General features: G+C 40.8%; 2 long non-coding RNA genes across 3 annotated transcripts; one reads left to right on the top strand and one right to left on the bottom strand.

Moving 5' to 3' along the window:
• Nucleotides 1-13,572: 13,572 nt before the first annotated feature.
• Nucleotides 13,573-33,540, bottom strand: LOC112673350 (uncharacterized). The gene is made up of 4 exons (XR_003144738.3): nucleotides 33,420-33,540; nucleotides 16,640-16,969; nucleotides 14,492-14,799; nucleotides 13,573-14,046 (listed from the first exon to the last, which is right to left on the bottom strand). It is a non-coding gene; the product is annotated as an uncharacterized LOC112673350 (long non-coding RNA).
• A 52-nt stretch (nucleotides 33,541-33,592) lies between these two features.
• On the top strand, nucleotides 33,593-66,754 carry LOC112673487 (uncharacterized). Of its 2 annotated transcripts, XR_004808868.2 has the most exons (4): nucleotides 33,593-33,822; nucleotides 49,183-49,456; nucleotides 51,125-51,260; nucleotides 53,614-53,755. It is a non-coding gene; the product is annotated as an uncharacterized LOC112673487 (long non-coding RNA). The 2 variants fall into 2 exon arrangements; XR_004808867.2 differs by lacking the exons at nucleotides 51,125-51,260; nucleotides 53,614-53,755 and adding an exon at nucleotides 66,645-66,754.
• The last annotated feature ends 5,335 nt before the right edge of the window (nucleotides 66,755-72,089 follow it).

Genomic DNA, 72,089 nt, shown 5'->3' with positions numbered 1-72,089 from the left:
ACTTCTCTCATCTCTGACTTTTTCTGGCAACCAAAGTTGCTTTGATACAAAGAGAAGATCACTTCTGTACCCAGTGTGGCTCTTAATAATGTCCTAAACTTTCTACCATTGCTTCGTGTGCTTAGCATCTCTCAGCCCCCAGCACTGAAATCCCCAAAAGGGAGCAGTGGAGCCTTCTGTGTCCAGGGTACAATGCTGGAGAACCCAAGGACACCCTTGTTCCCACATGCCCAACAATCCACAGACTGGGAGACATACTGTCAGGCAAGCTGACTCTCTGGGAAAATCAGGAATGACCTATATTTCCCCTAACTCTTTTCTATACTGACTACTAAAGGGCTGGAGAGAGAGACCCACATGGAAGTACTTCCTTTTTCCTTGTTCCATAAATAACATTCTGAAGCCTGGAGAGGGGAGGTGTGGAGAGCAGAATTCTTAATGGTGGAAACCGAAATTGGATAAACTGAAGGAGGTAGAATGAAAATACAGCGGGTGAAGATGATGCTGAGGGCGTGGCCTCCTGGCGGTGACCTATGTGTAGCAGTGCATTGGTGTGTGCACTGAGGCCAATGTTAGCACTGCAAAGTTTTGTCCTTTGTGTGTGTGTGGGGGGTGGGGAGCAAGGCTCAACCCGAGGGCCAAGCAGGGGATCTGAAAGTAACTGGGTTTCTGCTCAGGACCAGGAGCTTGGCTTCATCCCATCTCATTCTGATAAACACCCTTTCTGCCCATTATAATTATTCTTGTGTCCAGAGGGAAACCAGGCCTAGAAAGGTGATGTTCACTTCTATTTCCACGTCACTCAGGCAAAACTGAGACTTGAATTCACATTTGATTTTGGTTTCCAAAGTCTTTCAGACTCCTTCTATCATGTTGATGGTTCTTAAATTGTTCAAGTGTCAGAGAAACCGGAAGATGTGCACTTTTTTTGTGTTGTGTGAATCTCTTGGAAAGACTGATGGGTCAAACTTAAAATAGCTAGCTCAATAGGTAATTCACATTAAACCAGATACAGGGGCACCTTCTATAGATTGCAGTTCATAAGTGTTAAATTATTCTTTAAAATTTACAGGAGAAAAATAAAACAGTGAGAAAAACAGATTTTTTTTTTTTAACACAGGGCTTGAACTCACAACCCTGAAATCAAGACTTGAGCTGAGAGTAAGAGTCAGATGTGTAATGACTGAGCCACCCAGGTGCCTCTCAATTGGTATGACTTTTATGTGACCCAGGAAAAAAGGTCACCACTGAAAATAAGAAACAACAGAAGCCCCGTGTCCAGCTTGGGGACCACTAGTCCTCAGGAAGAGGAGTCTGAGAGATCAGCGCTGGGCCTGGCCCCTGCTCACCACTGGAGAGAAGCTAAGAGGCAGAGAATTGCAGCCCTCTCCTGGAATTCCCTGTTGCTGCCCCCAAGCCTGTAACCACTGAGGTCCCACCGGCCCCGCTATAAATGCCCATCAGAGAAGCAAGTCAGTGACTTTTGTTTTAGATTTTCTCATTTCCTTTTTATACAAGTCACCCACACTTTTTGCTATACGTTTAGAAAATGCAGGTAAACAGCAACAACAAAATAAAAACAGGTAAGTTGTGAACATACTCCACTGATACCCCACCACAATAAACATTTTGTAATTTTTGTGCATACACATTCTCTGGGTTTTTATTTTTGCATTCCTGCCTTTCTATGCCAATTAACACATAGCTGCATTTGTGTTTCTCAAAGATGTGTTCCCACCACATGTGCTGCAAATTTCCTGAAATGCATTTTAAAAATGCACAGTCCTAGACTTTTCATTCTACTGAATCAAAAAATCTTGCACAGTATGGAGCCAAGAACCTGTTTTTAACAGAATTTTGGAGTGATTGTTATATGCACTACATGCTGACAGCCATCATCTTTGTCATGTCCCAGAGAATTCCAATATATATTCCAGAGCCTGATTTATTTAGTCAATGCCCTATTGATAGACACTTTGATGATTTCTGATTTTTTCCCCAAAGATCTCTTCTATATCAATGCACATATCTTTACACATTGCTTTCTTTGTACACATTTTGAAAGTGGGGTTAGTGGATTATGGGGCTTAGGCTTTTTGTGCCTGTTGCTAGTGCCTGGAGCATGAGTACTGATGTGTGGTGCCCCCACCCCCATTTCTACCCCAAAGGCACTCGCATAATGCCCAGAAGACCCAGAAGGTAGCCTGCTGAAAGTTGGAAGCTGCTGAGATGAGGACTCCAGTCTAAGAGCCATGGAACCCAGAGATGAAACTCTGGCATATCCCACCTTGCCTTAGACTGTGTCCTTTGCAGGAGCTGTCACTTCCCATGGTGCCTACACCTGCTGCCCAGAGATGGCCCCAGGCTGACCACTTCCACAGGTCATCTGATGGCTGCAGAATGAGTGTATCTCCAATGGAGGGACTTGGGAAGGGGGTCTTTTGAGTCCTGCACCCCATTCCGATTTGTGGATTTCCCCCACACCAACAAGCAATTCTTGGGACACCAGCTGGGTATCCTACAATTTAATTCAATTCTGACACTATCTTCCTGGAGGTTAAAGGTTTAATCCTACAAGACTGCCCCACCCACTCCCCACACACTTCAGATCTCAGTTGCAAGCAAGTTCAAGCTATGACCCGTTCTTCTGACCAGAGGTTCCCAAGACCACCTCCTCAGGATTAATTAATTTGCTACAGCAACTCACAGAACTCAGAGAGACTTCTTGCTTAGTAGATCATCCCTTTGTTTTAAAAGGATATAATTCAGGAACAGCCAGATGGGAGAGAAGTACGGGGCGAGGCGTGGGCAAACGTGTGGAATTTCGATGCCCTCTCTGAGCGCGCCACTCTCCCCAAATCTCCGATGTTCACCAAGCCCAGAAGCTCTCTGAACCCAGTCATTTCTGGTTTTTATGGAGGTTTAATTACCTAGGCATGATTGATTACATCATTGGTTTTTGGCCATTGATTCAACTCCCAGCCCCTTCTCTGCATGGAGGTCAGATGTGGGAATGAAAATTCTAACCCTCTAATCACATGGTTGGGTCCCCTGGCAACTAACACCCCCCCCCCCCATAAGGTCACCTCATTAGCATGACAAGAGTCACATTTATATCTTTCATTCCTTAGGAACATCCAAGAGTTTCAAGAACTCTATACCAGAAATGGGGACAAAGACCAAATACACATTTCTTTTATAAATCACAATACCACAGGGGTCACATGGGGAAGGAGAGCCACTCCCACTGGGAGTTCCCTGGTGGGCTCACATTCCAGACCTGGTGTAGGTTACTGAACTTCTGCACACCTGCCCTTCCATCCCTTCTCCATTCAGCTGACACCATTATATTGCCTGCCTGTGTCTGCAGTCCCAGAGGGGACTTATTCCCTGACCTGGAGTTTCTTACACTCTAGCTTAGGAGACAAATTAGTGAACAACCAGAATTCCCCATGTGTGGAGATACACCAAGGTGTGGCTTGTCATCCAGGGAAGAGGAAGGAGCTGGGATCCCCTGTGAAGTCATCAGACAGGTGACCATTTCTCTATTATCTAAAAGGGAAACCTTTATTATGAGAGGAATGCACCATTACCATAAAATCTGGAGCACATGAAAGCACAGAGCGACTATGTGTGTATATATATATATATATATATATATATATATAATTAAATATAATGATATATAATGAAATAATACTTTACTGACTCACTAAACTGGTTTTCTCCCTCAAGATTATGGCATGGTCATTTCATGTCAATATATTTTTGACCTCCTTTTAAAATTATTTCCATGACTATTGAGTTGTCTACATTACAGATCCACGAGGTATTCAAGCTTTGGCGCACATCCTTGTTTCAGATCAGTAGTGTATTACAGGTTTTGTGGTCAGGCTCCCCTCCTACCTTATCAGATATCCCACCTTGAGCTGCCCTCCTGGACATGAGTTCCCTCATCAACACCAAAGTGTCTCCTCATGAAAACTTAGTATCTTAATAGACTGTTGGATTCCTGAATATATTTTCCTATAAGTAAACTTGGAATGTAAATACCAGGAAAATTAAGGGTTATTAATAGCCCCACTAATGCTATAGGTGAGGAAACATTTTTCTGAAGAATGTTCTAGACTTAAAAATGTTGGCAGAGTGGGAACTGCCGCTCAGGGCGCTGACTACTACTGACCTCTAATGGCAGCCTAAGGTACTACATCAAAAGACCCTTTCAAAGCTGGGAAGTTGGTGTTATTTGTAGTAGATTCAACCCCAGTTGTAAATTCCCAAGGTCTTTGAATAGGTGCCAAACTTGCTCATAATTAGAGGTATTTTGACTGAGTGGCATGACATTGAGTCATGCTTCAAAAAGGGGCCACTAATTTTTTGGCTGGAGCAGATGATGATCATTGTCATGGATTTATAATGTTGCATATAGTGTAAAAGTATACAACGCTGAAATGTTTGCATTGACTCACCCACTGGTTATATATTGGGGTCATCTTCATCCTATGGCTTTAAAGCTGCATTGATTTCAAGCACACTTCCAGCTGCAGTCCAGAAATGCCTGTGATCATTCATTGCCTCCAGTTAATTTTCCATTCTGGTGGGGATGTCTGGCAGGGGCCTTAAGGCCCTCGGAAAGGCCAAACTGACTTCTGAGGTCAGACATCCCTGGTGCCATACACCAAGGCTCAAAAGCTCAAGGAGACCTCATTCCGATCAGACCTCATTTCCTTCCACTTGGGAGGAAATTGGCAATAAGTACTCATGGATGTCAAGTGACCTGAACTTGGATGGATCCAAAGCGCCTGCAAAGTTCTCAAGGTGGGTGACTTGCCATGGGACCTGCATTTGCACAAAGACACCAGACAAGTGGAGATATCAAACCTTGGAACTGCATCATATTCAGCTGAAGGGAGGAGGAGAGGAACCAAGAGAAGGTCTAGAGATAAGGCTGAGACCATCATGGAAGCAGAGCCAATAGGAACTGCTCAGGTGAGCAAAGGAGGAATACACAATACATTTTCATAAGATGAGATGGTATTTTAGTGATGTGGATTCTGCTCTAAAAGTTCAGGGTGAGACTACCTGATTTTGTGGTCTGAGTTTCTGTATTCTTTATCATTAGTGAAGGGAAAAGCAGATGGATTTCACCGTGTAGCATTTGAGTGCCACATTTGGACTCCAGAAAGAAGCTCTCTACTCTTCACGTGGCTAAACAAGGCACTGACTGACAAGGAGATCTTTCCCTCCAACTTTGATGAGTTCCCTTCACCTTTTGGCACAAGGGCATGGCCTTGATGTAATCAAAAATTAAGGTGATGCTGAAAGAAACAAACCTTAACGAGTTATAATTGCCATTTTTCTATGTATTTTTAAATGGGACTTTGTATGCTAGACTATGTACTCACTGTAAAAAATTTAAGTACTACCTAAAAATCTAAAAGAATAATTAAACCACTCAATCCTACTACATGACAATAATAACATCCAATATTCTGATATTTTGATGCGTATTTTTATAGTTCTCTTATTTTATTGTTTTAAAAGATTTATTTATTTGAGAGAGAGAAAGCATGAGCAAGAGGGGCATTGGGAGAGAGAGAATCTGAAGCAGACTCCTTGTTTAGCACAGAGCAGTGGAGCTTGATCTCATGAACCTGAGTTCATGACCTGAGTTGATTTTAAATTATTTTTAAAATTGTTTATATCTATTTCCACATTTCTATCTATTTCTTAATCCACACATATATGTATTGAATTGAGAATCAAATCATCTATAGTGTTTTGTTAAACTGGTTTATTTGGGTTAGCAATGGTAAAGATGCTTATTCTTTGTAATATGATTATATATGATTTTAAGGAATGTACAATATTACATCGTGAACTTGTAAAAATTTACCTATCATTTAAGTTATTTCCAGGCTACTGAAAAGAAGCCTGCAATGAACATCCAATAAGTCTTCCTTTGTTTACTTGTTTTATACTTTATTAATAATTCTGTTAGTGGATGAAGATATTTCCATTAAAGGCAATGAGTGGCTTTCCCAAGGTGATATAGAAGTCAGTTAGGGTTATCAAAAATGTTGTTTCAAATGTAATCATATAAGATGACCAATAGGGAGGTGAGAAAGTGCTTTTCATAGATTATTTGCCTGCTACTCTACTGATATTGAACTTGAGAAGGGGGAGTCCTATTGAAAGATGTGATGAAGCTCCAGGTGAACTGGAAGGGTCCATATCATGGCTGGAGGCCATTCCACACCTCACTTCACTTCATCCTCACAATACACCACTTGGGCTGCTATCGATTTATTTCACAGATAAGGAATCTGAGGACCTGGGGCAAAGAAAGGGTGCCCAGGAACAGAACAGAGTTCATGCACATACATGCCTAATACTCAAAAGTATGACATTATGAGAGGGAAGGACATCTTGGAGATCAGGAAGCCTTTTCATCCACCACCCTCTTTTTTTCCATCATGAACCAGAGGAGAAATAGCTGATCAAGCCCATAAAGCCCAAAGCAGTGCTGACAACAGAGAAGGACCAAGTGAAAACTAAAAATTAGGTCCTCTCCAAAAGATCATCAACCACATCTGGCTGATTTGAATTTGCAAAATTTTGTCCCTGACCCCTTTATTCTCTTTTATGTATTGTCCTCAACCTTAAATTTAGTTAGAAATGCAAATAAGAGGGCAGCCTGGATGGCTCAGCAGTTTAGTGCCGCCTTCAACCCAGGGCCTGATCCTGGAGACCCGGGATCGAGTCCCACATCAGGCTCCCTGCATGGAGCCTGCTTCTTTCTCCCTCGGCCTGTGTCTCTGTCTCTCTCTCTCTCTCTCTGTGTCTCTCATGAATCAATAAATAAGATTTATTTATATAAATCTTTATAAACAAGAAATGCAAATAAGCTAAATAGATGTTAAGGATCTATTTAGACTAAAGTGTGAATGACTATTCAAACCATTGAGTATGCTCATTTACAAAAATTAATTTCCCCATACTTTTGGAGAAAGACTATTTATCTGAGATATTTGAAAAACTGAGATTGTTGGAAACTATCCATTAATGGTGAGGATCTAACTATAAGAAAAAGAAAAAAACTTAGTAAGGACTAAAAAACCAATATAAATGTGAACCAATAAGGAACAATCAGAAATGGGAGACTATAATCAGATAGGAAAAGGGTGGAGTTCCTAATATGGAATGAATTGATAGGCAGCCAATTGGAAAGAACAAACTATGTAACGGGAAATTGAAATTACTACAGGATCATATTTGGCATTTATCGGTCAAAATTCTTTAAAAATATTCCATGAAAGGGACAATCAATGGGATTAAAATTTGCTTATGGTTTTTCCTGATGATAGAATTACATATCTTAATCACTGCAATACCAAATTAATATAGCTGTGATACTCCTTATTTTCATGACCTATGATGCCACGTACTTTATATTGTAATAGAATAAATATTGTTGATAAATATCTTCTGAATTGAAACCGAAATTCACATCTGTGGGACACAAACCTTATTTCATTAAAGTGAATACATATAGCATATTTATATAAAATATAGCATAGTGAGAAAAATGCAAGCTGTGAATTTAGGTGGATTTGAATTCAATACCGACTCTACTATTTACTAGCCAGAACTCTTGGTAAATTACTACACTTCCATTAGTTTCTATCTTGGATTGTGCAATCTAGAAATAATAGAGCATCTACTTTGCAGGACTGTTGTAAAAGTAATTGGTAAGGTGTGCACAGTATTACACAGTACACCATTCATAAATTCATAAGATATTACAACTGAGAGGACAGTTGCCCTTTCCCTCATTGGATCTCAGGGATTTGGAAGTAAAACTCATCCTGGTATTTCATGGTAGAGTTGAGAACACTCACATAATCCAAAATAGACTGGGTGAAGATGCTGAGCACGGTGTTCCTGATAGCTCCTGAGCAAGAAGAGTCAGCTACAGGCTTTCTGTACAAGCCTCCAACTCTCAAGGAGTAGGGGAAGATGGCCACATTCCTGGCTCTCGTCCCTGAACACTTCAGAAGCTGCCAAGGTGTTTCATTCCTCATTTGCTGGGACTGATGGGATTAATGAACCTAAGGCTCTTTGGCCATTGGCTCAAACAGAGCCCTGTGTGCACTCATCAACCATTTTCCCTGGCAATGGAGATGTGTACTGTCCTTGTTCCAAGTCTCCTTTCGGCTGCCTAAAATTCCTCAGGCTTAAGAATCATTTGGAAAAGGAAAGGAAGACATCAAATCTTGTGACATGTGAGGTGCCTGGGTGTCTCAGTGGGTTAAGTGTCTGCCTTTGGCTCAGGTCGTGATCCCAGGGTCCTGGGATGGAGTCCTGTGTCAGGCTCACCACTCCCTGGGGAGCCTACTTCTCCCTCTCTCTGCCTGCCACTTCCCCTGCTTGTGCTCTCTGTCAAATAAATAGAATCTTAAAAAAAAAAAAACAAAAAAAAAACACTTTGTGACATATCTGTATACACACACACACACACTTAAATGGAGTGTGAAACATGCAAATGGATAACATTCTGTCAGAATATGAAACCAAACCCTTGGCTAATACTGTCACCCACAGAAGTGAATCAGCAGGAGTTAGCAACACAATTCATCATCACAATTAATTGTTTGATTTCCAATAGTGAATCTGTTGTATGGTTTCCTTAGCAACACAGGGGCATGGTAGAGGTAACTGTTTTTCTCAAAGCATCTCTGAGAATGAAGCCAGGTTTATGGACTGCCATCTCAACTTCTTTTTTTTTTTTAAGGTTTTATTTATTTATTCATGAAAGACACAGAGAGAGAAAGGCAGAGACATAGGCAGAGGGAGACGCAGGCTCCATGCAGGGAGCCTGATGTGGGACTGGATCCTGATACTGTGGATCATGCCCTGAGCCAGGGGCAGGTGCTCAACTGCTGAGCGACCCAGGCGTCCCCCATCTCAACTTCTATGTGGGGGGATAAAGCTAGAAAAAAAACATGTCCACATTCACAACTGGATCAGAGCATTCAAACACACAACTATAAAACACTCATCAGGATTTAATCAAAATACTGTGGAAAAAGGAAATTCAACTGAGTACATTAGAAGATCTCATTAACTTGATGAAGCAACTCAAGCACAAATCAAGCCATATCCATCCAGCAAGTAGAGAGATGCTTTCTTTGTACAAAATGGAAGGTTTTTATAGGAAGGAGGATGGGGCAAGAAGTGACAGGCAAAGAAAAGAAAGGATTGTTTCAGGCCAGGACATCTTTTTGCGGGGAAGGGAAGACAGGCTTTTTATCATGCAGATAATCTCACTGGTGCTGATCTGGAAATTTCAGAGTGACTAAAAAGGTTCCAAGCCTGGGATAGGTTGAAATCCAAATTAAGTCTTAGTTTGCTGTCCTGGGGGACAAATGACTCCAATTTGGGCTGTGTCTTCTGTTATAACAATTCTATATAGTTGACTAAATTAACCAATAAAAACTGAGCAAAGTGACATAATTGCTCCATAAATAGACTTAACACATGCCTGAAAATACATATTACATTCAGTGAAAAATTATTCAATTTTACTGTACATTAGGGCTTGCTTGCTTTTTGAATACTGCAAATAGGCTACAGAGCTTAAATTTATTTTTTTTTAATTTTTATTTATTTATGATAGTCTCACAGAGAGAGAGAGGCAGAGACACAGGCAGAGGGAGAAGCAGGCTCCATGCACCAGGAGCCCGACGTGGGATTCGATCCCGGGTCTCCAGGATCGCGCCCTGGGCCAAAGGCAGGCGCCAAACCGCTGTGCCACCCAGGGATCCCTTAAATTTATTTACTATGTACCAGTTTCACTGAGACCCATGCAATCTTTAAGCATATAATTTTATATTTTATACCTTCTGTTTCTTATTATCCAAAATTTATACTATTTCCCATTAGCGAAAATTATAATTTTCTACTGAATTCCAGCATGCAGTCTACTGTAAATATATGAACAAAATTAAATCTTTTTCCTTAATGACGAAAAGAACTTTCACTCTTTTCCACAAAAAGAACATGCCTACATGGCAAATTAACAAATATATTTTCTTTATTGGAAAAATCAAATTGTGCTTTCTCGTGTCACTTGAAGTAGTGACACCAGTGCACTGCTTTGGAACAGCAAATAAACTTTGGTATGAAAAAGTTAACTCCAAAGCAGGTGGTGGTGAACTACAAAACCTAAACTCTTTGTATCTTAATGCTGAAGGAGGGGCTCTCAATAAATTACAACAATCATAAAAAGTCTTTTTCTCCTTTCTCTTTGTCTCTCTCTTCTTGTTTCCTTCCCTCCCTCACCCCTGTCCCCTCCTCCCTCCTCCTTTCCCTCCTCCCCTTCCCTCTCGCTTCCTCTTCCCTCCTCCCTTCTCCTCTCCTTCACTCTTTCTCTACTTCCCCTTCCTCCCCCCCACCCCTTCTTTCTTTTCTCAACCATAACATGCATGGCACATCTCTACTCCTGCTAGAGAGAGCAGAGTTTTAGAGTGAAACCACACATCCCAGATCTTGAACCATGTGGTTGCGGTGGGAGCAGTCATGTTTATAAAATAAGACCTTCCCCTCCCCCACCTGCACTGATTGGACCACAAAGAAGCACCTGACACAACCTAGGCCTGTGATGCTCTGCATCTGAAACCAGCACTATTGGGAATGGGAGAGTGCATGCTTGCCTGGCTGGCCCTGCAGGACTACCTTGAGTTAGGAAGGTTTTGCCAGTCAGATGTTGCCAGGAATGTTTCTCTCATTGCAGAGTGGGAAACCAAAGGTTTATCAGCGACAGAAAGTAGAATCAGCGACCCCTCAGAGCCACAGAGATAATGTCCTGGGCTCCCGTCAGCACTCCAGACTGTGATTTATGCAGTCCAGAGACCTGGGGCACCCTTGTCGATGATTCCAAAAGCTCCCATCTCCTGATAGCCAATCCCCATCTTTTTATTCCCAAAGCTACCCCTTGGGTTTTTTCCTATGCATACTCAAGAGTTCTGACTGCAAAAACAATACTAAATCTACTTATTTTAATTCCAAAAAGGTTAATAAAACATGTGTAAGGTCTAATAATGAATGGCTGTCCTGCAGTTTGAGGGGCAGAGATTGCAATAGTAATAAAGGCAAGAGAGATTTTTTGTTGAAGCATTTCAGCTCCACTCCATCCACACTGTCATCTATTCCTTGTAATCACCCCATGAAGGTATATGTCATTCAAAAGATGGGGCACTTGGGTGACTGGCTCAGTGGTTGAGCGTCTGCCTTTGGCTCAGGTCGTGATCCTACATGGGATGGAGTCTCACATCAGGTTCCCCACGGGGAGCCTGCTTCTCCCTCTGCCTGTCTCTGCCTCTTTCTGTGTGTCTCTCATAAATAAATAAATAAAATTTAAAAAAATGAGGCCATCACAAAATTACTTTTAGAACAAGTCATCTGAAATTTTCCCTGATTTCAACATTTGTCTCTCTCCTTATTATGGGAAAGGTAATTATGAATCTCTTACCTCAGCCTTTAGAGCAATTCCAGGATATGGGTATATTTTCTCTTATTTTGGAGATAAAGGAAAAGTGGTTTGCAGAATTCAGTTGCCTCAAATCACACAGCTAGTTAGGGGCAAAGAAGAAATTTGGACTCCATTCTTCCCGGTGATTAAGCAGAACACTTTCGTTTCTGACACATTGCTCTTGCTTCTGTTTGCTAGACAAGTCACATTCCATGTAAAAGTTATCAAAGTGTTTCATGAGTAATCTTATCAGTTTGGAGAAGTGTTGAGGCAGAATTTAACTGATTTTTTATTCATATTTTTATGTTTTATGAAAATTGTCAGAAGACATAGAAGCAAAATATTTGCCTTAATACCATTGCAAGGACTCCATGCACAAATGATTTTTTTTCCCCATCACTATATGGACCATGATCTTCTTAACAACATAGCTGTAATATGTGGTGTCAGTTGTTATGCACAAAGACACAAACATTGATATAAAGAAGAGTTGATAGCTTCCATAGCTTCCATAGCTTGGCTATTGTAAATAATGCTGCATTGAACACAGGGGTGTATCTTCAAATTAGTGTTTACCTGAAACTAATATGACATTGTGTGTTCAACTATACTCATAAATTTTTTTTCAAAAAAATGAATGAATGTTATGAGTATATATATGTATGTATATATATACATATATATATATATATATCCACATATGGGATTTGCTATTGGATTATATAATTAAAAAAATCAAAAGCCAGTCACTACCATGTGACAAACTAGAGCCTGTGTTTCTTCCAATATCAGGTTAATGCAGCATTATTGAGTTAATACCACAAGAAAAAAAAGCTTTGATGGCAAAGCAATGCCACATGTCTGAAGCATATAATACTTATCCCAGTGAGTGCTTGAGATGAGTGGAGATTGGGTGCTAATGGTCACACTTCTTGGTATGTTGCAATGTTTTTCTCTCAAAATGTGTAGCTCCCCAAACAATAGTATGACTCAAAAATACTGTAGATTTCCAGAACCCACACTTATGCAAAAAGTGTGACCAATTTAGTCACACAACTGGTGAGTATGTGGAACAAATCCAGTGATACCAATTATATGTTACCATGCAGATCATCCAAACATATAGGCCACTACTGACTTTTCCAGTTAGAATACTGTGACTTTGCAGGTAGAAGAAAAAAAGAAGAATCTCCTGGGAACCCATTTTGCCTCTTGCTCAGAACCTATACAGTGGACAATCTAGTAAAGCAAGAACACCCAGGAGGCTGCCCTCTGTGAGGATAAGCATCAGTTCTGCTGCCTTCTAAATGAATAAGCAGGTCACTGTGTTGTGTCCCTATAAATGGGCAAGGCACAGTGAGAGGTGTGGGTTGGGTCATGGAATCACAGATTCATTACATAATGCACAGAGATCATCACAAGGATGGAGTCTGTCAGAAAATCCTGGATTTTGGTCCTAGATGGAAAGGTAGCAGGGCTTCATTTAAAACAGCCTTTGAAGGAGACTTCATCAAAACAAAACAAAACAAAGCAAAAATAGCTCTTTTTGAGTATATATAAAATATTCACTTGGGAAAATGTTGCCTTTGAACTTTATCTTGAATGCTTTTTGCTCCACAGCAGAGTAAGAGTCTGCCATGAAATGGGGACTGCCCACTGGTATGATCAAAGGGTGTTGCTGGCTATCTAGGGTCACAGTGGAGCTGGCCTGCCTTGCAAGGGCAGTCACTCTATTTCCTCAGCAATGCTACCCATATTTTTTGATGAATGTGCATCTCACTAATAAAATAATTACAAATCAAACAGAGAGGGAAGCATATGGAGACTACTTATACTAAAAAAAAAGAATAAAAAATATTTATGTTTATCAATGCTATCATTATGACTAATCTAATAGGGAACTCTTCCTTCAAGAATGTAGTATTTCGGTCTCACAAATTTTTTTTATTTTATTTATGAGAGACACACAGAGAGAGGCAGAGACATAGGCAGATATAGGCTCCTGCGGGGGAGCCTGATACAGGACTTGATCCCAGGACCCCGGTATCATGACCTGAGCCAAAGGCAGACACCCAACCGCTAAGCCACCCAGGCATGCTGTTCTCACAAAATTCTTAAACCCATGGTGTTTGTGAGTACTTCTATAGTATATTAGGTTTAGCTGTTTTCACTGTTGAGTTGGCTGGCAGCTGTACTGCTAATCTGGGGCCTGGTCCTGCCCTGTCCTGTTAATAATGCATAGCCAGGCTAATAATAAGAGAAAACTTAAATAATGGAAAGGAGTTTTCCCCAGATTGGTGTTCAAATCCATCTGACCATGACTTTTTGGAGGCAAAATACATGACGTGACATGACCTGACAATTTCGAAATAAGGAAGCATGGTGCACAACAGCCCACTCCACTCAAAGCTGCATGGATGACTGAGTCATCTGCGTTTTATTCAGTTTATATGAAATGCTTCCTTGATGTTTCTTAATTTGAACTTCCAGCAGGATGTTGACAGTTATGCTGTCTTAGGTTCATAAGAAAGCAGATAGGTAGCACATCACGTGCAAAGCATTTGTATGAAGACCTTCCCTCTGCCCCCACCACCCTTCCCCCCGGCCCACCCCCCCACCCCCATCTTCTCTCCCTCTCCCTCTCCTCTCCCTCTCCCTCTCCGTCTCCCTCTCCCTCTCCCCTCCCTCTCCCTCTCTCTCTCCCTCTCCTCTCCCTCTCCCTCTCCCTCTCCCTCTCCTCTCCCTCTTCCTCTCCCTCTCCCTCTCCTCTCCCTCTTCCTCTCCCTCTCCCTCTCCCTCTTCCTCTCCTTTTCTCTCCCTCCCTCTCTCTCTCTCTCTCTTTCCTTTACTGTTGGCGACCACCCATGCTTGAGCGGTGTTTTGGCTACTTTCCCACTGATGACTTTTCCAAACCCTGTCAGTGGTGGCTAACAGTTAAATATGCTGCCACCAACTTACAGAAAACACAAGTTGGGTTGCTTTTTTTCTTTTTCTTCAAACTTGCATGTTTATCCTTCTTCACCTTGATTCCTGGAAGAGTCAAACATCTGATCTTCAAGTGAAGCTGGAAGGAAATGGTTGTCCCAGCTGAAAATAGCCTGGATCCCAATTTGCTCTTGAATGCTCTTGCTCAAGATCAATGTTTAATATATTCTTTGTGTGAGGCAATGTCTCTTAAAAACAAAAAGAGGAGTTTGGCTTGAGCTTTAGAAGGTCCAGGAAGCAGCAATGTTCAGTGGAGAGAATATTATTCCATTTGCATGTGCCTGATGAAAGAAATAATTCTGACATTGAATATTTAAGCACAGCTGTGGCGGGAGGACAAGAGGAGAAATGAGGGATAAGTAGGCTGTTCATCCAAGCAAAACCACTCGCCACCAGGCAGTTAACTCCAGATCATATCATGCTGTTATTCCCTCTCTCAGGAAAGATGCTTTACATTATTTAATGAAGAAAGGTAATATTTTGAACTCCAGGAAAATAAAAATGTTACAGCTTTGAGGTTTTTATTTTTTATTATTTTTTTTTAGTCTCACAGTATTTGGTGAATAAAGCTAAAAAAATTTAAAAAGCTACTTTTTTAAAAAACTAAAAAGAGAAGTTGTCTCATCTTTTAAGAAGGCAAGTCCAAACATTTGGTACAGATGAAGGCTGGTCTAGCATTTAGCCAAATAATCTCAGTGTCTGATGGTTATGTAATAAAAGGTATTTGATTCAAAGCAGTATGCCATGTTGGTCAGCAATATATGCTTCCACTAAATAACTGAAATACACAAATTGAAATAAAGTGAAATTCTTTTTCCAGAGTTAATGAAAGGTTCCTGTTTGTGAATTTTAGGCTTTGAAGTCCAGACCTTCCCGACAGCAGCAAGAATTTACTGGTGATTTATCTCTATTTGGACAAGTGGCGAACAGAGCGTTACTCTATGGAAAGCTGACATTCCCTACCTGTCAAGGCAGCTTTCCTAAAACCCCTTACACCGGCTCCCTTGGCTGCAGCTCCTCCTTGGGCTGTGCTCCAGGTGGGGCCCAAATGGGCAGTGGGGTTTGGCCTGGCATCAGCTCTCCTCTGGGGCCCTCCCCCTTTCATTGCTGTCACTCTGCGCGCGCACCCTAGGTTTGGGCAAAGCCTTATTCCTCTGTGTTGTCTCCTCTGAATCTTTCTTTGTGACAGTCAATACAGGAACTAATTCTAAGGCTAGTTTTGCCTGCATAAATAAAAGAGGCTTTTTCAGACCCTTCTAGAATTTTCCCAGGGGTCTATTCCACATATATAAATAGTGGCTGAACTTCCTTCCCCATCTTTAAGTACACAATGTCTATCTGGGAGAGGACCATGCACTGGAACTGTCAAGACTGCAGAAACTGTTGGAGACCAGAGAGCTTCACTGGGACAGGTGGTTTCTGGGAAAAAAAACGGGATCCAGTGTCCACAGGTACAGGGACACTGACAGCCATTGCAGGGTAGGATCCAAGCCAGAGACTCAGGGTGGAAGTTAGACTGTGTTTGGACACTCCTTGCATTGGGGTGTCTAGCCAACCCTCCTCCCATATTCCACTACAGTGCAATCATAAAAGAAAAAAAAAACTGATCCAGTCCATTCAGCAAAGCTAATGTGTGTTACTGGATTTTCTTTTCTTATTTTGATACTTGCCTGGAAGCAACACAATTTTAACGACCATTGATATAAGCTAGTGCCAACAAAACATGGAATGATGAAGTTTACTTTCCTATTTTTTGAGTTTCTGGTTTTTATCTATCCTGAATGACCTTTAATCTCAATCAGCTGACATTTCTGATACATTCCTGCACAAATCCTTTTGTGAGGTCGTATCCTGGATGCAGAGAAAGCCCAGGACAAGAACCATCAGCAAGGGCTCCTGGGTCAAGTTGGAGATACATGAACAAGTTAAAGGAATCATGAGCGAAGTTGCTGTGGAGGACAGAAGCACCAGAAAGAGTTGAAGAGCTGGCCACTGGTTGGGGGGCATCAGACCCTGGCTTTGTCCTTTACTAAACTATATGGCTTTGATACAATGGGCAATGACTGGAAACTCTGAGCCCTGGTTTACATGTCTGAAAGGTGAAGATAATATGACACCTACCTCACAGGTTGCAGGGAACCTTGAATGTGATGACTGTGCCGTGCTTAGCATTCTGTCAAACGTATGGTAGATGTCCATAGTCACCAGTGCTGGAGTGTTCCGGAGTCATGCAGAGGAGGCTTGTTCATGGGACAGGTGTGATTTTAGTTAGGAGGAGAAGAAAATGAGTACAACCTCTTCACCTGACTACATGTCCCAAAATTACATCTTGTTTTCAGGTCGTTTGGAAACATTTCTCATTGAAGAGGGGAAAAAAGAAACATATTTGTGCTTTTGGTGGAATATTTCAAATCAGAGGTACCATGCACAACTTTGTTGCATACAAAAAGCCTAAAAGAGAAGAAGAGGAGGGACAGAAAAAATGTTGTTTGTTTAATTTGAATGGAGAGTGAAGGAAAGAGTGATCGTCAAATAGTTTAGAGTCCTGTCATTTGGCTGAAATTCATTTCCAAATAAAACTCTCCACGGCATCATCTCTGCCTTTCCTCCCCTCCCTTCCTGCCCTAACTCACTCTTCACCAAACCGACCATCTCCTTTCCCAAGGCAATGCCAAAAAAACACTGCACTTTTGTATTTCTAGCTGACTTCCTAACTAAAAACTTGAATCCTTAGAACTGAGCTCTGAGTGAGGATTCCAAGCTCTAAGACATGTTCTGAAATAACCAAGCTCGTCAATGACTTATGAATAGTGTTGATTATAACTCAACTACAGAATGGGATCAGGACATTTGAATATAAAATTGACCTGGACGTTTAAATTTGAAATTTATGTTTTCATGATGCCAAATATTTGGAAAGAAAGGTTTTTCTAGAACAAAGGGATGTTTTTTCATTCATATTAGATGAGTTGGAAAAATTCTGAAGATTTCTTAAGATGTTGGCTAAGACACAGAAGAGCAGACATTTGGTTCTACATGGAAATTTGGGTGAGGCAGAATGCATCTACAACATGGTACTCGACCGGCCCCTTTCCAGATGTTGTGTCTGGCTTCACTCTGAATGTAAACGATGAACGCTTTCAGGACTCACTGCTAAGTGAGATGTGCTAATGCCTCAAAAGCACTGCTTACTCAGCTGTTTCTGCACAAGGTACCTGGAACTCTGAGCAGAGTTTTTTTCTTTTTGTGCATCTATGTTGTTATTTTTATTGCCATTTCTGTGGATTATCCCAAGAGATAAGAAGTATGCAAATTAAAAAAAGAAGAAGAAGCATGCAGATTTTGAGCAGGCACTGCCTCAAGATACTCTAATAGTTGTGCAGGAACCCAAACCCAGCTTGAAGAAATGATAGAAGTTAACTCTGGGATGGTATATTCCTGATCAGAGCATTCATCACCAGTGGCATTCCCATCCACTATTTTTCTCCCAAGATTCTGTTATTCCTCATTAGGACAAAGGCTTCCCAGGAATGTCACTGGAACATCTGGTGGGGCTACAGACCACAGTGTCATTGCAGAAAAATCTGTTGCTGTCCTTGTAAAGAAAATGTTAAATTTAATAAGTCTGGAAAAGTGGAAATGTTAGGTTGACAGTAGAATTCTGGAAAGATTTGCATAGCTGATAATTGATGCCATGACTGTGCATGACATCACCGAAAGAGTAAACAAGGACAGAGAGAAGATGTTCAGGTAGGAAATACCAGACTTGAAAATCTCCAAAATGTCAGATATGGCACTATGTCTGTAATGGATTGGAGGAATAAGAGCATTGGAGAGAGTCCAGCAAGTCCAGCATCAGATTACTGTAGGGGAAAGGGTGGAATTGAGAGAAAAATGTGAATTTGGACATCTGTTGACCCTCATAGGTGTTGAGGTGAGTAGTGCTCTGCTGCCTGTATAGAATCTATTCAATTTGTGCTTGGTCATCTCCAGAACACAACTTGAGGGCTTGAAGCCATGTTTCATTTCCCGAGGTGGCACGCATTTCTAATAATCTTTAGGACTTCTCCAGAAAAGTCATTCAGAGCCTTTGGAGGTCAACACAGGAGGTTCATATTCCAGAAAATTCGAGCAGGTACATTCTAAGCCTGATTTAGTATGTTACCAAGAGCACAAACCACAGTTTCTTCACTATGGCAATTTCACATTCTGCGACCATGTTTGTCTATTAAATGCTAGGTGTTTCTGAATCACAGTGGTTTTTTTTATTTTAGAACCATGTACCAAAAAATAAAAATAAATAAAAAGTTTATTTAAGACTAATGAGAAAAAGAGAAACTCCTGCTAATATCCACAGTTTATGATATCCCAAAGACATTTTTGCCTTTATCTGCTCATAATTTGAGCCCTACCTCTTCTAAGGCATTGGCCTCTCAGTATTGCTGCAGATAATTCAGTGTTGGCCTCTTATGGTCGTGGCTTCTGAACTCACACTCATCTACAAGCTTGGAAAATTATACTGAAGCTGATGTCTATCAACACACAATTTGGAGATTCCATATCATACTCTGCTACTACCATTAAAGACTTTCACATTGACACAAATGTTTAGCTACTTCTCTCTAATGGTTAAATTGCAAAATAAACCACATGTGGACCTCTGTCTTAACTTGATGTCGAAGGAATAGCTAGCTAGTGGAGGGATTGTTGGATGACCTCGAGTCACCCACCAACATGAATCACCTGTTTTAAAAGATAAGGCAGTTGCATGCCGGTTTCCAAATCCAACTTCTGTTTTGTACATCAGACATCAAGCAGAACACCTGGGGAAGGTCTTTCTAGAGGAATTGTCCTCATTGTTGATGTATCAGCCTGGTTGTGTATCAGAATCACATGGAAAAGCTTGTTTAAAAGTATGGAACCTCTGCAGTTTCCAGTTCAAAACATTTAGCCCAGAGCCTGGGAATCTGTATTTTAACCAGCATTGCTTATCCATGGCTCTGGACTCACATTTAATATGTAGGATCTTACAGTAGATATGTCAAACCAGAGGAAGCATGCACGTGGGCTCACAGACACAAGTCTTCTGTAAATGATGCAGAGTTCCATCACCTGCTTAGGGTTGCATTAATGACTGTCCTGTGCAAAGTCACTGGTCACACATAATTTCCTGGATGTGATCATTACTATATCTACCTCAGTTGACATTAGGACCCTAAAAAATGGCCTTATTGGAACTGTTTTCATTATTCTCTAAAACCTTCAAATAAATGCTAGCTAGAAAAATCAGAGCAGGGATGCCCGAGTGGCTCAGTGTTTGAGCATATGCCTTAGGCTCAGGGTGTGATCCCAGGGTTGTGGGATCGAGTCTGCATCCGGCTCCTCTCTCTGCCTGCATCTCTGCCTCTCTCTCTCTGTGTCTCTCATGAATAAAATAAAAGCTTAAAAAAAGAAAAGAAAAATCAGAGCAGGTACCTATGAGACCCTGATATTCTCGATGTTTACCATAAAGTAGCCCTTCAAGGCTGCTCATTTCTTAGCCCATCACTTTGAACTCAACAACCGAGTCCATCTTCTGTTCAGGTAATAACATCCTTGACGTCTCATGGCTTGCTTTAACCAACCCTTCAAAACTGGATGAGCAGAAAAGGAGTGTTCTAAGTGTTGGCTTGGCTTGCTCTATTTATCCTTCTTCCTAATAGGATCTGTTGCCTTTGCTAATAGGCTTGACTCATCTGGGCCAATACCATGAGATCTTTGACATGAGTTATCCAGGTGGGTTGGGCTGATGTCACTGGGTCAACCTAGGAGAAGTGTGTTCTTCGCACATTGTTTTTGATGACAGCAAAACCATTAAGTGCACCTCTTCACAGTAGGGTTTTTCAGTGTGTGGCCCATAGACTCCTTTGCATTAGCATTCCCTAGGTATTTGCTAGGGAACACTCTTTTTTTCGGATCTCTATCCTGGCCCACTGAATCAGAATTTCTGCTGCTTCTGGAGTCTGTATTTTTTTAACAATCTTTTTGGGTAAGTCAAATATACAATAATGTTTTGGAACTAGGGCTCTAATTACGGAGTCACAGAATGAAGGAAACAACCATCTGCCACCTTTCACCGTGTCCAGCTCTGGAATAACACAGAGAAAGCCTTGGAAAGAAGTGTTCCGCTCAAGTGTGTAACTGTTAGTTTAAGGGTATTATTGCCAAGTCCTAAATCTGCCACACCTTCCAGCCCAGTAACCTCAGTAAAAGGTGCCTCCACTCCTCACAGACATCCTTAACTCTCACTTGGACCCAACATCCAGCATTCACTCAGAAATCCTGCCAGTTTTATCACCTTCTCCAGCCTTGGCTATTGCAATGGCCTCTGATGACCTTTCAAACAGTCAAAGTGTTTGTTTTAAAAGTACAAGTTAAGATATGTGGCAACTCTCCCCAAACATGTAGATGATTCCCAATCTCACTAAAGAATAAACTGTAAGATCCTTCCTGTGACCCCCAAGCTCCTATTTTGGGTCACATTGACCACTCAGCCCAAACCCCTGCCTTCCTTGCTATTCCTGAAGTGCATCAAGCATGCTCCCTTCAGGACCTTTGCATTTGCTGTACCCTTTGCTCTAATGCTTTGTCCCCAGATATCTTCCTGACTCAGTCTCTTGTTTCATTCAGGTCTCTGCTCAAATGGTATTGCATTGCCTCATCCCTGCTGGCCCATCTGGGGAACATAAAACCTCCTTCCTCCTTACCTTGCTTTGCTTTCATTCATACCAACTGCTCTGACATGTATTTTTATTTATCATCCTTTCCCTCACACTGGAGTATAAAATCCATGGAAACAAGGTATTTTTCTATTTTTGTCATTGCTATTTCCTCCATGCCCTAAACAGTGACTGGCACAAATGATTGAGTAAATAAATAAATGAATGGGTGCTTGGACACCATGTTTTCAAATTGCATTCCTGGAGGACTTCACGAGGGAGGCACTGAGTGTGGCGGCTGTGCCTAGATCATCTTGCTAATGTGCAGTTCTTGTTACGGTCTCCATAGAGACAAAGTGATTATGACCAAATACTGCCCTTGAAATCTTCCCTCTCCCTTTTGCTTTGCTGATGTTCCTGGAGTGGTGTGTAACAGAGATTGAGAGTTGAACCTGTCCACAGTACATCATACAGCAGTGATCAAGGCCCACCCACCTGGAGGCCTTGGCTCATCTTTTGCCAGCCTTATTTCCACCAACACCACAGATGGCATTTTTCAGCTTATTCCACTCCTAAGCTCATTTCCATGACTCCCTTTCTCACATGACTCATGCTTTCCACTTCCCACTCTGCATTCCTGACACTTTACACCTGTATCATGAGTTCCTTGGTCAAGGGCATCCATATTCCTTCTTCCCATATACTGGTCTCCTCTATCACTGGTCCTACTTCCCCACCTTTACAGCCATTTGCTGAAGCGATTCCCCCACTAACTTTCCAGGATCTGTTCTTTGCTAGGTGAGAGGTGCTCTGTGTCCACCTGCAGGGCCACCACTCACGAGCCATGAGCAGGAGCACTGGTTGTGGAGTATGTAGCTTTTCCAAAGGTTCACTTCTGAGACTGATTTTTAAATCCACTAATTTTAAGTTGCTTTGGTTGGCTTGGACATGTTTTCCCATTTCTAACTCAAGACTCTTTCTAGCACAGGTTTCTGTGCAGCCTTTACCAACATACTTCAGGATATTTAAATTGAATATTTTATTAGGTTATGTAATTTGAAAAAAAATTAAGGAAAAAGTGTGAAGTGGCTTCCTATAGTTCCATCTGTTCTGATTTGCTAAGAAGGAGATAAGATCGGTTCCTTTTCCTCCTCTGTTCCTAGTGTTTGGCCTATGTTCGACATTCCCAACATGAAATGCACTCCGTTCTGCCTGTAGAAACCCAGAACCATGCCAAACAAGAAACACAAACGTGGTTGTGGTGCCTGAGGTCCTAGTCTGTGATCTTTCCCCACAGCTGGCATGTTCCCTCTGAGGCTCTGAGACATTCCTCATTAGCTCAGAATGGGGACTGAAAGGCATATCCAATTAAAGAGAAGGATAAAAGGCCCTCTCTTCTGCTGGTCTTCAAACCAAGTGCCAAAGAATAACCTTTGTACAGAGCAGGATGGGAACTCCTGTCAGGAGCCAACCCCAAGTCTCCCTGGGGGCAATGCCTGCTGAGGCTATGCACCTTACCTGTCCTCTCAGCAAAAGAGCATCTAGGTGGGCCTGCCCAGCATGGTGGCAGCACGAAATCTGGAGCCAGAAGCACAGAGGAGCAGAAAATTCTAGGTAGGGCTAGCAGTCACTCCCTATCCCCACTTAGCTGCTATGCTTCAAGGTGCGTGGGTAAATTTGCAATAGTGTGGCTGTGAATGCTTCTGGTGATTGTTAGTGGTGGTGGGAGCGGGAGTGCTGCTGCTGCAATTTCAATCTTTGTGATCTGACTCAGACTTAGCAGTGCAATGTTTAACTTTTGTTTGTGGGAGGACTGTAAAGGTACCAAACAAACATAAAGGCTATCTGACCTTCAAGAGTGAGGACTGTACTAGTACTCTTCATCTAACTCTACCTACATAGCGCCCATCCTTTGATTCATCATGTCTGTGATGCATGTGTACATGTGTGTGTGTGCATGTGTGTATGTATATGCACACGTGTGTGTATCCCTGTGCACCAGTGTGCCTATGTGCCCATAGGTGTCATCTGTTATGTGCCAGGACATGTTGCTGGAATCTTCTTTTGTCTATCAATACACAAAACACACATATATACAATACCCGTATACATAATCCCCATCCACACAGATTTCTCCTGTCTATAAATCCCCATAAAAGAGATTGCTTTGTTTTATGGCTTGTGTTCTATTCAAGTTATTTTTAAAAATGTGTAAGCACATCTATATTTTTTTAGTTTTATTTGTATTTTTAAAATTTATACTAAGTGTCCCAGCAGGCACTACCACAACACACAGAAGCAAGTATCTTGTGGTTTCTTGTGTTATGATATCCACTCACAGCTTGATCTGACCACAGGGAAAAGGAGTCAGCCACATTTTGGGTTATACACTGCTTTGACATCTACAAACATGACGTTTGGCTGTCTCCATTATGTGATTCTTAGGGTCTGGCCTAGGACTTTAGAGTCAGTGAGAACGGAGACCAACTTACTTATTATTCTTTATTAACTCATTCTTTGCACAAATACTTATTGAGTGCCTACTACATGTCAGGTACTGTGCTTCCAGTAGGAAGCAAAAGCAAGAAGTTCCTGCTATTGTGATAACTAAATGCCCCTGCCTCCAGGTAGACTAAGGGAACCACTGTTGGGTTATGTATCCATCATTATTAACAGCCAATGAAATGCAAAACATGATCTGAAAATTTGGTTTTTATAATACCAAAGAGTTAAATATTGAGTCACATTTTAGTTTGTTTTTATTTTTACATCTTATATTGGTGGCTTTTCTTTTCATTTCTTATCGAATCTTTCATTCAACAGATGTTTCTTGCACATTCACTATATGCTGAATCTACAGTAGTGAACAAGCCACATATATATCTTCTATCCTTTGGAGCTGTCCAAACCAATATTTAAATGTTAATATACCACAGAAGCAAAATCAAGGCAAGCACAAGAGCAAGTGTTGTCTATCTAGTGCTTAACCTTTAGATCAGATTATCTGAGTGGGGAATGGGGCATAAGATTGGGAAATACATAAGTGAAACAAGATACCGCACAAATCTTCAGAAAGGCTGAGTCTCAAAATGTATTAGGACAGAAAGATTAGGGAAAGATGGGGGGGGGAGTTATAGGGTGGAAAGAATACTGATTTCTGTCAGGGAGCATCATCTTCTATTGGTCAAGGAAAAGAATTCCAAAGCACAGTAGAGGTTGAAAATCAATGTTGATAATGAATAGGTTATAGTCCTCAGGAGGAAAGAAAGCTGGATTCAAAGGCAAAGGCTTCTCATTGACAAGGAAAGAGATCATTATTCCTTAAATATAGCAGAGAAGATGGAGTCAGTAATGATAAAAATGATTTGAACTGGAAATAAGCAAAGTTGAGAAAGTTCAAAATAAAAAATAAAAAAAATAAAATTTCAAACTTCCCAGAAATAATAAGCTCATCTTCTGTGAAAAGGGGCTTAGAAATGGGGACCTGAGAAGAAGGAAAAATCTGGTCCATGGCAAACTTGTAAATTGATCTCATCAATTATCTGACAAAATAGTGGACATTTTTACATTTCACAAATTAAAATGTCCATGACTCTGAGCCATATCTAGCTGGCCTTGGGAAGAACTCACATGATAAAAAGACACACCTAGGACAATCTGCAGGAACAAATGCATATCATAGAAAAATGCACATCATAGCCAACACCAACACATGATTTAGAAGAGCTGGATAAGCTTCAAGTCCCATTGGTAGGGAACCAGAAGCTCAGTGTAGTAGAATGGAAAGATCATGGACTTGGACTCACTCAGACTGGGTGAGAACAAGTTCAGCCATTCACCAACTGAATGACACTGGGCAGAGGGCTTAGTAGCCACCTATCTCCTCAATGAATATTATAGTGCTTACCACATGGGCTTGTGGAAAGAGCTAATGTGGTGGTGGAGTTGAAGCATTCAGCACCAAAGAAGCACATTACATTACTTCTTTGTCTACGATTTTTCAGATTTTGTTATAGGGCAGAAGATGGCCATCAGAAGATGGCTTTAAGTTCAGATTTGTCATTGTTCACAGTAGCCCTGTGAAGACAATGCCTTTACTAATAGTCTATGCTGTACATGTCTTAGATACAACCACTACAAGCTGCTCTGCCTACAACTTAAGTTTATTCAACGTGTCTATCTATCTATCATCTATCAATCTATCTATCTATCTATCTATCTATCTATCTATCTATCTATCTATCATCTGTTATCTGTATGTGTCAGGGGTGCTTATTAATGGTTATTTCCCCGATTTGATTACTGTTACACTCTACCTTCTCACTTCCTCTTAAAAAAATAACCATTTTCTCCCCAGGTCTCAGTAATTATGTAAATGAATTATTAAAAGTATAGATAGTAAGCATGTGTTTATAAGCTTCCATGATTGCTGTATTACCCATAATTTACTTTATAATACTTGAGCACAAAGAGAGAAAGAGGGATGTAAAATTATGTGCCTGTTGCTTGGGTTGAGTTACAATTCAAGTACTCATGGTGCTCCCACCAAGGAGCCACACTTCCCTTCCATTAGAGAGGCAGCCAATCTCCAGAGACAGTGATAACAAAAGCTTCTTTTATTTACATTTCAAATACTATCTAAAGCTGGTTATTATAAGTGTATTTTCAGTGAAGTTTGTGGCCTGTTAGTAAGCTGATACACATTAAAAATGTGTTCATATTTGGTGAAATTGAAAGTAACCAAGGTATGTAGATTGGCAAAATCTTGCAGAGGTGTACTCCTGCATAAACAGGGACATGCAACCAGAGGACTGACAATTCTGAGGCTTGACCTTTTTTTGTTCTATATGCAACTAGGGATCCATAGGGTTCTGTCTGCCTGAAATCAGCCACATTATTAGCAAAAGCTTGTCTGTGAGACCTTGGAGGGCCACTTTACACAAACCTTCCAAGTGAGGCTGTGGTCATATTACCTCAAGGACAGAGAGTGAGAAATTCATTGAGCAGCATAACAGCTTATAGGAGCTACTTCTGGGCTTGCCTGACAATAACTGTTTATTTTTAAAAGTCTGTATGTGTGTCAGAATTTTATCTGAAACTGATTTTCATTGTGGCTAGGAGCCAGGTTGTAGGAGGAGTCATCCACATCTAATTTTTTTGGAGGGTACCATTTTCCATCAAAAGACTCCTAACTTCTGCACAATAAAATCACCTAAGGTCAGCTGGCAATACTCATAAAGTTAAGTAATAATAACAAAAATAATCATGAAAATACCACTAATCCTACTCGGGTAAAAGTCCCCCTTGAATTTCAGATAGAAAGAGCTTCTCCAATAAGATCAACATTTTGGACAATGTACAAGATCCTTTCACATTCAGGTGTCCATGACCATCAGAAGATTTCAAATTGTTACCTTTATGGTTTAAGTACATGCTACCTGAAATGTGCTTTTGCTTTTCCTTTCCTATCATCTTTCAATCTAGATGGGAACTGCCAGCTAAATGAGAGCCCTGGTTTGTTTTAATATCTGACATTCTCTGTCCAAATCCCTGCTGCAGAGATGCTGATTTGAGTTCTATGGGGGAAGACACAATGACTTTTTTGTTCATCCTTATATTCTCCATGTCCAACATGGTCAGATCCATAAATAATGCTCAGCAAATATAGGTCAAATGAATGAAAGAAATAGTAAATAAGTGAGTATTTTTCTGTCCCTCTCTTCATACTCTTGGGTGGTTGGCTAAATATCTGCTTCATGGGAGTCTGTAGGGGTGGGACCTGACAACTGGATGCTGCAGCCGAGTGCAACAGCGGGATATTGCAGGAACCCCATCTTGAGCAAGTCACTGTTAATGAGTCTTCTCTCTAGTTAGGTCCCACAGGTTCTTGGACAGAATTTCCCTGAGACTTACCCAAGTCACAGATTTAATGACTTTAAAGAAAATGTGTAGTCTCTGGAAATAATGATGTACTACTTTAAGGGGAAAAACTGAAATTATACAGATGAAGAGCTGCTTAAAATAAAAATAAATATAAGAAAATCCCTATTCCACTCAGTTTTGGAAGTCAAAGCTTTTGTTCATACTATACAAAGAACCAAGGTATGATTTTTCTTGTGGCTTCTTCAAGGAGGGCACAATTTGAAAGGCTCCTCAGGATGGCCCTATAAAATCCCTTGAAGAATACTGTCTCCTAAATCAGAGGTGGCAAATTTATGATGCCTGGCCAAACTCAGCCTGCTGCCTGCTTTTGTAAATAAAGTTTTATTGTCACACAACTACATCCATTCATTTACATTTTGTCTATGGCTGCTTTCCTGCTGCAATACATCATCGAATAGTTGCAACAGAGACTCTCTGGCAGGTGAAGCCTAAAATATTTACTACCTGGACCTTTAAAGAAGTTTGTTGATCTCATCCTAAATGTCTTCAAGACTTATCCTTTAGCCACAAGTAATAATGACCCTCTCTATATAATTAAAGCAACCAAAATAATAGTAGAAGGCATATAATATGCCTTAGAAGTACTGGGATTAATTATTTAGTTATGAAAAGGGTGAGATGTTTTATTGGTTTATTTAAACTTTGCCTTATCCTACAAAAGTTTGAGGTGGTTTATAAAAACATGCAATATGATCACAAAATTAAAGTTCTCACAAAATCCTAAACAGAGAAGATATAAATTAAAATAGAAGGTGAAAATAAAGTAGAAGTTTTTCTCTGCTTGGGTTTTACCCTTTAATTCTGCACTATTTTATATTAATATTACATCCATTGCTTATTTCTATTTGCTGTTCTATCAGATCTTAGTTCTTTCCAAACCTTTTCAATTATTAAATATTTCAGAGTTTACTGATGAATATTACAAGCATCCATGCACATATCACTCACGTTTTTCAAAGGAGCTTTCAAAAAAATGGTACCATATTTGCTTGGACAATCTTAAAATAAGACACACAGTGTTCATTGATATCATAACTCACTGCTATCCCATTGGCTTCTTTCACCAAAAAACTTCTATTCTGAAGGTGGTTCACATACCACTGATCTATATCTTAAAATTCACAATATATGTATGTTCCCATAAAGAATGTTTCATTTTTTAATTTATATGAATGAGTTATTATTTGTATATAATATTTCTGCAATTTGCTTTATTTCTCAACATTAGGTTTTACAAAGTCATCTATGCTGAAATAAGTAGATGTAGTTTACCGATTTTAATAACTGTGTAGGAATTAAAATCTACCTCTAGTTCATTGCCAATGAATGGACATTTAGATAATTTCATTTTTGAAACAAGTGCTGCTTCTGTTGAACCACTATGTTGTATACCTGAAAATAATGTAACATTGTGTGTCAACTATACTCAAATAAAAAACATCTAAGCAATCACCAGAAAATAAGAAATAAAAATAAAAAGTGCTTTCAATGAACATTCCTCCTTGTGTGGGATGGGAATGTCTTTAGGGTTTACACCTGAAAGAGTAATAGGCAGATCATAGGGTATATAGTAAAGTTTAACTTTACTAGAAAATTGCCAGGACGCCTGGGTGGCTCAGTGGTTGAGTGTCTTGGCTCACGGCATGATCCTGAAGTTCCAGGATCGAGTGCCGCATCGGGGTCCTTGCGTGGAGCCTGCTTCTGTCTCTGCCTCTGTGTGTATGTGTGTGTCTTTCATGAATAAATAAATATAATCTTTAAAAAAAATTTTTTAATTGCCAAATGTTCCTTTGAATTGCTAATATGATTTTATACTTCAACCATTAGACGTATAACCATTGCTCTTTATCCTAAAGAGCAAATCCTCAAAAGGACACAGGAAGTAAACAGAAATAAAAAGCAAGAAATAAAAAAGGAAGTTGCAGCTGGAAATCTGTAAGAAGCCCAACCATGGAAGGTTTTCTGATGCTCCTGTAGAGTTCTGACTGTACTCCGTGAGGAATGGAAAGCCTTCAAAATCCCTGATATGTGCTCCAGCTCACAGGTGGATATTCTTTTTGCTTCTTTCTTGAATCTTAAACACATTGCTAAAGCAAGAGCCTTGAAAATTGGCAGTAGTTTCAAATACTTATTGAATAAGATCTTAGAAATGCTAAGAGTCAGGTGTTTGTAGACTCTCTCTGGTCTCAGTTACCAGGAGATAATTTCCTGAATATTCTCTGGCCTTCAACATCTAGTCAGAAATCCTATAAGAAATATTACACATCCCATAAAAAGACTATGTCCAGTACCTTCTTGATCCATGGAGAAGCCACCACAGTAGACTAAAATCTGTTTAAAATGGTGAATGATTGTTTCACCTAGTTTGGGTGCAGATGAGTTTGTCTAATCCAACACAATTCATTGATTGGTCTCTCTTGTCATCATTTCTTCCATTTTATCCTAAAGATCTCTTGACGTGCTGTGCAAAGGCAGATCTAACCTTCTTCTGACATTTTGTGCATCTGTCCTTGTCTTCTGCCAGCCACCTAGAAGGGTGGCTATTTGAACAAGGATGAAATCACAACTCCTGGATGCCTGAGCTGGTTCACCTTCTTAGAGTGTTCTAGAGATACTATAGGAAGAATGTTCAGCACCTTTCTCTCAATAGGAAAACTCATTTGTTTCTTCCAGCCTTCCTGGGTCAAGCAGCCACAGATGGAAGCAGAGGCAGAGCAATCTAGATCCTGAGGGTGGAATAAACGGCCAATTATTATTCCAAGACCTCTGAGAAGGTGTGTGCCTACACAGAGCAGGAATTCTTTCATTTTGGATTTCTACATTTGCAAATGAAAGAAAGAAACTTTAAAATAGGAGATGGGATAAAAGAACCTCAAACCTCAAGAAAGAAGTTGTAGAGTAGGGGCTGGAGTTGGCCCTAGAGGTGACCAAGGACTAGAACTGTCCACTGTCCTTGTTCTCTTTGCGTGCTTGCCTCTTCATTCCTGGTTGGCTGTCAGAGGAAGCTGGAGTTAGGGCTTCTTCCAGAATTCTGGGACTTGTCTCCTTGCAATGCTGGGAACATGGAGGAACTAGGACCCTCCATATCAGTGCTAATTAAAAGAATTTTCATAGAAGACTCTGATTGGTTCAGCTTAGGTAGTCCAGCCCACCACTGTCCAGGATATCAAAGAGTCATGACTGATAATTTTAACAGAGCCAGTAATTGAATGGGAGAAATACATATTTCACCTGAAAGACAGACGCAATCATGGGTGACTTCTCCTCATGGTAATACATCTATAAAGATGCCACAAGGACTTTATGCCAAAACATTCCAAAACTTCCAGATTCAGATAGCTTTGCCTTGATCAATATGGCATAGAAAATAATTTTCTTCCATTATATTTTTGTCTTCTAATTCTAATGATCACTTTTTGGGGTCATTTCCAATAACTCTGGATTTTCTTCTTACCTATGAGTCTCCTTAAGCAAACATTTAATACAAATGTCGCCCAAAGCATTAAGGTCTTAGGGCTTTGCTGAGGCCACAGAGCCTTGTCCTCTCCTGTGGTCAGTGAAACCAATTTTCAAGTGCTCCCTTGCTCTATAGTAATGAGGGCCATGCTGCATGGTTCATACCAAAACAAGATGGGGGGAAATACTGTAGGGACACTCTTAGGCCATGCTCACAAGAGGACGTGCTTTCCATGGCAAATACTACTTTAAACTTGAATTGACAGCTGAATTCAACCTATGTGAGTTTCACTGGCTACTTTCCTAGGACAGGTTTGGATTTTATGTTATTTTTTGGAGGAGAAAGAGAAGACCTCATCTTGGAAATATCTCTCATTTTACAAATGAGAAAACCATGGCCCAGAGATGTCACATGACATGGACAGAACCATGCAGCCCACAAAGAGTGACCCAAGGTCCCTTGAGGAACTTCATTATAGGAACATCTATTAGACCCCTGCTGTGTACATCACTTGGGCCTTTGGGTAGGAGAAGTGATATAAAGGAGGCTAAAGCATGACCCCCTTTTTCTGTGAGCCTCCAGATTAGGGTCCCCAACCACATAGATGAAAACTCTGAGAATGCAGATACACAATTGACATTTTTTCCCTAATGGAGGATCTTATGATTAGTTAAATGAATCTCAACATGCAAATTATCACAACTGTTTATCCTATATGTAGATTCTACCACACAGATTAAATAAATTCTTTGCAACACAGAGATCCCTCATGATACTTCTCACATATTACCTATCGTGCTTTGGGCATGGCTCTGCACATAGAACATCAAATAAATGTTGCTGACTGCCTGACCATCAGTCCCTCCTGACCACAGATGGTGTCAGGGTTGGTAGCTGTGGTCTCCTAAGGGTTAACTGAGAAAGGAGTGTGGGATTCCAGGGCCTGCAGTTGATTTCCAAGAGTCCCTCCTAGCAGGGCGAATGCCAGCACAACATCTGGTGTGCACCTGAATAAATCCAAGTAGTTTCCTTTTCAATATTGTATAAATTCTGCACCTTGACTCATGGCTATTAAACCCACTGTGGTAAGATATCCAGCAAGCATGGCAGTATTTCATTCATGAGGGAGGACCACTCCAAGAAGAGCAGCATGAAGCCATCTCCACCCACCCTGCACCCCAAAGCCTCTGGAGAAAGCTGTTGTCTAGGCTCCTTCTGCTCATAATTCCATTTAGCTCATTCAGTTTTTAAGGCAGGTTTTCCATTTGAAGATATACTGTCTCTTACTCTCTCCTGCCCCCAGGTTCCTTCTTTTCCTCCTCCAGACTCAGTTTCCCCCCTCCAAAGTCACAGCCATCAACAGCCTGTCTACCCCTTCTTGTGTATTCTGATCAACTGAGACTTATCACCAATGTGGCTTAAATTAAAAGCAGGCCCTTTGGAGGGATGCTGGCTGTCTGCCCTCCCTCTTTCTCCTTTGCTCCTACTTCGTGCTGCTAAACATAATTCTTTGAAGGGCTCCTGGCAGAGTCGGTAGTCCACAGTCCTGGCCTCTGTCACTTTCCCCGAGTGAGAGCTCAAGCTGGAATTACAAAATATACTAGGGATCAACAGGTTCTAGAAGGTTGTTTGGCCCTGTACCCCCACTGTGCAGAGGAAATAAATGAAGCCTCCAATAGGATCTTGTTGCTCCTCAGGTCAACAAGGGTCCTCATGCCGTATGGCCTTGCATCCTCTCTCCTCTATTTCTGCATACCCCTCTCATCTTTGCAACTGTGTGGTGAACTCCAACTCATCATGTCTCACTAAGCTGTAATGGTACCACATCTGAGAAATTTACTTTGCACTCCCTGCCCCCCACCTCATCACTCTGCCCTGGAAATTGTTACTCTCTCTTTGGGCTTCCTAGTTTTGCATAACACAACCATTACAGCTTCTCACAGTGCATGACAGATGATGCTTACTTCCTCACCTCACCCTTCCCCCATTAAAACAGGCTGTGAAACAAAGATTCTAATGCTTAACACTTAACTTGGGACAGAACTTGGGGAGCCACCAGTGGGAGATGGGAAGAAAGGAGGAACATTAAAAGGTGAGCACTACTCAGTTTCTGCCTGTGGATAGTGGGGCTCATTGTAAGGACACACCTCAGAGAACTATCCCACTAAAAAGCAAGGAAGCTGGTCCATTGATCTACTGAACAATGAACTAGGTGCCTCATTTTTAGGAGGTTGCTTCTGAAACATGAACTCCCTGGCATGTCTCGCCCCCTTCAAACTTCGGGCAAAGCACACTCTCAGCCAGAGGAAGTTCTTAGGCAGAAAGACCTGGAACTAACCACTGGGGACCTCCAGCATGGGCCAAGGGTCCAGTGGTGTTTTCTAGGGCACCCGCTTTTCTGTGCCCAGAGAAGCAGAGCCTGGATGATACTCTCTCAGCATCGCCAAGATATGGCCCATTAGAGGCATACTCCTTATTTTAGTTGAACTCAAAAATGAATTTATAACCTTACAAAACTAAGGGACAGATGTAAACTGGAAGCTGGAAGCTGGGCTCTCGGCTCAATACTTTTCCAGAGAACTTTTTAGAATTTTCACTCAAATATCCCTCTTCTAACGTCAGAGGATTTGGATGTATAATATTCTCTAGAGTCTTGAGCATTTAGTCTGGGGTAGCCTGCGACCACCAGAGCACTTCTTTGGTGCTTATTTTTTAAATTTCTACAAATTACATTCTATTCCATAGCACATCCACATTTCCTTTTGTATTATTTAAACATTTCAATTACCAGGTAAATTATTACCTGTTGCTTGTGCGCTTTTGGTGAGAGATTAATGTTCCAGGGTACTTTTCTTGGGCTTCATGTATCTCCCAGCTCATGCCACCACTCCCACCCCCCACCTCCCAGTGAGGGTCATAGTACCTCTTTCATGAGGCAACTACATGTGATGATTGCCCTGAACTCTGCCACCTAGGACATTACCTAGGACATTTCTAGGCCTCCTGCCCTCAGCCCTGGGCTCCATGCATGTATGCATATATATATGTGCATATGTATTATATAAATAAGACCTGCAGAAAGGAAGCTCATGGAGCTCATTCTCTGCTTTATGTGCCTGCATTTTCTCATCTTCAAAACCTTCAGTGACCGTTCTTCCCTCAATTCTGATGTCACCACCTCCAGGAGGTCTTCTTTGGAACTCCCTGTAAGTGAAATTCACTGTTACCTCTTTGTGCTTTCGGTATTTCCTTGGTGCCTGCATAATGGTACAGTAGAGGTAGATGCCATCTCAGATTGAATTCTCCCAAAAAAGAGATCATGAAATAAGGATTCCAGTGCAAGTAGTTTATTTGACAGTGAGTGATCCCAGGAAGTTTACTCAACACTTTCATACATACTGCTCTGTTGCTTTAGTCCCTCTGAGAAACAGACCCTAGCACAGCTGTTCTACCCTCCAGTGTTTTGCTGCCCACAGGCCACTTAATCCAGGCTCATTGCCTCTACCTTTGAGGTTACTCTGGGGTGCTACAGGGAAAATTTGCTTTGTAACTATTCTCCCTTGCCTGTATAGGACTGCAAGTCACTTGGTTCTGTGGATTTCTCTCAATATAGTCTTATCTTCTCTTCATCTTTCAGAATTGTCTCAGTCCTGGTATGCCCAAAGCCCCATCCCTGCATTGCAGAGCCAAAGGGGATTTTGTTGAGTAGACACTCCCTATGAGTCAGGTGGGGAATCCACTGAATTGGGGGAAAGAAAGGTGTCAGGAATAGAAAAAAATATGCCAAGATAGTAAATTTAGACAAAAGCATGCAGGTAAAGCAGACTTTGGGGATAATAGTCACTATTTAGAGAGTTGGCTGGTAGACTTATCAATGATTTTACCTTCCTACAACCCTTAGTATTAAGAGAGCCCAGTACCCAGTATTTTACTGAGTAGAGTATAAAGTTTTGTTAAATACAATTTTCACTGACTACCTCCCTGGTTACTCTGATACTCTGTCCCTGTATTATAATTAGAAGAAACCAAACATGTAAATAGAGTTAAGAGTCCCTGGTGGCAGGACAAAACTTGTTCTTGCTTTAAAAGAAAGTTCAGAGATTTGTGCAAGATGGAACATGAGAGCAAAGGTGGGAGAATGAAGAACAAACATTTGGATTTTGTATAAATAGAAAATGAGATTTTTCAGGCAGGGGAGCATCTGGGGAAAGTGCATGCATGTCTCTGATCCTTCTACCTGGGTGGTGGCTACCAGAGCCAATCAAACAGGTAGTCGAATATTGGCATTCTTTCATCTGTTCTAACTCATCTTTCCTGAGAGAGTGCCTAAGGATAAAATTAATATGTGGAAGCAGGGCCAAGCGTTGGAGGCACACATCAAAATGGTGTCATTTGAGAACTTAAATCCTGATGACAACTGGTCGTGGTCATCCCACTTCTATGAATCAGTACATTTGTCTCTTTGCTTAGGCCTATTTGAATTGGGATTTCTATCCTTCGCTATTGGAAGATTCTATCTTATATATTCTCAATTTGTGTGGAGGTTCTTGATGGATAGTGATGGTTCTTGGTAAAATCAAGAGATTTCAGTAAAATGTGATGAAAGAAGCACAAGATTTGATATAAAGTGCACAGCTACTTAATATCAGGAAGTCCCAGTTTTCTGTAAAGTACAACATCTAGATCATAGGATTAGCTGAAGATTAAGACTATATATATATATATATATATATATATATATATATACACGTGTTTATATATAGATATGTGTACATACATGTATCATACATGCTTGTGTGTGTAGCTGGACCCAAATAAAATAATCCATGATCCCTTGTGTTCTACTATCTGCATGAGGTAAACTCAAGGAACACCAGCCCAGTCAGTGCAGTGATCAGAGAGGAATTCAATGGTTGTTTGAGTCTACCATTTTACCATTGAAGGGGATCAAATTCATTCCCTGCGGCAACATTTGTCAAAATCTTCAGAAATTCCCTCAAAGTCCTCTGGAAGCTCACATGCCATACTTCAACTCAAATCCTGGTATGTGACTTTTCGCCTTTTTTCCCCCCCTCTACCTCCATTGCATTCTAATCCAGAGCTATATTTCAGAGATAGTTAGTGTTCATTTATTGAGTGAACAGAGGCTCAAAATAGCAGTCTTAATAGGCCATCTTAACAAGAACAGAAATTATGACCTTTCCCTATAAAAATGTCAGAGATTGTCATTGTTATTGTTGGTATGGGGAGACTGCATGATTACTAAGAATTTCATCAAGAGCAGTGCCTTTCCCAAGGAAATCAGAGAGAGCAGCCTCTAGGATCTCGCATAATCCTGGGGGATGCTGCAAGCTTCCTGAGGAGCAGGCAAGAAATCAACATGACAGTCAGCACTGAGGACTGCCATGAGGAATGAATGCCTTGCTAATTGTACACCTAGCTGTTCCTCAGTATAGATTTAGGCTCTGTTGTCTCCATATCATTAGTAGTACTTGTCCCTAGAAGGTGGGCTTTAATTCTGATCAAAGAATGGTGGGGTAGAGAAAACAATGAAAATGCAAAGGAGAAAAAGAGATGCATTCCACCTCACATGACTACACTGCCCCTCCATCTCCCAGGGTTGTGAGGGAGGAGACACCCACAATGCCAATTATGATGTATCCGGCCATGCTGCACCACGTGTGACTCAAATTTTGAGGTAAATGAAGAGAGAGGTCTCCTAAGGCAGAAAGTAGATATTCAAAGACAAACTTCAGTAGTTAGGGATGCAGAGAGCCCTCTACTGCCTCCTTTCTCCCATTCCCCACCTCCTGCCTGCCACACCTTGCGCTTCCACATCAGGGGCTGCAGAGCTGAGTGAGATTTGAGATGTTTCTACAGAAAACCCTGGAGCAGATGCTGCTGGTGGCTGATCCAGAGCCCCCCAGGGGTACGTTTTACTGGATGCCTGGGGGCCTGTTGGAAGGGCTCTCCATGACAAAATTTCTGGGAATCTGTTCCTGCGCCAGCTTCCCAGAGGGTCTCTGGGCTGTGTCTTGTCACCCCAGAGCAACCTGGAGCCATGACAGACTGATAAGATGTCTCAAAGCCCAGCTCCCTGGCCTTCAGGCAGGACAGACTCTCTGTAGAACTTAAGCTCCCCGTGGGGACCAGAGACTGCTGGGATTATGTTACTAAGACCCTCAAACTACAGCCATATATTTTTTGACACCTCTATCTGCACATAGGCACAGTCAGAAATGGGATCTGTGAACTACCAGTTACAATGGGTCCTTCATTACTTAGAAAATGGGGCTGCAAAGTCAACAAAATAATTTTTATTCTTGGTGGTTACACCATTCCCATGGCTATTTGAAAAATGTTAGTTGTGTTACCAGCCTTCATGGGAATCTGACGACAGAACATTGCTCAATGGCACATGCTCACTAATATTTGTCAGTTGGCACCAATTACAGAACACTTGCTGATATGGGCCTTTCCTCTACCCCCAATGGAGACTCTAGTTTTACTTTTACTCCCATGGTTTTGAGATGCCTAGCCAGTCAGGTTTGTTTTCTTTATATGATTCTAAAAATAACAACTATCTTCTTTTATGTTTTATTGAAAGCTGTCCCACCAATTCACAAAGAGGCACCTCCTTTTAATGGGTGTTAATTCAGTTCCCCAATAGCAATACCAGAAAAGATAAGTATTTTGACATATGTTATTTTAAAAGTCTTAGGATCTGAGAAGCCACAGGCAAAATATGCTCAGAAATGAATGAAAACATGTGAAGCTAAAATATGCATTCTGGCCTCTGAGTCTGAGTCTGTTTCTCGGAATGCCCTATCAAATACCCTCCTCGCCAAAGGATCCCTCCACGCCAAACTTCCAAGAAACACCATCTGGTCATTCCAATCCCCAACATTCCTGCTATGTATGATCACATATTAATTACATTGCATATTTGCTGTTTAATAATATCACGTAGAAAAGTCACATGGAATAGCTTCATAGAACCCTGGCCCCAGGGTTTACTGTGATTCTGAGCCTGTTTCTTCCTCAGCTATGTGATCCTATATTTTACAGGGCTGTGTATAGGATTATGTAAAACATTGTTCTGGAAATCCAACAAAGTAAACTCTCAGTATAGATTTTCTCTCCCTTGTCCTTGTCTTCCTCATGGTTTTGTTTTGTTTTTTAAAGATTTTATTTATTTATTCATGAGAGACACAGAGAGAGAGAAAGAGAGAGAGAGAAAGAGAGTGAGAAATAGGCAGAGACACAGGCAGAGGGAGAAGCAGGCTCCAAGGAGGGCTCCAGAATCAGGCCCTGGGCTGAAGGTGGTGCTAAACTGCTGAGGCACCTGGGCTGCCCTTGTTGTTGTTGTTGTTGTTGTTGTTTTGAGAGAGAGAGAGCATACAAGCTCTGGGGGGGGGGGCGAGGGAGAGGGAAAGAGAATCTCAAGGAGGCCTCCTGCCCAGCACAGAACCCAATGTGGGGTTCAATTTCACAACCCTGAAATCTTGACCTGAGCTGAAATCAAGTGTTGGACACATCACAGTGAGCTACCCAGGAGCCCTTGCCTTCCTCATATTACTCCTTATCTTGTATATGGAGGATATGAGTGTTGTGGTTTTCAATTCTATAGCAAGCTACTCATGAGTAGGGGATCTGAGCACAAGTGTCTATTTGAAAGGTGATCCCAGGAGACCCCGGGAGGGAAGTGAGAAGGGAAAGAGTTATAAGAGAGCTACCAAGCAAGTTGCTGCTTTGGGTAACTGGGCCCTAATGCTGCAAAGAAACTCTAGAATGTGGCATGAAACATGCATCTTGGTTTTTCAATCTCAGGGGCTGGGGGTGGAGTATTAGTGCATCAGCCCCTTTAGTCTTTGGTTAAAGGCTGTCCCCAATGCCCTTCCAGCCTTTTCTGTTCTCAGACATAGTCAACCTTCAAGGCTCCAGAGAAAGTAAAGAGATTCAGCACTTCTCCCCTAAAGCGGTCAGGCCAGGAGAAAATGGGTAGACACTGTCCATATCTGCTACAGGTGACTTTGGCTGAGAAAAAAAGAGAAAAAAAGTTTATGATTGTGACTGGCTCCAAAAGAAAAGTTGGAATGTAAATATTGACCTTTATGCAATGCATGAGGTTACAGTGCGGACTGCTTTTGCTGACAAGAAGGGAGGTTTCAACCCCACGTCAAAGATCTTAAATCTAGCCAGAGGACTTCTCTAAAAGCCCAGTTATCTTGACTACATACTAAAGTGCATATGTATGTATCTTTATATGTGGACATTTGTATTCACATAAGACACTGATTGCAAAACCTTCTCGTAGAAGTTTAGCCAAGAAACCAGTCAGACTACCCAGTATTATTACAAGGAAAAGGATAAGTACATACTGAGAAGGATGATAAAAGGTGGAATTGTGAATCCTGACTGGTGCAAAGGGGCATCCTCGGAGAAGGGAACACGGGCCTGATCATGGAGGGATGCATGGCAGTTACCTGGGTGAAAGGTGAAGATGGAGATGGGGTCAGGGGAAGAGAGGTCATGGTGTGAGAAACCTCATGGCAGGAGGGAATGTGGAAGGAAGCCAACATGAGAAATGACTCCAGGAGTTTTGACTCAAGAGTCTCAAGGTAACATGCATTGGCAATGTGACCTTGGCTAAGTTGTTTAGTGTGTCTGCATCGAATGAAAAAAAAAATCCTACCTTAGGACAGTACTGTCCAATAGAAGCTTCTGGAATGATGGAAATGTCCTAAATCTGTGCTAAGTACAGTAGTCACTGGCCACCTGTGACTAGTGAGCCCAAGAAATCTGTCTACTGAACCTAAGAAACTGGTTTTTAGATTTTATTTAATTTCAATTAATATAAATTTAAATAGCCACAGATGATCAGTGGTTGCGGTATTGGATAGTGTTGCTTTAGTGTGTGGTTTCAGGGACCATTATACCTGAAGCATCTGACACAGAATATCCACCCTTATACCCCCGCCAATGGTGAGATTCTGATCTCATAAGCCACGTCTCTCTATCCGATGCTAATTTAAAATTGCCTCTTAAACGAAAATGTGTTTGGTTCCAAAGTGGCTGCTGCCAATAATCCCCACTGGTAGTAATGACTACCCTGGCATTGTTCCAGCACCATGATGGACTTGGCCAGTTGAAGACAAAGTTCAATGAGTCACTAAACAATATGAAATATCTCAATTTTAACCAAAACTTTAGGCAAGAACTGTCTCCAAGGCTGCAGAAGCAGGACTCAGCAGATGACCCAGAAGACAAGAAGAAAAGCCCAGTTTAAAGAATAACAATCAGTGGCTGAAAGCTATTAAGTTCGCTCTTCTAGTTCAAAGAGATTTGAAATGGCAATTTGTCAGGCAACTGTTGTCACTTTAGATGCCCCTAGTTGCTTTCTTTGAAGCCCTTGATTGACTACAGGAGGCTATGCCAGATTCTTCTAAAGACAGGATTTCCACAGTTGAACACATTTATGTCACAGTAATTATGACTCTTCCCAAATTTAATCAACAAAAGGCAAAAGAGTGCAAGTTTTAGAAAATATGCATGTGCTCTGCAGAGTCCAGGGGATGGCCTGGTGACCATGAATAGGCTCAAACAACCAGCTAGACAGTTTCAGGCTCTGACTTGTGCTGATTAGATGCTAGAGAAAGTTTCTTTGTTGGCGAGGGAAAGAGGGATCACCAGTCACCCTGAGGATGTCTTCCTGAGTTCTGCTTCTTCTAGCCAACAGGCAAACAAACTTTAACTTGACTTGAATAACTTCTGGGAGAAAACAGGCAACTGGGAAATAAGCGACCTAACAGTATTATCTCTCTAGCTAGCAGAGGTAGGCTCTAGAAGGAAATTGTTGCTAATTGTTTCTGAAAGTAGGTGCAAGGGAAGTGTGCCCCTGTGGAACAATGGAGCCATGAGTGGAAATGGGTGCAAAGGGAAATAAACAAGCAAGTGTGAAAGGGAACTGTAGCTACCACCCTCCTGACTCAGACTTTCTTCTGGAAATCTGCAGAAATGTGGGAAAATGGAATTAGCCCTCAGAAGCATTTTCACACTAGAAAGAACTATTTCCAAGTTAATTTGCTACTGGTGGGGCTCTCCATAACCTACTCATCAGTGATGGGAAGTGTGCCCAAGGGTGTGCATGGTGAGAACTGCCAGGATGACAGTCCATCCTAAGCATCACAAGGAAGGTTACACCAGCAGGATTGAGGCTCAAGGGATGCAAACTGTCCTCATAGCCCAACCTCTTTCCAAACATCTACATGTTCTATAACTCAGGCAACAGCAGTGTCCTAGACAGAAAGAGGGGGAGTGATACAGACAGTAAAGATAGGATGTCAGAGGCCCTGAGGAGAGGGCCAGCAAGGTGGACTCTTGCCCGGCAGCTGTATGCCAGATGTCCCTGCTAGGCAGCCTTGGGGACACATTCATGGCAAATAACTAAAGAGAAACTCTGGCAGAAAAAAAAACTATGATATCTGCATACGAAATGTGGGGACAGGGCCAGGAGCAAGGTCATAAAAAGAAACTCGCCAAAAGCAGGGATAAACAGATGCAAAGTAGGTGAAGCAAGGAGAGTTCTGGAAAGCTGTGATGGGAGAAAATCACACTTCTAGATGCTTCACAGGTGTACACTCCCAGGTACAGGGAGCCAAGTCACAACATTTGCAATGAGAAAGCACAAGAGCACCCAGTAGGAGGCTCAGAGGTCAAACCCCTCCCCGCCCCCAACATTTAGCCATTCAGTCTGTAATGTGTGGGTTCTGTTTGCACAAGGAGTGTACCTCGCAGCATGATGTCACACAGGCCATGTGAGTGACCTGAGGACTGCTGACCAGTGCATCTCAAGTGTTCAAACAGCATTCACTCTATCTGAACAAACCAAGAAGAAATTAACCCCAACATGAAAAAAAAAAAAAAAAACCCAACATAGGTTCTGCCTAAATCACTCAGGCAAAAGAAAATAAATGACTGTGTAGATAGGCAGTAAGAGTCACGTGACCTCAACATTTAATCCAATTAGTAGGCTGTAAAAGATATTTAGAAGAAGAAATGTAATGACTTTCATGTTGATGAGCTAATTGGTCTTCGTTCTGGAAAAATTGTGTCTTCCAAGTAAGAAAAGGTGATAGGAAAATATTTTTCCAGGAGTTTCCATCATCACTTCTAGGCAAGAAAGTTGCCAAGAACCTGAATTGGTGAGGCCAAGAGCAGCCTTGTACAGAATTTTGAAGGTGAGTGAAAGATGCTAACCTCCTCACAGATAGGCGTGTATCCCAAGACATTTGCAGCATGGCCCCTGGTTAATGGAGAAAGTGATAGCTTTGCTCAAAGTAAAAATGTAAAATGTTACAGGCCCATGAAGGAGGTATAATCTATTATTATTATTATTATTATTATTATTATTTGCAATAAAATACACATACAAATAAACTCAGAAAATACACATAAAATTTACCATTTTAACCATTTTAAGTGTGAGGTTCAGTGGCAGAAAGTTAGGCAAACATCACATTGCTAGGCAAACATTACCGCTATTCATCTCCAGAGCTCTTTTCATCTTATAAAACTGAAATTTCAGTCCCATCAAACAAAGCTCCCCATTCCTTCCTTCTCCCAGACTCTGGAAACCACCATTTTGCTCTCTGTCTCTATGAATTTAACACCTCTAAGTGCGTGATATAAATAATATCATATAGTATTTGTCTTCTTGTGACTACCTTATTTCACTTAGTGTAATGTCCTCAAGTTTCATCCATGTTGCAGCAGGTGTCAGAACTTCCTTCCTTTGTAAACCTGAACAATAATCCACGTATGTATATAACAAGTTTATCATTTCATCTGTCTGTGGGATGCTCGGTTTGCTTCCACTTCTTGCTTATTGTGAATAATGCTGCTATGGACATTGCTGTGCAATATCTCTTCAAGACTCTGCTTTCAACACTTTTGGGTATAAACCCAGAAGTGGAATTGCTGGATCATATGCTAATCTTACTTTTAATTTTTTGAGGCCCTATTTTACTGTTTTCCATAGCAGCTGCCCATTTGCATTCCTACCAGCAGTTCACAAGTGTTCCAACTTCTCTGCAACTTCTCCAACATTTGTCATTTTCTGGTTTAGTTTCATTTAATTTGGTTTTTCTGTTTGTTTTAAATAGCTGCCATACTAATCGATGTGAAGTGATGTGAAGGCAATATCTTTAATCATATGAAACTTCCAGAATTTTCTCATTCATTCATTGATTTATTCATTCCTATGCTCAACTACATATTTATTTTTAGGGTCCCATCTATTGTTTATAGTTTTCAAACAGTTGCTAATTCAGAAAAAGCATAGGTTTTGTGCATCAAGAAAATAAAAAGTAAATAAATGATACATTATCTGACAGAGATAAGAACTATTAAATAATAGGTTAGAATAACATCACAGAGAGGGAGATAATTAGGGGACATTTTAAATTAAGAGGTCAAGATAGACCTCTTGGATGAGGAGCCTGTCTTGGAAATAGCCCAAAGAAAAGGTTTCCAGGGGAGGGAATAGTAAATGCAAAAGCTACAAAGGGGGAAAACTGCTGGCTGTCTTGAATTTCCAGACTTAATAATGATTTTTATCAGGATTTTCTTGTTTAGGCATTTGTGTTCATAAGGATTTGGAATCATAACCAATGAATGGCATTGTGTTGACATATTAATATCTTTATATATATATATATGTGGAACTGTATGTGCACATGTATATACACATGTCTTTCCCTTGATGTGAGCTACTTGGTCTGCTTGACCAGTGTACTTTTGTGGGCAAGTCAGAGCTCTTCCCTATGCTGGAGAGCATGATGGCATAATGTGGCCTGGGAGCCGGATTGCCAGGGTTCAATTCCAGCTCTGATGAGTGCTGGCTATGTGGTCATGAGCAAATTACTTATTTTCTCTGTGCCTTGATTTCCTCATCTGTAAAAGAAGGATAATGACAGTACCTCTGTCGTAGGGTTATCATGATGATTAAATGAGTGAGTACATGCAAAATGTTTAGAACAATGCCAACTATAGTAATAGTGCAGGATTTAACTCTTTTTTTTTTTTTTTTAATGCTCATCATGCTACTAGCACACTTATGCAAGGATAGGGGGATTAAAGACTTTAAAGGCAGTTTATTTTTATGCTGCTTGAATTCTTGCAACTTCACCTCTTAAGTGATCTTCTAGATTTTAGCATTCCAACAACAAAGAGTTTACTGCAACCTGGGAAACTTTTATGTCTCTTGGGAAAATCTTTTATATATTAAGTGAAAACCTATGTCTTCATTCCCAGTTATCTCTCTCTTCTTTGGATTCTATCCCTGGTGGACACACCAAACAAAGATGGTCCTACTTGGACAGGAGAGTATTTCAAGTACTTCAAGATGGCTGGCAAGGCCTTTGAACCTTGTCTTTTTCAGGTTAAATATCCTACAAGGTTTCTCAATACTTCTTAAATGTGTCTTGCATAACTTCCATTTCTTTTTTTTAATTTTTTTTATTTATTTATGATAGTCACACACACACACACACACAGAGAGAGAGAGAGAGAGAGAGAGAGAGAGAGGCAGAGACACAGGCAGAGGGAGAACCAGGCTCCATGCACCGGGAGCCCGATGTGGGATTCGATCCCGGGTCTCCAGGATCGCTAAACCGCTGTTCCACCCAGGGATCCCGTAACTTCCATTTCTTGACCAGTGTCTTTTAAATGTGCTCCCACTGATATGCATACCAATTAAAATATGGTGCCCAGACTGAGTGTAATTCTGTAAGTGTGATCTGAGCAAGGCAAACTTAATGACCTTCATTTAAGACCCAATAGTTCCGGTAAAGAAATCAAATATTGAAGTCAAATGTGTGGCTGCCATGTCTCATGATTCCTCCTTTAGGAAGAATATTTATATTTTTTCAATATATTTTTAATATATTTTCAAATATATTTTTTAAAGAATATATTTTCAATATATTTTCAAATATATTTGAAATATGTTTCAGTATATTTCTAATATATTTTTCAATATATTTTTAAAAAATATTATTTTTAAAAAATAACAAATATATTTTTTCAAATATATTTTTTCAAATATATTTTCAATATATTTATATTTATATTTTATGGTAACAAATACCATTGAGAATTCTTTGCAAACATAGTTTCTGAGTCAACTCATCACCATTTTTTTTTTCTTTTACTTAGGGTCATCACATTACAGTCTCCAACATAAAAAAATGTAAAAAAACCATGCTCATCACTCAAAACAAAAGCATTCCTGCCAACAGTCTGCAGCAGTTTATCAGTGTTTTGAATCCTAATTTTGTTAGACAATGTCATCAATTAACTTTGTGCATTATTAGATAATCTGAGAGACATATCATGAGAATTTCTATGTAGGTTAGTAATAAAACACATAAATCAATGAGGCAGGGTTCGGAGCCATGAGTCAACTGCTGGAGTCCTCTATATGGGTTGATAGTGCTCTCAGTATATATGGTATTTAGTCTGTCATCTCATTACTGATCCAAATAATTGTCATATTTTCCAAAATTTTTCATTTCCCCATATTTTCCAAAATGCATCATTAAATACCCTGTCAAATATCTAACTGTAGTCTAGCAGGCCACAGGGACCTCTTGGCCATTTATTTGTCGGGTGAAAATGCCTTCTTTAGCAATGGACAAAGAGGAATTATTGGACTCTTGCTAACAGCAGATTCCAACAGGACCAGGACTTTCCACTATACAAGATAACTTACATAAGTATCCCATGGTGTCTGTGACTATAGAGTTGTGGCTCTCTGACTCAGTGGGATCAGAATCTGCTGGAGGGCTCATTGACATACAGATTGCAAGGCCTCCACCTCAGAGTGTCTTGCTCAGCAGGTCTGGGGTAGAGCCTGAGAATATGTATTTCTAACAGGCTTCTAGGTAATTTGGATGCTGCAGGTCAGGAGTCCACACTCTGAGAACCACTGCCTTAGGTGAACTTCTTCCTTCCTTCCTTCTTTGTTTCCTTCCTTCCTTCCTTCCTTCCTTCCTTCCTTCCTTCCTTCCTTCCTTCCTTCTTCCTTCCTCTTTTCTTTCTTTCTTACATTCTTAGGATGGAAAGGAGTAAAGGTAGGAGGTAAAGTCAGCCCCAAGTTTTGCTCACACCTTTGAGAACATCAAATAGGAATATCTCTCTAACAGAGGGCTAAGTATTTATTAATATCATCTTTAAATTATATTGGAAAGAATTGTGATTTGTTATCTATTTTTTATTAGAATTGTGATTTTTTAAATGTATTATTTATTCACCCCCTGATAAATAAAGCCTATTGATTAATTTAGGTTTTAGCAAGAAAAGAGGGATCTTCTCTGATCTTTGGCCAAAAGTTTCCTTAAAATATAATGACCACTATATGGTTTAATCCAGTATTCCTTTAAAGAAACAGAAATAAGGGTTAGTGTGAAATTGCTATTTCTCAGTAAACCCATGTTAGCTTCTTGTGATCAGATTCCTTTTAAAAGGGAAGCAGAATGAGTAATCTATTCCAGAATCTTGCCTGCACCAAACATTCTAGGTGTCTGCTCCCCTAACCAGTGTTCACTCTGAAGCAAAATAAAATTTAAAAAATTCTCTTTCCTTCAAGTTGTCTATCAACTTTACATCATCATTTCTGAGCAATGAGTTTGTGTCTTTGATCATTCTTTTGCTTTTGTCCTGTCCTCAGACCCCCTATTTGTCTGGCATGCAAAGTCCTCTGCTCATTCAGGGTTACAGATCCACCTACCCTCACAAGAATCTTCTTTGTATTCTAGTCCATGTTCCAGTGGCAGGGAGCATTTCATTGCCAGGGAATCTCCCTGGGCTCTGGCTTGTTTCTCCACATTCTCAAAGAGTGTCACATTCTTCAGAGCAAGCAGCCCAAAGGGTAACATCTCTCCAACTAACTCCATGACTGACAAGCACAAACCCAAAGATGTGAAGTCCTGCTGGACCGTCTTCTGACTGAGGTCCACCTAGCAATGGCAGTCTTGGTGAAATGCATGGCACTCTCCCAGTTGGTTCTACTGGGCAAGATCCCAAAGTAAAAGGATGCTCTGTGAGAGTGGATAATGCTTCCCCAGAAGCTCTTCTCTTCCTTCCAGTGAGTTCCTCAGTTAGACCCATGCTCATCCCTGAACACACACAGATTCTGCACCTTCTCTCACGGATTGTCTTATCCCAGAAATCTGCAGGCAGGCACCTTCACTTCATCAGGGTCTTTACTCAGATGTCCCTCTCTCAGTGAGATCTTTTCCAAATGTTCTGTCTAAAATTACAACTTCCCCTCCCCTGCCAGTTCTTCCAATCCCCCCTCCCCTGCTTCATTTTTCCTCCTTAGTATGTGTCTCCATGGAAAAAGCAACTGATTTTACTGGTTTTAACTCATTTATTGTCTGTCTTCTCATAGGGATTATTGTCTACTCTTGTGTTTGAACATTTTAAAAGATATTTATTTTATTTAGAGTGAGTGAGGGTAGGGGCAGAGGAATAGGAGATAGAGAATCTCAAGCAGGCCCCACACTAAGCATGGAGCCCAATTTGGGGCTTGATCTCACAACCCTGAGATCATGACCTGAGCTGAAATCAAGAATTGGATGCTTAGCAATCTGAGCCACCCAGGCACCCTGTGTCCTGAACATTTAGAAAGTGTCTGAGGTTACTCCTCAGTGGATACTGAATGCATGAATTTCCTCTGAAAGGAAATGTGGGAATGGTAAGCATGGTAAGCTTACCAGCAGGTTTACTCTCATGCATACTGATTTTTAGCTAAGAGCTCACATGTAAATCAGGAATTGAACTTGATTAATCATAAAAGTCTCCATGCCTATATCCTCCATCAAAAGACACTGGGTACCTCCTGGAGTTACCACTACTCTAGTTTGAGGGCATTTAGTCTAGTTAGCCTCAAAAGGCCTTCTAGCTATTAAATTTCCTGGGTCTATAGGCACACAGATGAGGGCAATATAGTATGAACTGGCCCACAGAGAGGCAGAGGCCACTATTTACCCTTCCCTCACCAGCCTGTGTAAACTAAAATCATTTCTTTTTCCTACTGAATACACAAAACCTCCTTAAAATTCTCATCAGGATTCACACAACAAATGTGGTCCATCCCTACAATGTCAGACCATTAGTAAGAATGTAATTCCATTAGCCCTGCTAGTTATCAGTAATTACTATGTGACAGGCTCTTGCTAAGTGCTCTCAGATATCATCCATTTGATTGGTTGGGTAGTATAACATCCATTTTAAAGATTAAGACACTGAGACTCAGAGATGTCACATCACTTTCCCAAACATGTGCAGTTAGCAAGTTAGTTAAGTTACCCTGACCTCACAGTTCATGCTGTGTAAGCTCTGTGTCCAAACTTCAGCTCACCAATCATAGGGGATAAGTAAATTTTGAGTCATTATTACTAAAGACGTGGTTCTGCAGTGCATCTGGGCTTGCACATGGGGCTAGTTTCAGGAAGACAAGCCAGGACTGTGTGATCTAAATTGAGGCACCATGTCCTTTCAGGAGCCCATCTAGGGGCCTGTGATTGAAATGACTTGGGGTCTAAGGAAAATGTCTTCCCTTCTTCTCCATAAAGATTTGGGACCTACATTTTTCACACTGAATAAGGCCAATGGGCCCAAAGGCACATCTGTGTTTCTACACAGCCTCCTCTCCATGTACACAAATAAAATAAGGGATCACCAAGTAGACACCTGTATATACAGTCACCTTCTTTGACCAGACAGATATTTATTTGCTGTTGTATAAATGAGGGAAATTTGCACTCAGCCCTGAAAATTTGGCTACCCTGGTCCATCCCTCCTCCTCCCCAGTGATTTCTTCACTGAGAATGGCCACAGTCCGTGACACTTCACTGTACTCTGCTTAAAGCCCAGCTCACAGTCCAGGGAAGATCTGTTTTGCACCTGTACTCAGGCCTCATAAGGTACTCAGACTGTCAGGGAAATCCTGTGCCTCGGTGCTAAATCAAGTCCTACATGACAGGGAGGAAGTGCTTTTAAAGGCAGGTGTTCTAATCCTGTCACACATTGTTTTATGGGATGGCCCTTTAAAATAGACCTTGTGTAATGGGGCTTGCTTTTAAGGGGTGGGCTCATCTCACTGGACTGAGAGTGGAAAAGATGTAAAAACAAGGCAAGGACGTAAACTAGGAATGTCAAGTTCTACCCCTACTTCCATATCTTTACCTCACACACACAAACACCAATGGAGAAATGTTCGTATTCTCCCTCAACAAACTGTAAATGTTTGATTTGTGAGCTGTCATTAAAATGTTAGCAAAATATCTTACGAGCATCGCAGAACATTTCAGACCATTTCAAAACAGCATTTCAGAATTGCTAGAAAGCAAATTAATTGTCTTAACTGGCGGTATTTTAAAATGAAAATATTTAAATCAACTCCCATTTAAATGCATGACTTCTAAACCAGTAGAAGTGATGGTGTTTTTTTAAGTATCTTTGTTTTCTTTCATTTATTTGTTTTTGTTTTTTTTTTTAAGGCTGACTGCCACATGCAGTGCCCATTGGATATGTATGGAGACTTGGAAGCTTGACTACTCTACATTCTCCCACAAACGGACCTTGAGAACTTATTTGGATATTCTAGCAGGGGGGCACTGGTATACCTTTCGTCAAAGAACAGTTCACATCTATTGGGGAAGGTGATCCTCTTTGACAAAGCACACAGGCTTAGGAGGGATGCACATGGAGCAGCGAAGGAGAAAGGGGACACTCACCCAGCCAGCCAAATTGGCTGAATCAACCTGGCAATCAGTAGGTTAACAAACATCTTGGCAGATAACCCTCACATCCTAAGAGTATCAAAAAAAAAAAAAAAAACCCAAAAAACGACAACAAAAAACTATTTACTGTGTTTACAAACATCAGTCACATACCATGTCATCAGAAACCCAGGAATGATTGAGGAGCTGAGATGAGAAGAATGTACTGCTGGTTAACTCTTGAACACTTGAAGCAAAATAAGAAAAAAAAAAGCAAGACAGCACATGACATCAGGTTTTGGGTCTAAGTCCTGTCCCTTCGGGGAACATTGTCCACCACATAGCTGCATGGCGTGTGCCATATAGACACTCACATGCCATTGTTAAGTGATCCAACCTCTTGAAATGGCTCATGCTATTTCGGAGCTCTGCTTGGAAATTAAATAATTATTCCTTGGGTTTATCTGTAGCTTACCCCACATATGAAAAGATCATTTCCTTCTACTACATGGATCCCTATTTTAGAAACACATCTAATACACTTCTTCCTTACTTTCCAATCTTCTTCTTGCAAATTCTCTGCTACTGTCAATCACTTGTTTAATTCATGCATTTGCACTTTTTCTCTAACTTGTTTCATTCTGCTTTGGACAGACATCTGTTCACCACATTTCTGCCCACATCACCATCGTTACCCACTGAGCCATGCCCTTGCCCATTCAGTGCTGGATTTTTCCATGCTCTAAGGAGTCTGCTAGTGTTTGCCCACAGAAGAGCCCACAAGCAAGCTGGGTAAGATGGACATGGGAGGAACTTTGCTTATTTACCACTGGAGTAAATAAGTATGACTCACCAGGTGACACAGCAAGAATGGGTCACACTGCATCTCACTCAGGACTCTCATCTTCAGTGTCTCTGTCCTCCGAGCTGTGACAGAGGGGAGCAGGGACCACATAATGGAGCCAATGAGACCAGGGTTCCTTATCTGTGGTCAGGCACTGGATTCCAAAGAAAGGACACCTGAGCGTCTGGTAGATTTCCCTGGAGAGATATGGAGGATGCATTGAAAGGGCACAGGCTGGCATCAAAGAAATCACTGGAGAGGCTGGATTTAATGACAGTTATCTGTGCTGCCATTTGCTTTTTTTAAAAAAGATTTTATTTATTTATTCATGAGAGAAGTGGAGAGAGAGGCAGAGACACAGGCAGAGGGAGAAGCAGGGTGCCCTTGGGGAGCCCAATGCAGGGCTTGATCCCAGGACCCCGGGATCATGCCCTGAGCTGAAGGCAGATGCACAACCACCGAGCCACCCAGGTGCCCCTCAATTTCTTATTAATATTACTTTGTTGGGCAGCCCAGGTGGTTCAGCGGTTTAGCGCTTCCTACAGCCCAGGGCCTGATCCTGGAGACCCGGGATCGAGTCCCACGTCAGGCTCCCTGCACGGAGCCTGCTTCTCCCTCTGCCTGTGTCTCTGCCTCTCTCTCTCTCTCTCTCTCTCTCTCTCTCTCTCTCATGAATAAATAAATAAAATATTTTTTTAAAATATTACTTTGTAATTAAACTATAACTGAATGATTCTCTCTCCTTATAATTTGTGCTTCTTGAAAATTAAGAACTCCTATGTACTCCAAGGTCATACAGATATTCTCTTATATTATTTGCTAAGGAATGTGTTTTACATTTCCCACTTAAATCTTTAACCCATCTTTTGTTTTTAGTACGGCGCAAGGTTGTTTTAACTTCATTTTCCTATGAAGGACTAATCATCCTGCACCATTTGTTGAAAGCCCTTTCTGTCACCTCTGATCCACAGAACCAGCTCTGCCTCAAATTAAGTTGCTTATAAATGCATAGGTATGTTTCTGGGAACTCATTCATGGTGGGTGTTTTGCTTTCGTTTTTGTTCTCTGTCTATCCCTGCAGTGATACAACATTTTCCTAGTTACTATAGCTTTAAGTAGGCATTATTTTCTAATGGGGCAATTTTTCCCACATAAGACTGTATAGTTGTTTCGAGGTTTTGTTTTCTTTTTTATAGCTCTGCATGGATTTTAGATTCAGCTTTTCAAGTTCCTGTGGTAATTTCGAGTGGGATTGCATTGCACCAGTAGGTTCTCAGAGGGTATGATTGCTTCTTCCCAATCTAAATTGATCTGCTAGTGAAGATTCTAACAAAGTTTTCCTTTAAAGCAAAAGTGAATGGTGGGCCACATGATAACAGCCATGGCTCCAAGCTATGTAGAAAAATTTGTATACCTCAGATCCCCAAAACTATGAGTGATTATACAATGACTTCAAGCCTTGCTTGTATCAACCTGAAGCAAGCCTTCATCAGTGTCACAGCCTCATGTTTTGTAGAAATAGAGAAAAATACAAGAAAAAGCCAATATTCAAAAGAGAATAGTGTAAGGGATATGAGATGAAGGTAGTTTATGAAAATTAATATAGTCATCTTGTTAATAGAAAATATTTGTTTTATAAATCATGAATAGCAAATCAAGCTAATATTAAGTCATGCTAAATTCAAATTTCATTATATATTTTATGGAAATCATTTCCATAGGCTATATCACACAAAAATAATATTTTTTCAGTATACAATACCATTTTTAGAAAAATGTTTGAATAATATGTCTGGCAGATGGGAGTTATTGGAACTTTTATTGTCTGGCAGTAGAATGTATTTACTGTGTATGAAATTTAGTTTCTTCATTTGGAAAATGGGGTTAATAATATCCAACTCATGAAAGAGTGATACTAGCATAAGCTAATGATTTCAAATACTTCTTGGTGATAGGAGCTTTTGTCCAAATGACTTCCCCTGAGCTCAGTATGTACATTAGATGTGCCCCGTGTTGCATTATTCAGCTTCCTCTGCTCTCCAGCTCCACCTGCACTGGTGTCTGAATCGTCCCAGAGCTTCTTGGAACTGGTCAGTGTAGAAGAATCAGAGTACTGAGTAGAGCTCAGAGCAGCTGATGAGGCTAATTTAATGGGAACAAGGTAAAATTATTGGTCAAAAATAAAAGAATGGATCAAAAAAGTAAATAAGGCAGGGAAGAAAAGACATGAATCCACTTTGTATTCAGGAAAGATTTTTTTTTCAGACAAGAGAGAGGCTCTGAGTAACTACTGTTGAGGAAAGTGAGAAGGATGAGAACTAGGTTTTAAAGAAATATATATTTTTAAAGAAATATATATTATATATTTCTAATATATAGATAGTCTCCAACTTATAATGGTTAAGTAGTTTTTTGTTTTTGTTTTTGTTTTTGTTTTTGTTTTTGCTTTACAATAGTGCAAAAGCAAAACACATTCAGTAGAAACCACACTTCGATTTTTGAATGTGGATCATTTCCGGGGGTTCGACACTCTCATGATCCTGGGCAGTGGCCTGAGCTCCAGCTCTCCATCAGCCCTGCCATCACGAGGGTCAAAGCCAATATGTTTACAACCATTCTGTTTTTCACTTTTGGTACAGTATTCAGTCAATTATGTGAGATAATCAACATTTTATAATAAACCAACTTCTGTGTTAGATGATTTTGCCTTAAAAGCACTGTAAACTTGAAAGTGACATGCCCATGAGGCATGATCAATTATAAGAAGTGGCTACTGCTTAAAGCAGTCTTACACATCCTGGTATGCATGTTAAAATGCAGCTTCCTGGGCCTGTCCACCCAAATCAACACAGTAAGGCTCTACCTTTTCTGCAGGTTCCTTGTATCATTCTTATATGCTCCAAACTTTGAGAACCACAATGTTTGTAGAATAGGAGATATGGAAGCAGATAGAACTTGCAAAGGTCTATACTCCTTAACAAAGAGCAAGTTTGGGGACTTTTTTTATCTTGAAATAATGAGTATTGACTTACTACTAACTGTCACTTAACTCAAATGAAAAATATTGTTCTTAGTCCTCAATATCCCTGGTGAAGCAAAAGTTACTGGTAGAATTGCACATCCATTTGTGCATTTGAGGGTCTGAATCAGTCCTTGGATTTGCATATATATATATATATATATATATATATATATATACTATCATTTGTCAAATATAAAAGGATTTTGTTGTTATTCATCTTAAAATTATCAAAATATTAATAGTTATTTATAGTAATAGAACCAAAAGTTATTTGTTTCCATTACAATAACATGAGGGTTTAGGGAGGAAAAAAGGACTCATGAGGTTTTTTTATTTCATTAAGAAATTTTTGGGATGCCTGGGTGGCTCAGTGGTTGAGCATCTGCCTTCGGTCCAGTGTATGATCCTGGAGTCCGGAGATCAAGTCCCACAACGGGTTCCCTGCATGAAGCCTGCTTCTCTCTCTGCCTGTGTCTCTGCCTCTCTGTGTGTCTCTCATGAATAAATAAATGAAATTTTTAAAAACAATATTTATTTATTTATTTATTTATTTATTTATTTATTTATTTATTTATGTTTCTTTCTTTCTTTCTCTTTTCTAAGCTATTGGCCAAGACCAAAGTCCTAACATAGTCCGAAACATTGCTCTCTAGTGTCTGAACTGCTGAGGTGACTTTGTAGTTGGGCCTGCAAAGTGTTCCATGGATTTGTACAGAATTGCCTGGCCATGTGATCTTGGCAGAGAGATTACTGTATTGTTACTCCATCGCTTCGAGTCTCCTTCTGTACCACTTCGGGGGTGCAGTGAGTGGCCTGCCACAGAAATTCTGAGAACGACTTACTTCCCTATTTAAGTGGCTCCTATGACATCATCATCAGAAGTCAAGAATATGAGCAACACTCAGCAAATACAACATAATCTGGTCCATACCTTGCTCTGGACATTATTATTTTTTTTTAATTTTTTATTTATTTACTTATGATAGTCACAGAGAGAGAGAGAGAGAGAGGCAGAGACACAGGCAGAGGGAGAAGCAGGCTCCATGCACCGGGAGCCTGATATGGGATTCGATCCCGGGTCTCCAGGATCGTGCCCTGGGCCAAAGGCAGGCGCCAAACCGCTGCGCCACCCAGGGATCCCTGCTCTGGACATTATGTAGGAGATTTCTAGTACCTTTGAACTTTGGCCAAGCTTTAAATGGCATTTATAAAAGCCAGCTTAAATAGTACGGTGACATCTTATGAATAGATTCGTCCTTGATTTTTACAGTTTTCAGTGTGCGAGAAGCAAAACCAGGCGAAAGAAAAGCATCAGGCAGGAGAATTCTGCCACTTACGTTAGAAGCATGAGAATTCAGTTTGCCGACTTTTAATAATTAATAATTTAGTTACAGATTCTCTCACACCCACAACACAAATTATTACAGGTTAAAGACTCAGCGTTTCCATGAGACTTTAGTGTGGATGGGACAGGGATCTTGGAAAGACTTTCTGTTCTCCCTTGTCCCCTCCTGTAAACCCCAACGCCCCCCCCCCAACTAGTGCTTGGTCCCACGTATGAAACAGGACTTTCCAGTATTTCCAGGCTTCTTTTCTGTTTTGTATTTCTTTACCTCCAAAACAGAGGCAAAACATCTCCAAATATTTAAACACTACATTTCCACTGTGTCCCTTATATTCTTTTCCCCCTCTTTTTAATCACGCATCTAAATATTTACATTGTCTAAATTTGAAATCAGAGTAAGGGAGGAAGGAAGCATTCTCATGGAAAGGAATCCAACCCCAGCTCAAAATGTATGCAAGGAGAGGTTCTCACAAACCAATTACTCTCTTTAGGTGCAGAGAGCTGAGTTGACTTCTTGAGCAACTAGGGTTTTCTACTTAGCAAGAGAATTTCCCAGAGGGGCCCTTGCTGATAAAACTACTGGAGCCAGTGTGCCACCTAATGGTCTTTCCACACATTGCAGTTTACTAGGAAAAAGTAGGGGGGTTGAGGAAAGAAACCTTGGAAATTTTCTTTAGCAAATGCACTGTACCTGCGTCAGGTTAGAGTCTCATAGAATATTAAAATTTGCTGCTTATCCTAAATATTCATCCATTTAAAAAATAAAACCATTTTATATATGGCCTTCAAACTGTCCTTTATTAGACCATCTATCTAATTTGTCAAGAAATACTAAGCGAATCTGGTTTGCTGTTAATCTTTATTTTTCTTCTTTAGTTACTAGCAAATATTTGAAAGGTATACATCAAAGGCAAAGGGGCATCCACTTGATAGTGTTCCTAACCCTCAAAGTAAAAAAGCCCACAGAGTATCCAGAATCAGCCTTCTAAATGTGGGAACTGCACAAGGTCATTTCATCCAGCATGAACCGCACACTAAGTAAGCTCAAAGTTAATACCATCACTCTTGGGACAGATGGACATCCTGTAGGTCCTACCAAGATGATCTGAGTAGGACACCAGGTTGCTTCTGTGATTCTCCTGCCCGAAATGAAAGGCATTGGAGAAAATTGAGTGGCATTCTACAAAATAACTGGCCTCTATTCATCAAAAACATTAGGGCAAGAGAAGCAAAGATAGGCTGAAGGACTCCATCACATTAAAGGGGTCTAAAGAAACATGATGAATGGATGCAAGTGTGATTAGACCATGGGTGGACTAAAGGAAATAGCTTAGAAGGACATTGTTTGGACAGGTGACGACCTTTGAAAGTAGACTTTGAACTGCATAAAAGCATGGTATCATTGTTAAATTTTCTTACTTTATAGTAACATTGTGGATATATAGGACAATTTTTTCAGTCATAGGAAATGCACATCTTAAGAAAGCCTGTAAGAATTGAATCAATATACAGACCCAGAGCAGAAAGGTGAGCTTGCTTGTAGGTGGTGCTCTTGCACAGCTAGTCAGGGAATCCTGGGTCTGTGGCTCACTCTCCCTGCCCTGGTCTAGGGCTGTCTGACCTGGGGTTTGAATCCCTTGTGTCTTGACTTCTTTATGATAAGAGGAGACCAAATTTCTTCAACTTGTTCTATTTAACTTCGTTCCCAGGGATGCCCGAAGATCGAATTAGATCACAGTCTCAGAGTTAGTTGAGTGTGTTAAGCCCCTGCCTGCAGAAAGGGGTATAGACCCCCTCTGCTGGTGAGAGTGAGAGTAGCCGGTAGAGACAACAGGTTCTTCTTTGACTAAAGGCAGATGACTGACGGGACAGACCTGGTTATCAGTCATTTCCCTCACCTATGTCGACAATGTTCTCAGTTTCTGCGCATTTCCCTCCATACTATCTCATCAGACTTGTACAAGACTTTACAAAACACGAAGACAAAACATGAGAGACTCCTGACTCTGGGAAACGAACAAGGAGTAGTGGAAGGGGAGGTTGGCAGGGGGACGGGGGACTGGGTGACAGGCACTGAGGGGGGCACTTGATGGGATGAGCTCTGGGTGTTATACTACATGTTGGCAAATCGAACTCCAATAAAAATTAGCAAAAATTATTTATATATATAACAAAAAAAGTTAAAAATAGAAAACTGAAAAAGAATATCGATGGCATTTACAGAGCTCACATATGAATAGTGATGCCTCAGTTTTATTTTATGATTTAGCTCTGAGTAGAGTCGGGGTGAGTTCATAGGCTAGTTGTCTCGTGGGCATTCACTGCTCCTTGGTTTGATGCAACATACCTACTTAGCACAGTCATCGTGTATTGCAGAAAGGCCCTGTCTTTGAAATGTATCAGATGACGATTGCCATCTCAATTTCAGCCTGAGTGAGTTGTTTTACCTCTCCAAGCCTCAGTTTTTATGCTTAACCACACACACACATGTCCATCAATGATACATAGCGTTGGTTAGTGTATTTATTCATATAATGTACTATAACCTTCTGAAAGTATAATGCAGATGTGGAAAAGTGCCCTTTCCAAGTATACACTTGCATGTACCTTCACAAAAGGAGCACCCTCATATAGACACTACTAGGTCATGAAACTGAACGCTGCCAGCACCTGAAAGCCCTTCTCATGTATTTTTAATTCCATAAATGGTATTCCTGTGTTTGCATCCTTTTACAGCTTGCTTTTTTCTTTTATTTTTTTTTTAAGATTATATTTATTTATTTGAAAGAGAGAGAGCAGGAGGAAGGGCAAAAGGACAGACTCCCTGCTGAGTGGGGAATGAAACCTGGGGTTTGATCCCAGGACCCTGAGATCATGACCTGAGCTGAAGTCAGATGCTTAACTGGCTGAGCCACCCAGGTGCCCCTACAGCTTGCTCTTTTCAATGAGCATCACGTTTTTGAGCTTCAACTGCTTGATCGAATTTAGTGTAAAATGAGAACAATGATTTTCTATGGAACATTGTTAGCAATTTGTCATTTGATGAAATAAGCTCATGCCCAGAGGAAAGAAGGAGTGAAAGAGAGAAGAAATGGGGAAGAGGTTGGTGGTGGAGGGCATGGATATCCCAAAGCATTCCACCGCGCCCCCCCCCCCCCCGCCCCCGTGCCAGCACAGTGAGTGACCAAACTCAGGGATGACCTGACCTGTAATCATTTCCACATGAATGGTTCTGCATCTTTGTACTTTGTTCATGCGACAGGGAATGTTCTGGGATGTCCATGCATATGAGTGTTCTCCAGCAGGTCATTTCTAGTACCCAAAACCACCAAGAAGGGACATTCATTCCCTGCCTTTTCATTGTAACTCATTTGCAGATTCCAGTGGATGTTCACTAAGCATTTTATTATATTTATTTTCCTTCTTGGCTAATCTTGTTGCTTTCTCAAAGTGTAAGAGATAAAAATTCTGCCAGTGGTCCCAGTCACCCATACTGGAGGGCAGTGGGGTCATTTAACTGCAGCTGAAGTGGAGATTTGACCCCCTGACCAATTTCAAAGCAGATATAAGACCCTCTTAAAAACAAACTGCCTAGGATAGCCTGGATGGCTCAGCAGTTTAGCGCTGCCTTCAGGCCAGGGTGCAATCCTGGAGACCCAGGATCCAGTCCCACGTCTGGCTCCCTACATGGAGCCTGCGTCTCCCTTTGCCTGTGTCTCTGCCTCTCTCCCTCTCTCTGTGTGTCTCTCATGAATAAATAAATAAAATCTTTAAAAATAAAAATAAAATAAAACTGCCTAAATGCTGCCTAAAACCCCATCTAAAACAAACATTATTGGATATTTCTGATCATCCCTTGAATTTTCTCCTGTCTGAAAGCTCAGCTGTGATGATACCAGTTTCATCCATCCTTCCTTCAGTAGCTCAAGGTCCTCTGTGAGCTGGGGGTGTGGGGGCAGCCAGACCCTACAGGATATGTTTGGTCTGTTGTCCCTTCACCAAGAGCACAGACTTCTGTCTACCAGTTCCTGGCTTCCTCTTCCACTTCCTCTTCTTTTTGGAATGAGTGCTAGAAAAACCATGGGCAGCTTGGAGCCAGAACAGGTAGGGATCAAATCAGGGGCATCCTAGTAGCTGGATGACTTTGGGAAACCAAGAAGTAATTTCTTCACCTGCTCCCATCTTGTATGAGAATTCAATGAGGCAGAGAAGAGAAAGCACAGATCCTAGAACCTGACCCACGTTGGTTACTAAGATATATTATTTCCTTTTCTATCTTTAAAATTTTCACCTGCCTTCCCTTTTCTTCTCTCCCTCTTTTCTTCCTTTCTTCTTTCCCTAGTCTACAGCAGATGATTATGTCACTAAATCTAGGTGGTAGGTTGATGCATACATGTTATATATTAACCATGTATCTCTATATGTTTGGAATATTTCTTAATTAAAAGACAAAACATGAAAACAATATCCAATGGGGAAAATGCCTAAAGGCCCCTACCCAACAAATTGAGGCAGAATCTTTGGGGCTGGAACCATTTACATTTTTCAGAAGGTTAGAGATAATTCCATTATGTAGACAAAGTTGTAGATCATTGGTCAGTCCCTCTATCACAACTGCTAATTTTTGAGGAGAGTGCTTTTGTTTGGTACAGGTTGGGTTAGAGAATGGGGCCCAGGTCAGCTTGTGTAAGCTGACACAGGCAAGAGCCAGAGGAATAGTTGGAGCAGATCTTTGAAGATCCTCATGGTAGCAAAGGTAGAAGATGTCCACCCACTTCTCTGGGCCAGAGAAAAGGGGAGAATTTATCATAATGAACACAAAAACAAATATAAGTCTAGTTATATTATGTCCACCCAACCCCCACGTGCAGGTATGGGGATGAGAAGTATGGGAAACATGTGGGTGAAATTCCATTCTGGGTGTCTTGGGAATGAACAAAGGCTTGAGATCAGTCTCAGAGCCAAAGTCTCCTGTGTTCTGCCCCAGCATGGTCCTAAATTCCCAGGTCAGGCCCACAACTCCCCACATCTTAGCCTGGCCATGTGCCACATGCCAGGGCCCAAGATACACCTTGATATTTTTCTGGACTCCCAGTGTCAGAAGATATGGGAGACACTAGGAACTGACTCAGAGGTTGAGATGCAAGGCAGAATTTTATTTTTTGTACAAAGGGCTTCCAGAGAAAAACAAACAACAGTTCCATGTGTATTCAGGAAAAAATATTTATCCTATAGTAGACTTGATTTGAGCAAAATCGGGTAAGAGTGATCTGTTGCATGCAGCCCCACTAACCATCACCACAGGGGTTGTTATAGAAAAGCCGGGACCAAGTTCAGGAATGACAGGGTACAGGTGATAAGGAATGGGGGACTTCTAAGCAAAATCTTGGAGGTGAAGAATAATGCCTGTAATGAGCTGGTAGTCTCAATTCAAACCAACTAGAACATTGTTAACAAAAATATAAACCTCATTAAAATACGGGTGTTGTTCACAATGGTTTCTGGATTCTTGGATCTGGACATTTTGAGAACAAATTTATGTACCTTTGCATGGTATTGGTGAGAGTGGTGATCACATTCAAACATAGCAGATAGAAAAGCTGTGTATGGGGGCACCTGGGTGACTCAATCGGTTAACCATCTGACTCTTGATTTCAGCTCAAGTCTTAATCTCAGGGTTGAGACTGAGCACCACGTCAGGTTCCATACTGAGCTTGGAGTCTGCTTGAGATTCTCTCTCTCCTTCTCCCTCTGCTGCTTCCACCCCTTCCCCCAAAAAGGCTGCGTACGTCTGTGCATTTTCATATGCATGGTTTTGGGAGCAGGCACCACAGTTTTCCAAGGGCCCTACCCTTCTCTTCAATAGAGAAGTGATAAAACTAAGTCACCAATCCTTTGTTTCTGTTATTATCAGTCCTGAGGTAATTGTCCCCTGATACTCTTGGCTGGAAGTGAGCAGGTAACTTCAGGTGTGCTCCCACAGTTGAAGATGTCTGATCCCAGTAGCTGTCAAGTCAAGTTCCTAGAGGTCCTCGCTGTATGTGATATCTTCTCCTCCAGACAAAGCCATACCCTGCAAGTTATCCCTTTCTAAGCCAAACCTGACAATGTGGACAACTTGAGCATTTTATAACTTCCTTTCTTTTCCACTCCCAGATTGGACTTCCTGTGCTCCTATTCTCATAAGATCCTTCTCTATTTTTTTCACCTATTTCAACAACATTTAAATCTGTCAGCATCTGACAATGCCTCCTGCTAGTGTATGATATTTGGATTTTCAAATGTAGAGGGAATGTTTGACTAAAAAGTAAATAAATAGGGGATCCCTGGGTGGCTCAGCGTTTTGGCACCTGCCTTCAGCCCAGGGTGCAATCCTGGAGTCCCGGGATCGAGTCCCACGTTGGGCTCCCTGCATGGAGCCTGCTTCTCCTTCTGACCGTCTCTCTCTCTCTCTCTCTCTCTCTCTCTATCATGAATAAATAATAAATAAAATCTTTAAAAAAAATAAAAAGTAAATAAATAAATTCCCTACTGCCTCTCCAACTGGATTTGTGTAATTGTGTCAGACAAAATTGAGTGTGTATTTAAATGTATAGTGTGTATGTGTTGAGAGATTTCCACACACGCTGAACATAAGGGTTGAACTCTTTATGATATGATAAGTGAGAAATTAGCAGAACCAACTGAAGACTCAGAACCTCATACATCACTGCAAGAAACTAAAGTTGAGAAGATTTAAGCATGTGTGAGGAGATCTTCATTTGAAAGAGCATAGATGTGCCCTATCTCTGTTCACTGGGAAGGCCTTAGAGCAATGGTTTTCCCATAGTATTAGACATACCTAGCACCCAGATCTCAGATATAACCATCATTTTCTACTAAAAGGAATCCAGAATCTTCAGAGGAATGATTGGGTGAAGAAAGGTCAAAATGAGCCTGAAATATGAGCTAGAAGGTAAAGAAGTACTCAAAGAATGATGGGGGGCATGCTGTGTTAGTCTGCTCTGGACACCATAAGAAATTACCACAGACTGTGCAGCTAAAAGAATAGGATTTTATTTTCCCATGGTTCTGGACTCTGGAAAGTCCAAGATGAGGGCACCAACAGAGTTGATTTCCAGTAAGGTCTTTTTCCTTGAGTTGCAGATGACCACCTTCTTGGGTACACTCTCACATGGCTTTTTCTCTATGTTTGCATGGAGAGAAAGAGACAGCATGCTGTGGAGTCTCCCCTTCCTCTTATAAGGCCACCAGTCCTTCTAGACTAAGACTCCACTCTCATAAGTTCACTTAACTTTATTCCCTTAAAGGCCTTCTTGTGTCCAAACAGAGTCACAATGGGGCTTAGAGCTTCACTGTATAAATTTTGAGAGGACACAGTTCAGTCCATAACACATGCCAAAAGCACACAGGAATTTGTATGAGGGGGTTCCCCCTGGCCAAATATCATAACACTTGACTATCAAAATTAATACTGGCAGCTACGAAGTGTAACTTCGAATAAAATAAGAATCTACACTCTTGTGCTGGTATAATTAAATGAATGAATAATTTTTTTTAAATTGAGGAAGAAGAGAATTCTTCTTTACAATAGAAAAGCAGTTAATAAATGCATTAAGAATGATGGATTTAGACAACCATAACCAGCATTTAGCAACCATCTTAGTAACACCTAATTCAGGCAAAAATTGCCAAAGCTGGGGAGGGGGAGGAGCAAGACGGCGGAAGAGTAGGGTCCCCAAATCACCTGTCTCCACCAAATTACCTAGAAAACCTTCAAATCATCCTGAAAATCTATCAATTCGGCCTGAGATTTAAAGAGAGACCAGCTGGAATGCTACAGTGAGAAGAGTTCGCGCATCTATCAAGGTAGGAAGACGGGGAAAAAGAAATAAAGAAACAAAGGCCTCCAAGGGGGAGGGGCCCCGCGAGGAGCCGGGCTGAGGCCGGGGCGAGGGTCCCCAGGACAGGAGAGCCCCGTCCCGGAGACGCAGGAGCTGCACCGACCTTCCCGGGCGGAAAGGGGCTCCAGGGAGGTGGAGCAGGACCCAGGAGGGCGGGGATGCCCTCGGGCTCCCGGGGACAGTAACAGGCACCTGCGCCCCGGGAGAGTGCGCCGAGCTCCCTAAGGGCTGCAGCGCGCACGGAGGACCCGGAGCAGCTCGGGGGGGCTCGGGGGCGGCTCCGCGGAGGGGGCTGCGGCCCGGGAGCGCGAATCCACCAGCGCAGGCTCCGGAGCACAGGGCGCCGGGACACAGCCCAGGATCCCGCCTCCCCCGGGACAGGCAGAGGCCGGGAGGGCCCAGGACAGCAAGGAAGCTCCTGCCCCAGCTGAGCAGATCAGCGGCCCCGCCCGGAGCCTCCAGGCCCTGCAGACGGAGTTCCTGCCGGAGCTGAATCCAGGTTTCCAGAGCTGCCCGGCCACTGGGGCTGTTCCTCCTGCGGCCTCACGGGGCAAACAACCCCCACTGAGCCCTGCACCAGGCAGGGGCACAGCAGCTCCCCCAACTGCTAACACCTGAGAATCAGCACAACAGGCCCCTCCCCCAGAACACCAGCTAGACTGACAACTTCCAGGAGAAGCCAAGGGACTTAAAGTACACAGAATCAGAAGATACTCCCCCGTGGTTCTTTGTTTTGTTTTGTTTTGTTTTGTTTTGTTTTGTTTTGCTTTTTGATTTGTTTCCTTCCCCCACCCCCTTTTTTTCTCCTTTCTTTTTCTTTCTCTTTTTCTTCTTTTTTTTTCTTTCGTTTTTTTTCTTCCCTTTTTTTTCTCTTTCTCTTTTCTTTCCTTCTTTCTCTCCTCTCTTTTTCTCTTTTTCCCAATACAACTTGCTTTTGGCTACTCTGCACTGAGCAAAATGACTAGAAGGAAAACCTCACCTCAAAAGAAAGAATCAGAAACAGTCCTCTCTCCCACAGAGTTACAAAATCTGGATTACAATTCAATGTCAGAAAGCCAATTCAGAAGCACTATTATACAGCTACTGGTGGCTCTAGAAAAAAGTATAAAGGACTCAAGAGACTTCATGACTGCAGAATTTAGAGCTAATCAGGCAGAAATTAAAAATCAATTGAATGAGATGCAATCCAAACTAGAAGTCCTAACGACGAGGGTTAACGAGGTGGAAGAACGAGGGAGTGACATAGAAGACAAGTAGATGGCAAAGAGGGAAACTGAGGAAAAAAGAGACAAACAATCAAAAATTGCCAAAGCTGATAAAAGTAGTGAGTAAAAATTTGAGGAGCAGAATATTCACATGATCTCAAAGTATCTCCCCCAAAAATATATACCTTACAAAGGGAAAAATAGTACTTGGCAGGGGAGACACCATGGTAAGCCAGTGATCAGAGCTAACTGATATTGAAACAAATGGCATCATGCGCCTCCTGACATGACGCACCAAGAACAAGACGTCATTTCTGGGATACACCTGTTAAAATATGCATAACTAATTTCCTCATGAGGAAATATCAGACAAACCCAAACTGAGCAACATTTTACAAAACAAGTTGCCTGGAATTCAAAAATGACAAGATCATGAAAGACAAAGATAAGACTGAAAAAACATTCCAGATTTTAAAAGATTCAAGAGACATGACAACTGCATGCAATGTATGATCTTGCATTGGATTCTGGAGTGGTGAATAAATAGACACACATGTTCATGTACACACGCACACACACAGAGGTCTTAAAGGATTTAGAACAGCTGATGAAATTTGAATGTGGACTGTGGGGTAGATAGCAGTGTTGTATAAATATTTGATACCTTAATTTTAATCATTATATTATGATTATGTAAGAGAATGCCCTTGTTCTTGGAAAATATATCTTATAGTATTTAGAGATAAAAGGAAATGATGTCTGTAACCTACTCTCAAGTGAATTAGAAAAATGTATGCATATTTAAATAGATATATGGGTAGATAGATATATAGATGATGGATGGATGGATGGATGGATGGATGGATAGATTGATAGATAATGTAAATGGAACCAAATATGAACTACTAGTGAACTTGACTAAAGGGTATATGAGAATTCTTTGCATTATTCTTGAAACATTTGTAAATTTGAAATTACATCAATTTATTTTATAAGAAACTTGAGTCCCAAGAGTGACTTAGAATCACAGAGCTGAATAGTGGCAAAATGGGGACTGGAACTCAGATGACATGCCTTTGGGTTTCCCAGCTTCATTCCTCACTTGGATGAAACAGGTGTATAGAAATCTGCTATCTGGTTCCATGTCTACCCCACTTCAACCACCCAGTAACTCCTAGGCAGTCTGAAACACTCTAACCTTTCCATTTGGGGAATCAAAACACTAAACAAAAGTAGTCATTTTACTGCAAACCTACTTGCTTCATGGGAATCACACTGACCTAAGGGCTCAACCACCAATATGATACAGCCTCAACCACCAATTCTTCCTGAAATTTGCCTTCCACCAAAGCACACTTCATAGCAATTTGTCTATACCATAACTTCATGAATAGCGTCACTCTGATCTGATTTCAGATTGAAATAAATTTTCAGAGAAGTAAAATTGTTACGTTCATGTTAATGAAGAATCTCATCAGGAGACTTGGGGGTTTCCTCCAACACAGATGTATAGTTCAACAAACCATTCCATGCCCAGTGTGTAACAAATATCATCTTCCTAAAGTGAAACAAAGCCAGGAAGTTAAGATAGCCAAACACTAGTGGTTGTTGTCATAATACGTGAGAGGGATTTTGGTAAGGCTTTTGTCAAAAATTTTGGTTATCAACGTCAACCATTCCACCATTATTGCTTTATACTTTTAGTTGTGTGGGTCTTAAGTATCTCCTTTAAACTACAATCCCCAGACATTCCCCTTACAAATCTAATTAGCCAGGACGTATCTCAGTTAATAACCTCATAATGAGTTAGTATCAAACCAGTAGGGTTGGAGTAATAGCTAGTTGAAAATAAGTATGAAAGGGACGCCTGTGTGGCTCAGCAGTTGAGGGTCTGCCTTTGGCTCAGGGTGTGATCCCAGATTCCCGGCTTTGAGTCCCACATTGGGCTTCTTGCATGGAGCCTGCTTCTCCCTCTGCCTGTTTCTCTGTCTCTGTCTCTGTCTCTCTCTCTCTCTCTCTGTCTCTCATGAATAAATAAATAAAATATTTTTAAAAAGAAAATAAGTATGAAAGATGGAGATATGACAGAGAAACTGGTCTCCGATTGAGGGGGTGGGAAGGCTTGATAAACCAATTCCCTGGATTTTCATGATTTCATTTATGCCAGGTTTGGGATGGGCTGAAACAAATACATGTGTTTTCAGGTGTATGTATTTGTCAGAATTCAACAAGTGATCCACTTAGGATTTGTTTTTTTTATTCTATGTAAATTTTACCTCAAAGAAGAAGGAGGAGGAAGAAGAGGAAGAGAAAGGAGAGGAGGAAAAATGTGAGGAAGAGAGGAAAGAGAATTGTGAACAGATAGACTCCATATGCATGACATACATGCTGAAGTGTTTAAGGGTGTTTGCAAATTAGTTTGAATGCACACAAAAAACATGATGGATTGGTGGAGGAACAGATATGTGATACAGCAAACAAGTCTATCAAAATGTTAATTATAGAATATATGTGGTAGGTAGATCTGTATAATATTATAACTAATATTTTTATGACTGAATATTTACTGTAATTTTAAATCATCTTTGAAATTTCCATATTGAGGAAAATAGGTGTTCTACAAAGGTATAATACCAAAAGTTTATAGTTTGGGAATATTCCAGCCTCAAGCAATATGTATCATTTGTCCAGAAGCAATCCATCCACACGGGTCTCTTTCCCTAATATCAAATCTTTCTTTCTCTGTTTAGATGTATAATGAAATTCTAAAGCCAACCCTATATATTTTATGGTATTTTGACCCTAATTGGAACCAGGTGAAGTCATGTATCTTTATCCAATAAACTTCATTTCTAGTATAAATAACACCCCATTAAAATGTCTGTGTCAATGACAAGATTTCCTGTCTGCTTTGTTCCAGCTGGATCCCTCATGCCTAGAACAAAATCTGGAACCCAATAGATGCTGAGAAATACTTCTTGGGAAGATGAATTGAAACTTAAAAAATAAATGAAAGCATTAAAAATGTGATTCTTAATAGAACCCACATGACATTTGTTAAACCAAAGTAACAATTATAAGTTTGTCTGGTTGAGGCATCAAGACGAATTATGATTTGAACTTAACACAGTCTCTAAAAGTTTCTTATATAATCATGTTAGTAGGTATGCTATTCTGCACAAGGCAACTCCTGTGGTTCACTGTCATGAGACAGGTCTGGACTTAAGCTCTTATCCAGTTACTCGCTGTATGATCTTGGGTGAGCTAATTAACCCCTGTGCAGCAATTTCCTCACCTGCATAATGGAAGCAATGAGAACTACCATAAAGGGCTGTTAAAAGATCCATGAGTTATTTCTGAGAACTTGGAAGAACCAGACAGAGAAGGCGTTCAAAACCAATAGCTCTTCTTATATAATGAACATATATCAGAATTCAGACTGATGGAGGTGACTACATGGTTCCAAAGATGAGCCTGGGTGAATCATTCAGAAAGACACTTATAATTAGAGGGCCTGCACTGTGTGTTTAGCCAACCCTGGTAACAGAATTGCAAGAACTCCAGGCAATGGCCATATGCCACAGCCAATTTGTCATCACATCATCATCATCAGGAGCCTCTGTTATGCAGTGTGGAGATGCTGCTGGTTATCATCACACCTTGGCACAGCTCCACCACATTCTTAGAAATCACTACTTCAAATATCACATTCACACATGGACAATCATCAGTACAACAGTTTAAATTCATCGTGGCATTTCTCATCTTCCCATTCACGTCTGCTTTCTTTTTCTTTCCATACTCCTTGCCCTGAGGACCAAACACATCAATGGAAAATATTGGTTTTCTAAAGCACAAACCCTAGAGCAATGGTGCCATGCACTGTACAGAAGTGACCATCAAACTGGGGTACTCAGACTCCTTGGAGGAATGTGAGTACTCTCCCACAGATAGTCAAGCCAGGGTTGTGTAAGAAAATCTATTTATGTCTTAATTCCTAGCACAGTATTTCCTAACATTGATCTACATTCTCATTTCAATAGCATGCATATCCCACTCTTCAGGAAGATAGGCCCCTCAAGGATCCTTCATCAATCTGTCCTACACTTCTCCAGGGCACCCCATGCGAGGGGAGTGCTCCTTAATGATTAACACAGCCCTTGTAAAAGTCAGGGAGGATTCCTGTCTTTGACTAGCTTCTCTTAAGAGCAAAACATGTCATTAAACACACACATTTGGGCACTAGTTGGGATATTCTGAATTACATATGACAGATAAACATAATACCCTGATGGAAGTGACCTGATGGTACAGATATTTAAACAAGTGGGTCATAATATAATTTATGTTGCCAAATTTGACAATTCCAAATGAAAAACCCTTTTCCCATAAAGATTGGTTATATTATTTGCTTAGGTCCTTCCAATTACAGCTTCAAGTGCCATTTTTCCTACAAAGACTGGCAACTCAGGAAAAGTCTACTTCTGCTCTTTGCTACTGATGTTACTCAGTGCTTGATGCAGTTATCATAATGCCAAAATCTATTAATTTGCCACTCTAATTTGATTGACAAAAGAGGTAGACCAGTTGTTTGTGTGCACATAAATTTTATGTTTGGTCTAAGTGGTTTGTGTTAATTAGATATGGAACAAAACAAACTCCAAGTCCCTTGAAATGATTTGTTTTATTTCACTTGGTTGCTGCCCCCACACTTGGCCCTCAATACGCTGTTGTTAACGGAATGAATTAGTGAACAAATATATTACCAAACAGCAGTGTGTCTGAGTCACCATCACGCAACCCTGGCTCTGCAGAGGGTAACTGAAATAGTCTTCCAGTTCAGTCTCATTTGGCTTTAACATATGACCCCCCATTTTAACTACCAGTTTAGTGCTCTCTGCTCATTTTTGTTACACATGCTATGTTCTGTTTCTGCTAATAAGCATTATTGATCTATTGTTTCATTTCCAATGGCTAAGGTGTTGTTGGAAAAGGTACAAGCTCTTCATTACTTGCTGCTATATCATCTCTTAGTTGAAATGTCTTAGAGATCAGCTGGGAGTCACTCTCAGTAGAGAACATTGCAGATATGAGAAACAAACTATGAGGCATAAACCACAGTCCAGACAAGAAACGGAAGGGAATGGTGAAGGATTGGAGGGGGAGGGCAGTAAAAGAACATTTCTCCTAGATCTACTGGGTTATAGCACTCTTCTGGGTCCTTGGGGTTTTTGAAACAACCAGGGCATTTATTTTGTTTCATGCTTTTCTATATGAGCCACCACATAGCCATAGGAAGAGCACGGATTTTGCAACCCTTAAATCTCTATCTGAAAATCACCCTGGACTTAATAGTGAACTAGCAGAGTGGTTAGAAGAAGGTGACTAGGTCTAGAATTCGAGCTCAACCACTTAAATTCCTTTGTGAGCTTGGGTGTGTTTTTAAACCTTTCCAGTCCCTGGTGTCCTCACCTGTAAAGTGGGGGTAAATGGCACAGGTTCCCAAAAGACTTGGTTGTTACTATTGAATTTAATACTAGCACATTTTAATATTATTATTCGTTTTTAATGAATATTAGTTCTAGTTTCATATATATATGAAAAGCATCAGTGCTTGATATGAAGATGCAAGTCAACTCCCTGATCTGGTCAAGTGAATATCAAAAGTGTATTTTATTATTTTGCATTTTTTAAATCAAATGAAAATCTCCCATGACTCTAATCTCTTCTGTTCTCTTTTCTGCCCTTTGGAGGCCATTAATCTCCTATTTTCAGATTGATTTTAAAAAAGCAAGCCACAGCACCAGTGCTTGCCCTCATTTCTCAGCTGAAGTGATTTCAGTTTCCTCTAAAATATTAAATTTTTCCCTTGCTCGTATTTACTATGCACAGATGCAGAAGGAGAATTACTCAAGTTTTGCAATAAAAATAAGTTTGGCTTTGCGAGCACCTGCTTTCTGCCGTTTAATAATGCTGAGCTCCCTTCTTCTGTGTGCTTCTGTTTACTCTTCTGCAAATTATTTTTGTTCTCAGTTGACAAAGATAAATGATGGGATTAATATATATTGAAGAAGTCTCTGTGAACAGTATGCCGGCCCAGAGGAAGGGTGGGTATTATTTCCCTCAGGTAAGGCAACACAGCAAACTGGATTAAGAGTAATTTGCTATGGGGTTTATAGATGATCACGATCTATTAGTGGTACACCATTTATGAAAATTGCTTTTTCTTAAATAAAAATTAGAATGACTTTCATTACCCTGTCAGGACTGAGCCATGCCAACGGCGTTTCCCCCAAGGAAAAACAAAACACCAATGACAAGGTTTAGATTTTTTATTTTACCTCAAAGCAATCTCCAAACTGTTGAAAGTAACAACAGAGGAAAAAAATATGTGGCAAGGAACTTTGGTTTGTAAGGTTCAGGGATACTGTTGTATAATTAGAGTTGAAAACTGTAGAAGAAATTACTTGTAAGGAAAATGAGTGAAGTGAATCCAATGTCGTATGTTTTGATGGTTGTTTTAAAATCATACAAACTTATGTGATTTAAGCAGAGATTTTGCAAAATGATATCAAGACTTTCAGTGTCATGGTGTTTTTATTCAACATTACAGAATCTTTTTGAGTAAGAAAGGCAATTTTCAACCAATTGATTCAAATTTTATCTCAACATCCCCCTTATTTGGGCACCCACCAGCATCTAGCCCAATAACTCACACAATTGCCATAATGTGTAATAAACCCTTATTTACATTCTTGGCTGTTCTATGACAGAACATTTTCCCCTTGTTAGGAAGGTACTCCTTTATTGTTGTTTCTAAAATAATTGTTAAGACGTTTTGACATTTGAGCAGTTTTTTTTTTAATGCACTAATAATGATAACAAAAGGTATGAAAAGTGCTCATTATTTATGACTAAGTTTGGAATATTTTTTTACCTTTTTGATGTGTGAGTGAAATAATTGTACTCTTTGTTTTATATTTCCAATTTGCATCTTAGAGTGGGAGTTACTATCAGGCCAACATCTTCAAAGAGAAACAAAAGGAATATAGGGACCAGCCATGCCCCCAACATTTTGCTCACACCAACCCTCAGTCATGCCAAGATCAAAGGCAGCTGTGGAATTGGTACAAGATTATGTCATGGGTGGTTGCAAAGTCATGGATTCCCTACAAGAGAATTGAGGTGTGGATCACATGCCTGATTCAGGAATGAAAAAGGAAGACATGTGTTCAAGGCATTTGGGTGAGGTTAGAATAACACACCTTTCTGCATCAAGTTAACCAACTGCACATTGGACTTCTCTTGAAGCTAGAAAAGTTACCAAAAAAATGCATTTTAAAAATAGAGACTCTAAAGCTTTCACTGAATCTGACACCTTGGGCCAGGATTGATCTAGTATGACCTCCATAGTTCTACTAAATGGACTGTACTGGTTTGCAAGAGTGGCCTTAGGAATGGTGATGAGGCCTCCTTGTGCAGTGCCTTCTTCCCACCTCCCTCCATTTATGCAGATCATAGACACACCAGTGAACCCTGAGATCACCAACATCTGCTTTGTTTCTTGGGCCTGAGTGAGCACAGATCATATAAACACTGGGTAAGAGACTCAATCAACAAGGAGAACTGGGTGAAATGATCAATCAAATTATAAACTCCACACAAAATAGCTTTATTGATTCAGTAATTTTTACTGCATCCAAGTGAACAAAGTTTTGGCCGGAGCCTTAAGAATATCACACCAAAGCAAATTCCACATGGGCCTACACATAATCAGTCTTCTCAATCCCAAATGTCCACAGCTGAGATTTCCAAGGCTGTGCTAGATGTGGTCAAGGCCCAAGTGAATCAGATACCTTCCTGCTCACTGGAGGCCAACTGCTGACCAATAAAGAACTCATAAACAATCAGGTGGTATTAAGCTCATACTCACCTTGTCCCCTCCTCCATACAGTCATAAAAGGCAGGTTGCTTAGTGCTGCATGTAAACAACATCTAAGGAAAGACTGGTGTGAAAGAACAGAGCCTTGCTCAGGGAAACAAGATGGGAACTATAGCCTTAAACCAATTCAGGGTGTTCCACCCAGGAAGCTAGGAGTCCCTTGGTGTGCTTCCCCAGAGAAACAACATTCTGAACGGGGATCATGAGACTCAATAGATGACATGAGTTCCCCTGAAGCCCTAGAGTTCCTAAGATTGTCACTCAGTGGCTGAATGGTGGTAGAAACGTGGGTTTCCTGGGAGTGTCTTTATTGTCATTACTCCTTTCAATACTGAGGTTAAATTTCATGGTGAAACTTGCCTCCAAGAATCCTATAAATGTTGGTTGAGGGAATGAGGGATTAATCATGCCATCTTGAGTAGT

Source organism: Canis lupus, chromosome 24 (assembly GCF_003254725.2).
Source record: "Canis lupus dingo isolate Sandy chromosome 24, ASM325472v2, whole genome shotgun sequence".
Taxonomy (NCBI): domain Eukaryota; kingdom Metazoa; phylum Chordata; class Mammalia; order Carnivora; family Canidae; genus Canis; species Canis lupus.
Note: the sequence above shows the minus strand (reverse complement) of the source record. Positions and strands in the feature narration are given on the sequence as shown.